Consider the following 59,285-nt stretch of genomic DNA (forward strand, 5'->3'; position numbering starts at 1 on the left):
TTACTTAATGCTAATTACTCTAAGACATGTCTATATTAGATAGGTCAACAAACAAACATTAATATCAGGTATTTAATACTGAATATTTAACGGTTCACATGAACCTGGAATTTATTGTTTAATTTAGAATTATTTGATTTGTAAGCACTTACCTTTTTTTAAGCCAATTAAATAGAGCTCATTTACAAATTAATCTCATAAATATTATCCAGAGATAAAGACACACATTTAGACAGATACAATGCAAGATCTAGCTTCATTTTCTAAGTTTAGTCATGAATTAGATATTATAATATAAATTTTACTAGTTTATAAAAAAGTTGGAATAAATAAAACTTTTAAAGGCTTTTTCCCATTTTTCCTCAGTGTCAGGGGTTAGAGATGGTCTAGATAAGTGTTCCTGAGAGCCCTGGTCTCAAGGCACAGGGAAAGAAAATCAAGTTCTAACAAAATGGTGGCAGGTCTAAACCAAATGGTGGCCAAAGCAAAATGGCCATCAAAAATCACAACACAGAACGGAGTTAAAACACACACATATAAACCTGGCAGCCCTCATCAGACACTCCCTTAAATACAAGAATACAGTCTCTCAGAAAACCTCCTATAGAGACACAGAACTTCAGACAAAGGAAAATATCTCAGGTCTTCAAAAATTTCAAAGGGAGGAAAGGAAGCCAGGTTGAAAGAAGGGGGAGGAAGCGGGAGAGGGGAGCAAAAGGGGTGGCCTTACAGACGTCTCCTGCCACCTGCAGATACCCAGGTATTATGAGACTTTACCCTGGGCCTCCAGAGAAGGGAGGCCTGGAACTTGGCCCTATCAGAAATCAGACCAGAACAGAACCAGAATTCGAGTTCTCTGCCAAGAGGAAGTGATCAGTCTCCAATCCTCAGCTCAGGCTGAGGCCCTTCGACCAGATTCCTGTGTCCAGGACCAGGGGACTAGGAAAAAAGGGGAGGATAGGAAGGATTAAGGAGAGGAAAGAGAGAGAGAAGGGGAGAGAGGTCAATAAAGTCTCTTGTTCCTTACCGGTTGGGGCACTCTGGCCAGTTGTCCACGTCAGGAAGAGATCAGGGACAAAAGGGTCCCAGTTGCAGCCACTGGGTCTGGTCCATTAGCAGCCAAGCTGGCCCCTGAGTACCCCAAGTGGTCAGGATGTCAGTTGCAGGGAAGAGTCCCACCAGAGTCGCCACTGGTTGCAGGAAGGGGGACCCCTTCCAGGGCCCGAAACTGGGCTCTTGTCTAACACTCGGAAATGAATTGTCCGAGGAGACACATGTGCTGACAAAGCAAGAGACTTTATTGGGAAAGGGCACCCGGGTGGAGAGCAGTAGGGTAAGGGAACCCAGGAGAACTGCTCTGCCGCGTGGCTCCCAGTCTCGGGTTTTATGGTGATGGGATTAGTTTCCAGGTGGTCTTTGGCCAATCATTCTAATTCAGAGTCTTTCCTGGTGGCGCATGCATCGCTCAGCCAAGATGGATGCTAACCAGAGGGATTCTGGGAAGTGGATGGACACGCGGTGTCTCCTTTTGACCTTTCCCAAACTCTTCTGGTTGGGGGTGGCTTATTAGTTCTGTATTCCTTACCAGGATCTCCTGTCACAAAACAACTCATGCAAATGGTTACTAAAGGGCCTGGCCAGGGTGGGCGGTTTCAGTCAGTGTGCTTCCCCTAACAGTAAAGACTGCTCATGGACCCTGAACTCTCCTCTTCCTCCTTCCCTGGCACAAGGCCAGAGTATATCCCCAGGCCCCTGGTGGGAAGATGTGGGCACCTGTCTAAATCCTCTCTGATGGAATGTGGTGGGAAGAGCTGTGTACACTTCCAGGCCTTAGGGTGTGTGTACATTAGGCCTCAGGGTGACCCATACACCCCCTGATGCTTCCTTTCCTCACTCACTAGAACCCACAGCTACCTGGCCTTGACCACAAAGGCGGCAATGCCTTAGAGCAGGAGTCAATACAACAGCCACAAGGCAAATCAGGCCCAATGCCTGGTTTCGTAAATAAAGGTTTACTGGAACACACCCAGGCTCGCTCATGTACATGTGGCCTATCGCTGTTCCCATACAACAAATGGCGGAGTTGAGTACCTGAGACAGAGATGAGCCCACAGACACTAAAATACGGTCTGCTCTGTTTATAGCAAACATTTGCCAACCATTGCTCTAATGTATACAGTAGGCACTCCATAAGTGAGAAATATTAACTTTCATTAAATGGACTCCACTACTTCCACCACCAAATGTACTTGAGACACATCTCTCTTGACAAAAGCCTGACATACTTCCAACCCTTTCCTTTGTTAACTACTAAAGTTCTAGAAATACATGATAATAGTGACAAACATTAATATCTTGCTTCCAGCCTCCCCAGCTCCCGACCCCCACATCAGTCCACCTTGCACACACGGGGGCCAAAGGCATCCTCCTGGAACACTATTGTAATCCCACCTACCAGTCTTCCTGCTGCCTTGATACCAAATAAAAAGACTTACTACACTTGGCTTGCCAGCCCCAGTAACCTGACACTCTCTCCCCCAAATCAAACTTAACCCCAGTCCTACCTGAGAGCCAGGGCTGGGACCGGGTGAGGTGAGTGAGACACCTCGGGCACACAATTTGGATGGGCACCCAAAGTCAGTCATCAGAACAGATAATATTTTAATGCAGTATTTTTTAAAAATCAACATGAATGCAAAAAGAGTTACAAACAACAAAAGACCCAAATTTTAAACAAGTCTTTCAGAATTAACCCCCACCTGCTCTGCATGAGTTGTTTCTCTGACACAAAAAGGAGGTAATCACTCAAATCAGGGGGCCAGCTGCCCTCTACCCAGGTAAAACCCACGGATCTGCAGAGAGATCCTTCTGAATCTCACTCCCCAACCCCATAACCCAGCGTCCCTGCTCTGCTTCCAGCACTGACAGAATCTTAGCTCTTACTAATGAAGACATAATGTTTTAGCTTTGAGGTGTGGAGCCCCCTGCTGACTCTAGAGCCAGGTCTAATCGCTTTCCATTAGCAGCAGAACCTCTTGACATTTGTTGTATCTACATCTTTCCATCGGTGGGCTGTTCTTACACCCAGTGATCCATCCCCTCACAGTTACACTGGGTGACCGTCGCTGTCTCCGTGGATAGAGGAGCCTCATTGTCACGTGTAGTTCACTCAACAATGACCCCGGCTTTGTTTTAGTAAAATAAAGATGCAGGTGGCACAGTCTTTGTGGTCCAGGAACCCAGACTCTAGCAGGAAAGGTGCAGACAGGTACTCAGATCGGTGAAAACAATCAGTGAAAAGGGTAAACGTGTCAGAGGCAGTGCTGCAGAAGCTCAGAGACAGCAGTGATCTGCACACAGAGGCAGTCAGGACAGGGGGCCATTGGGCCTTAAAACTAGGGATGGAGGCTGGGTCGGGGTGAAGAGGGTGGGAGCATTTTGAGAGAGAAGAGTGAAACAAAAACAGAGAGGGGAGTGTCAACTACAAATTGGCACTTGCCATGGGCACTTGCCATTTGCTTCTAAGGATTAAATCACGTGCTGCTATAGCTGATTTCAACACCCATGAAAAGGAGTCCAGGGTGGAGAACAGAAAGGAGGCACTCTGTTCTGGGGAAGAGAAACTGGCAGGACAGGTCTTCAGATATTTTCAGGAGTCAACTTTATGAGCCCAATCCTATGAGCTATCTCCTCCTCATATCTAGAAAAGCACTAAAATCATTCGTGGTGAAGACTGTTCCTCATGACTAGCAAAAGCTTCACAAAACTAGAAGTAAGTTCCTGGAAAAATATGTGTTTCATTGCATGTATTCCTTCTTCACCAAAATCATATACAGACTGACCTGTCCCCCACTGCCTCTTTGGAGCAGTTTCTCAGGAGCTGTCTGAGGTGCTGTCTCCCAGGCTGCAGTCCTCATTTTGCATTTTCCAATAAAACTTCACTCACAGCTCTCACATTGCACATTTAAGTCGACAAGAGGAAAGGGCCTTGCATAGTTGCTGCTCAGGAGGCAGGTGGTGGGTCTAGCTCGGACCTTCTCTAAGTGCCTTCCAGCTGGAGTTATAAGACTAGAATTCTCTTCCCACCACTGTGGGGGTCCATTGTCCAGCTAGTGGTGTTTGTCTTATCACAATATGAATAATTTCCAAAAGGCGCTAAACATCACCTCTTCTCACTCACAACAGGGAAGCTGCTCAGAACTTTCTTTCTTTCTTTTTTTTTTTTTAAAGTCATTCTTTTACTCAACATTTGCTTTGGGTAAGAATCTGTTGATTAGCTGTGTCCTCCTCCCCAGGGCCATTTACCTTCTATGACTTCTCTGACCGTCTCAAGCTTTGGCTCCCCTACTACAGGAATTTCAAGCTGAAGACAGCAGCTGGACAGAGATTTTGCTGGATGCAAGGCCTTTCAAAAGTGCCTGGCCTTGAAAATCTTTATCTACAGATAAGAAGCTTGGCTGAGATGTTTTCAGAGGAACAGTGACTTTAACAGCTGTACACTTACCACATCCCCTGGGCAAACAGCAGCCGCCCCCCCCCCCGCCCCCCCCCCCCCCCCCCCCTTTCCCCAGCGGGTAGTTCGTCTGCTTGGAGTACAGCTTAACAGGTGTTAGCCATTCCCGCCGGTGGGGGGGTAGGGGGTCTGTTGCCAGGGCCCCTCCTGAGTGCAGCTGTGCAAGAGGGCTCCTGCCTGCCCCCTAGAGGCCCCAGGAACGACAGAACCTTATGTTCTGCTAATGTTTATCCCTTGTTCACCACCAAGGAGGAAATTTCCACTCCTCTCCTGCTGGGCCCTCTCCTCCACCCAGCTCTGTTTCTCCTCCCCAGTAAACACCCACTCCTCACCAGAGCCCAAACCCCTCTACTATGAGGTTCACAAATCCCTCCACACCCTCAGCCCTCGCCTCCCGCAGTAACTGACACTCCCCCGCCCCTGAGGTCTGGGCTCTCCCACAGCCCGCCCCAGCACAGGTTGTTCACTTTCTCACACTCCACAGAGTTCAAGGTCAGGAGGTGGGGTCACCAGTTTCCCTACTCCCCAAGGCCACATCCACACCATTTCCTCTCCACTCTCCGAGGTTCAAGCCAGACCTCGGCCCATGCTCACCTCCCTCCTGGCCACTCCCCTTACACGCTGAGCCTATGGCCATGGGCTCACAGTGGCCTCTGTGGTCGATCCACCCCACACTCTGGAATCTCTGTTCCGTGATCTCCAAATACCTTCTCCTCCACTCCATTTCAGCCAGATTCCCAGGGGCAGAACCTCCTCCTCATACCCAGAACCCAGACATTGTATCCACTTGTTCTACTCGCCCATCCTTCCGGGCCCATTCGTCCAGTTTCTCCCACCGCATCAGCAGTCATGCCTCTGCAAGGCCTCAAATCTGTGCACTTCTCCAGTTTCTCCCAGTCTACCAGTCCCTTCTGGCCTTACATCACTTACTCCCTATCCTGTTCAAACTGCGTGCTCCATCTCTTCAATCACTCTCTTGTTCAACTTCTCAACATCAATGCTGTCTTTCCTAACTTTCACCCCAACGGCCTTTTTCTGTGTAGCCCTCACAACGGAGCAAAGCCCACAGCCTGGGAGACGCCACACATCTCAGCTGGGTCCTCGACGCTGACCACTGTTTCTCTGTCCTAGTGCTCCACCCTGGGGAGCACAGTGCACCGCTGACCTAACCCTGATCCATTCTCTCCAACTCCTCAGCGGCCTTGAGCCACATTCCCTGCTTTCCTTCTCCTGTCTGGACAACCTCTCCCCCGACCCAGAAACTTTAAGCAGCATCTAGACACGTGAAAGTGCTCTGGTCTCTCTTCTCTGAAAAGAAGATAAATCAGCCTTCTCTTGAGCACATTTCCCTCCACCTCCTGCCCTGGCTCTCTCCTCCCGTTCATAATCATGTCTAACTCCCTACCTCCATTTCCCCACCTCCTTGCTCCTTGCCGGCCTGTCATCATCCGGCTCCTGCCTCCAACAACCACAGCTGCTCTCACAAGTCACAGGTGGGTACCACTTAGTGTGGTTCTGACACAGCAGAACCCCCTCCTTCCCTGTGTTTCTGAGACATCACACTCCTGCTGTCCACCTGTATATCTCAGCCCCCTCCTCCCCTGACCCCTGACGTCGTCCAAGATCTCTCACAAGCCTTGTGCTCTCAAAATTTCCACGTCCGACAAACACGGATGCCTCACAAATCCGCATCTTCAGACGTGTTCATCTGCCTCCTTGACTTTTCCACTCATGCTGCAGAGACTGCTCAGTAACATGGCCAGAACCAAATTATCTTTCTCTTCGACTCACTTCTCCGCTATGTCCCTCTTCTCAGTGAATGGGTGCCCCACCCGTCCTGTTCCAGGGCAGACCCAGGTCCAGTATGTAATTAAAGGTCAATATTTGCGCGGCCTGAAAACAAACCCTTGAGCCTCCCTTATTCTCTACAGCGAATCACCAAGACCTGGCAATTTTACCTCCTCCTATATCACCGTGCTTCTTTCTGAACTGAGGCTGGCTGCCTCCTACACCTCCTTCGGAAAGCTTCCGGGACCCTCAACCCCGGCGGGCCAGGGATCTTGCCCGCTGTTCCCACGCCCGGGACTGCTGCCACGGCACGGACCACCACCACGCAATGTCCAGCCGGCCCTGGTGGGTGAGACCCCACTGCACTAGGCGCTCCATCTCCGTTAAGTCCCCACGGCCGGGCACAAAGGAGCCGCCCGGCAAGCACTAAACGGATGGAGTGAAGGAACGGAAGAGTAATAATGAGTGAAAGGGCCACGGAAGGCAAACACCGCGAAGCCCAGCGCGCACGCGGTCGCGGCGAGAAGGCCGGCGGGTAGCGCTGCGGGGCCGGGCGCCCTGAGAAGCCCGGGGCAGCCCCGAGAAGCTCCGCCCTCGCCTCACGCGGCGCTCCTCGCAACCAATAGGAACTGTCCCCGGGCCGCCTCTGCGGACGCTCCCGGTCCGCGCGCGGCTTCTCAGCCAATGGGAGCAGCCGGCGTCGCCCTCGCGGCGGGGCGGGACGGGGCGGGGCGCGGGAGTCCCGGGACAGCTCAGGCGCGGCGCTTTCCCCACGTCGTGTTCCGGTGAGCGTAGTCTCGGCTCCCGCTCAGCCCAACCGACGGACGATGGGGACTCTGGGCGCCCGGCGCGGCCTGGAGTGGTTTCTGGGCTTCTACTTCCTCTCCCACATCCCCATCACTCTGCTCATGGACCTGCAGGGGGTGCTGCCACGCGATCTCTACCCCGTCGAGGTGAGGGCGCCTTCGCTCCCGGTCGCCGAGGTTGGGGCCCCTCGTCGTAGCGGTTGCCCCGGCGTCCCCATCGCGTCCCCTCCTCGGGCCTCGCCCACTCCGGCTTCCCTCCCACTTTCCTTGGGTCCCGCCGGCGCTCTTTACCTGGACATCTTGGGCTTTTCTTTGTTTATCCCTGCGTCTTCTCCCAGGCTTCCGGAGGGGGGGGGGGTGAATACCTTGCCCCCTTTGAAGACAGTTCTCTCTCTCTCTTTTTTTTTTAAAGACTCCCATACCCCAGCTCTAGTCAGTTGTCCGTATTTGAGGGAAAGGGTCTGGATGAATGGGCTTCCCAGGTTGGCTCAGTGGGTAAAGAATCCGCCTGCCAATGCAAGAGATGCAGGAGACACGGGTTTGATCCCTGGGTCGGGAAGGTCCTCTGGAGGAGGAAATGGCAATCCACTCCAGTATTCTCGCCTGGAAAATCCCATGGACAGGGGAACTTGGTGGACTACAGTTGATAGGGTCGCAAAGAGTCCGAAGCCACTGGGCACACACACACACACAGTGGATGAACCAGTGTCTAAATTACGAATTGGTTTTAAAGTTGTGTTTCCTGGGAGGGCTTTAAAAATATCGACTAATCGCAAAGAAATATCGTGCACGTAGAATTAGATGCGTCTATAAAGAAATTGGCAGAGAACGTCTTGATTTCAAGATTAGGATCCTGCAACTTCAAAATCTCGGAAGTAAATTAAGGATACCTTGCAAATAGGGCCTTTTTAAAAATTGTGTTTGAATAGGAATGATCGTTTGAGTAGAAATACAGGCAGAGGCCCCATTTCCTGGTTGTTGGAGAACATTCTTTACACTAAACTTTGCTTTAAATGCTTTTGATTTTTTCAGGTTTATTTTCATGCCTGGACTCTATAACCTGCTATCGTGGAATTCCAGTCCTCAGTTCTACCCTTCTCCAGTTTGTCAGCAGAACTATAGGCAAGCCTGACTTGTCTACCTAAAGATTTGATTTTGCCTCTGTTTGTCCTTAAATGCTTTTTCTCTGCAAAGCAGGGGTTCTTAACCTGAGGCCCATGAACCCCTCGTGGCGTATGCAGAATTGTGTGTGCCCTGTGTTTTACATAGCTTCCATCAACTTTTTCAGGGGTCTGACCTTACCAAAAAGGTTAAGAGCCACTGCTCAACAATATACCCCCACTCCATAGTCTGGTTTGTTTCTAGCTCCAAGCGTAACTAGGAAGATCTCTGACCTACCTTTTCCTGGGATAAGTGTAGGCTGTGTGTGGCAAGAGCATTGGACTCAAGTCTGGGGATTTGGTTCTTCCAAAAACCTCTTGAGCGCCTTGGGCAAGTCAGGGCTCTTCAACTGTTAAGAAAGAGAGAGTTGAGTTAAATCACAAGCTCAAACATATACTAGGTATATTAGTTTCCTCTTGCTTCTGCAGCAAGTTACAAAAATAAAGTGGCTTAAAACAACACGAATTTGTTCTCTTTCAGTTTGCGAGGTCAGAAGTTTGAAATGAGTCTTGCAGGCCTGATTGCTTCTGAACGTCCTGGTGGAAGATCTGTTCCTGGCCTCTTCCAGTTTCTGGTGGCTGCAGGTGTTCTTGGCTTGTGGCCACGTCACATCAGTCTCCGCTTCTGTCCTTACTTTGCTTTGTTTTCTTTAGTTCAATCTCCTGCTGCCCAACGTTTATAAGAACACTTGTCATTACATTTAGGGCTCGCCAGATAACCAGGATAGTCTTCCCATTTCATGATCCTGAACTTTAACCACATCTGCCAAGTCACTTTTGCCAAATAGGGTTACATTCATACATGCTGGTATGATTAAGACTATTCAGCCTACTGCCTACGTCCAGGCGGTACATGATCTTGGCCAACAGAACTCAGGCAGGCTGACTGTTTACAGTCTCTCGTGTTTTGAGTCCCTTTACTCCTGGCCAGCTCGGTGACTCCAGGTAGCCAGCCTTTCTGGACTGAACAGCTGTTAGTTTCTCTCTCTCTTTTTTTAAAATTGGATGTGGACTGTTTTTGAAGTCTTTATTGAATTTGTTACAGTACTGCTCCTGTTGTATACTTTTGGTTTTTTGGCCTTGAGGCATGTGAGGTCTTGGCTCCCTGACCAGTGTTTAAACCCACATCCCCTGCATTGAAAGGCGAGGTCTTAACCACTGGACTGTGCCAGGGAAATCCCTTCCATATCTTTTCTGAATGTGCCATTCCCATAAGTCCTTGCTCACAAAATACAATTAAAATTTGTTCAAAATCATAAAGACCCCATTTAAACTTACATATTTGATTTGGTAAAGTTTTCTTAGCTTTAGTTTTTTAAGTTGACTTATTGTCGAAAGTGGGAGAAGGCAATGGCAACCCACTCCAGTACTCTTGCCTGGAAAATCCCATGGATGGAGGAGCCTGGTAGGCTACAGTCCATGGGGTCGCTAAGAGTCAGACACGACTGAGCAACTTCACTTTCACTTTACACTTTCCTGCATTGGAGAAGGAAATGGCAACCCACTCCAGTGTTCTTGCCTGGAGAATCCCATGGACGGAGAAGCCCGGTAGGCTGCAGTCCATGGGGTCACACAGAGTCGGACACGACTGAAGCGACTTGGCAGCAGCATTGTCGAAGGTCAAGGGCCAAAGCAGGCCATATCTGACCAGAAACTGTGTGTGTGTCTATCTTTGGTGCTATTTAAAGGCCTTAGCTGTGCCCGGGTGTCTCAGCTTTGAAGGCCTGTGTCTCTAATCACTTTTGGTGCTTTGGGGTGGGCAATGATGAGTGTGTTGCTTCCATATGGGGAAATAATAATAATAAAAGCCTTGAGTTATTTTCAGATTCTCCTTGAAAAAATGCCGAATTTTAACATCTGTTGTGTTTTTCCTCCCTAAAGAGAAGAAATTTTCTCCTCGAACTAAAAAGCTTGTAGAGATCACATAATGGTTAGGCTGAAATTTGCAAATATCTTTCTTGGTTTGAACCAGATCAACTCTTGGGGAAAAACTCTTGAAACAGTAAGAATTCAGTTTGGATTAGGACACGGAGAGGATGGAAGCATTTTGTGATATCATTTGCATCTGGGTAGCATTGCTTCTATTAAAATAAGGAAAAACAGGTGAGCATCTAGGCCTGAAATCAGCCTGTGTGCTCACTCTAAGTTTAGAGGAGTGCAGGACCGTTCAGTAGCAGCTCTGGTCTAGAAATCCATGTGCATAGGCCAGGTGAATATTTTAATGGATAACAGTGCTAAGTTGAGTCAAGTGTGAGTCAGGTATAAATGGAAACAGTTTTATTACCTTTTTGGGGAATAATCAATGACTAGTTGCATGCTGAGATTGTAGTAAGATTAAACTGAACTCCAAGTCCGTATTAATTATATTCAAGTAATCTTAGCATTTACTGTGTGCTAGCCATTGTTCTAGGACTCTAAGTATTAACTGATTTTATCTTACCAGCAATGAGGTGGGTACTATAATTAGGTAACCAGCTTAGTGAGATTTAAGTGCTTTGCTCAGCGGCAGGCACTCTGCCCCCAGGTACCATGCTCTTCACTCTGCTTGGGGTTTAAGGGTGTTGACCCTCCAAACAGTTGAAAATCCACTTATAACTTATAGTCAGCCCTTGGTACTCACGTTCCTCCCTATCCTCAGATTCAGCCAGCCACTGACTGACCATGTAGTATTTACCGTTGAAAAAAAATCCGTGTATACGTGGACCTGCACAATTCAAACCCATGTTGTTCGAGGGTCAACTGTATTTTAAATTTTGCTATTATCATTCTGAACCTCTTAGAAATTACAAATTTCTTGTACAAATCTTCTTGGATTTATGAAATAAGTGGATCTGAGAGCATGAATAATAATTAGAAGGTGAAGTTCAAATGAATCAGAATGCCTTTTAAATTTTGTTGTAAATCTTTTAAAATAGGTCTGTCCCTCCAATTTTTTTTTTTAAGTAAATCTAGAAAGCAAAAGAGGATCTTAAAAAACATTTAGTCCAAGTTGCTTGCTTTACAGATGAGAAAACAGAGTCCAGGAGAGATGCAGGGATTTAACCTTGATAAATATTTTCTACCACATTACCATCCTGAAAAGTGCTTAGAAAGAAGCTAAAGATATTTCCATAAATTTAAGTTTCAAGTCAAATACAAATTCAAGATCATTTGGTCAATAAATTGGCTATCTAGCTGAGGCCCTTCTGTCATTAATTATACTGTGTGTTCCTGGATATATGCTTAAAGGTCACTCTCAGCAAAGAGCCCTCTTATTTCACAATAGTGAGTCTTTAGATTAAAAATTAACAGGAAAAGTATCTTTGGATTTTCCGTTGTAAGCCAGATTCCTAGCTTGGAAGTTGTCTTATAATATCAAGGTGCCATCCAGGAGGTTGAATGCCACAGACCTTCAGTAGTCTTATCTGGGGAGAGCCCTAGGCTTCTCTTGGGAGCACAGAAGGGGCAACCTCAGACCCCTTGCTTCCTCCCCCTGCCTCCCCAACCCCCCGGCAACATGGATCTGCATCTTTCGTTTTGACAGTGTTATCACGAAGCTGGGGTCCATGCTAGCACTGAGACCACTCAAAAAGCTATACAGTCTGTTCCTCTACAAATATCCCACTGATCTCCTAAAAAAAAAAAAACAACTTTTGAACTAGGGGAGTTAAGAATGAAGAGGAATTTGAGATTTGGAGATTATTTAAATTGTCTAAAATTGCATCTTCACAGAAGTTAGATTTACCTTCTTTCCATTCACCCCCCTACCCCGCCAAAAAAAAACAAAAAAAATTCATATCTGTACTTGAGGAAATCTGGCCCTTGGAGGTTGGTGTTGCTGTTGTGAAAAGACAAACCTCAGGATGGTTTTCATATCATTTCTTTATAAAGAAGGATACTGTTGGCCAATACACCCGTTTGTGTGTTCAGCAAACTAAGAGCCTGTTAAGTGCCACTCGTTGTTCTTGACAGGCAACACACCTGGATGTATGTTATCACAGATAAATTCTGGGCAGCACACAGGGGCTGGAAGAGCTGAGAAAAGCTGCTAGGTGAAGGTAACATTTGAGTTAGAGCTTGTGTGTGTGTGCTAAGTCACTTCGATTGTGTCCGACTCCCATGGACTGTAGCCCACCGGGCTCCTCTGTCTATATCAAATTCCCCAGGCAAGAGTACTGGAGTATGTTGCCATTTCTCACTCGGGATCTTCCTGACCCAGGGAGTGAACCTGTCTTACATCTCCTGCATTGGCAGGTGGGTTCTTTACCACTAGTGCCACCTGGGAGAGCTTGTGAGTTTTGATTAAATGACCGTCCAGGCTGCACCACTAAAGCCAGCTGTGAGTGCTTTTGGCCCACCAGCTGTGAGTCCGCTGCCCAGGGGCTGTGTGATGAGCGGCACGTCCGCAGGGTTGGAGCTGCGGAAGCCAGTCCTGCCAGCTGGCTGTACTCACCGTGTTCCTCGTCTTTTCCCAGCTGAGAAACCTGCAGCAGTGGTATATCGAGGAGTTCAAAGACCCTCTGCTCCAGACCCCCCCGGCGTGGTTCAAGTCCTTCCTGTTCTGCGAGCTTGTGTTTCAGCTGCCTTTCTTTCCCATCGCAGCATATGCCTTCTTCAAAGGTGAGTAAGTGAGAAATCCCATTTTTGCCCTGAGACCAGGTCTCAGAAATCTTTGGGGAAAGTTCCACCAAGGAAGGGGAGTGGTCCCTGAAGGATGTGTGAGGGTGATACAGGAGTGGGAATGGTCAGGATCAATCTTGGGAAGGGACATCAGTGTGGCTCAGGATAGTGGTCTAGGGTCAGTGGGGCTGCAGGACTGCCTCAGTCAACTGGAAATCTCGCACACATGCCACCTGAAGCTACTTTACAGATTGAACTTGTTCCCTTTTGTTTTCCTAGAATTTTTTGTTTTGGCTTTTATTTTTCAGCTGTGGGTAGTATCATACTGGCTTATAAGCAGTAGCAGCAAGTTATCTCTAAGTGGCCTGACTTCTCACTTAAAGATTATTCTTCCAGTGTCCCCATATGACTATTGTTTTTAAAAAGAAGGCGGCCATACCAGTGTTCATTATAAATAAACTTATACAGGTTATTTCCCACTGGAGCCCTCAAATCCATCTCTTAGCAGAATCTGTTGATTCTTCTCATCCATATATACTTACTTAGCAGAGAGATGCTGCTGGCAGAGCTGCCCTGCTCCTCACCTCCCTCCCCACCCACTGTATTTGAGACCAACTGAGTTTACCTTATAATGGCCACTTTACTGCCCTAGAGTTTTTCTGAATTTCGACTCCACCCGTGTTCTCTGGCAGTCAGTGCTAGGGCTCCATCTGTCACATAAGGACTGCACGTTGGACGCTATTATATCATTTGTTTCCACTTGGAAAAGGAGGTAGAATGACTGAACTGAAGGGAGCAGGCAGAGACAGGGTGGAGGGTATGGCGGGCTCCCCTGGAGCCATGAGCAGGTCTCACCCGACTTTCTCTCCTCGCTGACCTCAGGAGGCTGCAAGTGGATCCGCACCCCTGCCATCATCTACTCGGTTCACACCATGACAACTCTGATTCCCATCCTCTCCACGTTGCTACTCGACGATTTCTCCAAAGCCAGTCATTTCAGAGGACAAGGACCTAAGACTTTCCAGGAACGACTATTCCTGATATCTGTCTATATCCCCTACTTTCTCATCCCTCTTATACTTCTGCTTTTCATGGTGCGGAACCCCTACTACAAGTCTGAGGAGAAAAGAAAGAAAAAATGAAAGAAATGCCCCCAAGGCCAGGGGAGAGGTGACCACTGGGCTGTTTCCTGTTGGACCCAGTACCAGGAACAGTGTTCAGAACCCATGTTTTCAGTAGTATCTGAACCACAGCAGCAGCAACACACATGAGCAAGACCCTGGCAGGAGGCATACCAAACCCTCACTTTCCAAGGGCTTTGACACAGACAGACTGACCACCTGAGGACGGGCACAGAGGTGTGGGCTAGGTGATTGGAAGTGGTGCCAAAGGTCTCCTCAGCATGTCCCCAGGTGCCACTGCAGGATTACTAAAAGCAGAACCAGACCAGAAATCAGATAAACCTCCAAGAAACATGGCCTGCTTGGCATATTCGTGAGTCATTTGACTCACAGGATACATGTGACTAAAACTGACTCATGAGTCTCTACAGAGTATCACTGATGAGCAAAATTGTTTGAAATTATACCTAATATTCATTAAAAATTGTTTCCTTGCCCCTGCCCCTAGGTAGGGGTGAAATATTCTGTAAGAGGTTATAAATTTAGTTTTAAGATTCAACCTTGGCATGACTTTCAGTTGGAAATGGGTCAGACTGGAAGGTATATTGTTTCTGTCCTAAAACAGGTCATCCCAGGACAAGAGAATTTTTAGAGTCTCCTTGTTTGTTCTCTTTCTAAACCTTAGTCTTCTGTTAGTTTTTACAGACCACATGAGTTCCTTTACTCTGAGGTCTGGTGTCTCAAACCTGAGCTGGAGGAATGCTTCCTACTGGATAACTTCCTCCTACCAAACAGTTTCATAATTCTTTGTCCTGTACCCACTTGGGGTAGGGGTGGGGGGCTGGCCATGACAGGTCCAGTGTGTGCATATCAGGTCTCTTTATTTGGTATCCTGCTAGCTTTAAGTTCATACTCGAGGCCGACTCAAAAAGGCTTGTGAACGCACATGAAAAATGGTAGATGCTGGTCCTGGTTAGTCCCCCCTTTTTGCCTGTTTTGCTTACAAGCCCTAATGGTCTGATTTTGGGGAATATCATCTGACTCGTGTGTCTAGTCAAAATAAAGGTAACTGCTGACTACTGCCTGGTTTTGTTCTGTGGAGTCCAGGGTTCTTACAATGGGTTAATAAATGTACACTTCAAGGGCACGGAAAAGAGGTAGATCAAGCCATTTGAAAATAATAATTTATTGCTTTTCCTTCCAAAGCTTTGTGAATTTACAAAAAAACAAGTTGACAGGCTGCTCAGTTGAGACAGAATGCAAGAAGTGAGAACCTGGACCACGATGGCCACTGGATGTTCGCCTGCAGATGTGCACTGACATCTGTAACGGACTCCCCCAGGTTTGCTACTGCCTTCAGCGGGGCTGCAGTTCCTCACACAGCTTCTCACGTGACACACTTGGGTCACTGGCCAAGTCATGGAATGGTACAGAGGTTTTTTTGGTTTGGGGGTTGTGGGGGTTTTTTCCTTTTTTTGCCCTCCTGCTAGAAGATGAAAATTTCAGTTCATTTCTGAAAAATAAATTGGTCAATAAACTCATTTTGTTCTGCTTCTACTTTACACAAAGCTTCATATTCAACCCGATACCTGAAAAACAAAATTGTTAGAGGCTCTCAAAATGGAGAAAATAAACCATGAACTTAATTCTTCCAGAGAAGAATAGAAGTGATTTAGATGATTCCAAGAAATGGTGTGAGTTCAAAATGAAGTTAGTGAGGGCAAGAGAGAGAAATGAGGCAAAGCTCTGCCTAGGCCCACCCCTGAGAAGTCTGCAGCCCTGAATAGCTTCCTTGCAGAGAGCCGGCCAGCTCCAGACACTCAAGTGTGTGCCCTCAAGCTATGAGAGGTCTGTCTGACATTAACAAATTTTCTTCCCATCAAATTAATTTTTAAAATCTTCAAATCAGGATGATAAGACACTATTCCTGGGAGAACAATGATGAAGAGCAAGGGTAACAGGTGACCATTCAAGAGGAAAAACAGAATTGCAGTTGAGTAAAGAACTTGCTTTACGACAAAGCTTACCTTTCAAGCTGCATTTTCTTTTCTGCTATTAGTGCCTGAAGTTGCTGCTGTTGGGCTTCTCTCTGTTTTGCTATAGATTTGAGCAAGTTCCGAGCACCAATGGCCTAGAAAAACATGATATTGCCAAAGAACGTCATTACTTCATTAAAGTTCTCAGTTGGGGAAGGAACCATGGGGCTATGGAGTGGGGAAAGGTCGAGCTTCAGAGTTTTAGGAGTAAGTCAGAAGAAGGCTTAACCTCCTGATCCCAAAGTGCCTGGTGAGAACAGAGCTGCGGCTGAGCATCTGCAGACCTAGGAATCGAGGGCCTGGCACACAGTGGCCCATCTGGTGCGCCACTTAGCCTTGTGGCCTTTGCTAAGTCATCTATACTCTGCACGCCTTCATTTCTTCATTTATAAAATGAGGGTCAGGTCAGGTCAGTTGCTCAGTCGTAAATGAGGGTAAACTACCTATTCATCGTATCTCAGTGATGATGTGAAGATTGAAGGAAACAAAGTATACTGGCATGTAAGTTCAATAGTGGGTTAACTGGACCAGGAATTACTTATTTTTAAATTGCAGTATAATTGATATTTAGTTTCAGGTATACAACATAATCATTCAATATTTGCACAGGCATTATTTAAAATCCTGTTTTAATTAAAGAACCCCCCATCACCTAGCCCCCCCACAACCAAAAAAATAAAAGGGGACTTCCCTGATGGTCCAGTGGTTAAGAATCTGCCTGCCAATGCAGGGGACATGGGTTCAATTCTTGCTCCGAGAAGATCCCACAGGCAACAGGGCAACTAAGGCTGCGCGCAGCAACTATTGCCACAGCCACTGAGCCTGCACACCCGAGAGCCTGTGCTCCGCAACGGGAAGCCGCTACAGTGAGAAGCCGCACACCACAGCAAAGAACGGCCCCGGCTCGCCACGACTAGAGAGCCCACACAGCAGCAACGAAGACCCAGCACAGCCAAAAGTAATTTTTTTAAGAACCAGATTAAAAAAAAAAAAAAGGAGGGGGGTGGCCAGAAGGATGAGAGACTAGTGAACCAGGCCAAAAGTTAGACAAAATACTTGCTGATCTTACCTTCATCTTCTCATTTTCTGCTTCCTTTGCAAGCTGGTCAACAAGCTCAATTAAGCCACCAACTATTTTCTGAAATTGGCCAATTTCTTTCGTGGAAAGAAGAACAAAAACAAATGTTTTATTTTTCAGCCTTCCCACTCTCCCTCAGCATTTCCTTGTGGCGAGAAGGCAGAGCTAACCACCTCTTCTAATTTGTGTGAAAAGCCATTTGGTGTCTGACAGCCTTGATCTGAACCTAGAGAAGGGTGGCTGTGAGCCCAGAGCTGGGTTGGGGTGTATTGGGATCTTGAGTCCCCACTGAACCAGCCAGAAGCTGTAGCTTGGGCTGTGAGGCTCCTGATGGGCGCACCTTCGGATGGACCGCATCCTGCTGTCCTAGGAATGACAGGAAGCACAAAGGGCTGACCTCACGAAAGGACTGCCTCAGCATCCGAACGCTGCCTCTGGACAAGCCACAGGTAAGACTAGATTTGACTTGATGAGGACTCGGGGCTTTCCACCTGTGACCAGAGCTAATAAAAAGCTCAAAGCATTTAAGGAGTTAATCTCATTTGTTCTCTTCAGTGTATAGTGGAACCCGTGTTACTGAGGAGTAAACTAAGACCCAGAGGGTAGGACAGCGTGCACACAGCGTTCAGAAGACGTGTGAGAGGACCCACCACCTTCCGCCAGTCAAGCTCTCTCCAGAGCCGATGGACTCCCCAGAAGGCTCAGATACAGGCTACATCTGCTCTGTTTGCTGCTACTGGGCTTGTGTGGCTGCTGGGACAGGAAGCATCCTGGCTATCACTAGCTTAAACCAAAAAAAAAATGACTTCATTGAGTCTTTTGAACTGCCTCTCCAAACTCCAGGTGATCAACTCTCCAAACAATGGCAAGTCTGCCACTGAGAACACTATTTCTCCCAAGCAATCAAATCCTAACTCTCTTTCCCACCCCCAAGTCGTGGTTCTGAAGTTGAAGGTTCCTGGGATGGCCTACCTAAACAAACACCCTCCTGTCTCCACTACAGTGTTTGATCGGTGCCCTGGGACTACCCGAGAGCACAGGAGGGCTCGCAGACAAGGTGGGTAGCACATGGGAATTCAGGAGGGCCGGGGTCAACCTCCTGGGAGACAGCAGCTCCATTTGGGCAGGGCCCAGAGCTACAGTCAAGGGGTGGGGGCAAGACACAAAGCTGAGTGGCACCATGTCCCCCCAGACGACACTCACTGTCCACAAAGTCCTTGCACTCCTCCTTGAGCTCTATGGTCTGCTGGGTAACCTCTGGGTCCAACACCCGCAGCTTGTTCAGCTCATCAAAGTGCAGCCCTGCTTCAGCCAGGATGTCCTTGGCCATGGCTGTAAAGAAACCAGCCCCAGTCCCCGATCACTTCCCAGCCCCTCAAGGAGAAGCCAGCTTCCAGCCCAGCCCCACTCCTGGTCCCAGACACCAAGGACAAAAGCCCAGATGTTCCAAAGGCTCCCCCTTCCCTCTGCCTCCGCCTCTCTGAGCCTCACCTGTTTGCCTTCCAGCTTCCCCAGAGAAGAGAGGTTCTCTGACAGGGTCAGCCAGGGAGAGGTGTGTCATAGGAGCAAGGGTCAGGAAAGAATAAAGTCCAGTTGCTTGTCACAGGCATCGTTCATTCAACACACATTCCTGGAGTGCCAACTACATGCCAGCACTGCTAGATGCTGGGGGTAAAGGTGCGTGCAACATGGTGCCTGCCCTGGAGGAGCACAGAGTGTAGCTGGAGGAAGACAGACATGGACACTGCAAAGTTATACTGTGTTAAGTGCTTTTACAGAAATATCACTAAAGAGCTGGAGGAGAAGAGAACAGTTAACTTGGGGTGAGGGAGTGACATGTGAACTAAGCTGGGAGCCATAAGCATATTTCTTTATCCCCAGTTATGTACCCAAAAGGACATAAAAGAGCTTTTCAAATATAGTGCTGGAACATGAAAGACAAGTAAAAGAGAAAATTGGAGTGAATTAAAAATTAGGGTTAAAAATAAACACAGGAAAAAAACCCACAAGAAGCCAGGGGTAAGAATATTACCCATAATGTATGCCACAGGTACACCTGCCTCAACTGGGACCCAAAGCTGGGTCAGTCTCTTTCTAGCAGAAAACACAAAAAGGAATGAAATATCAGCGAGAACATGCCAAGTAAGGAGGTCAGAGAAAGGCATTCCAAGCAGAGAAAACAGCCTGGACAGGAGCATAAAGCCATTGAAAGGGCCTATTCCTGACTAGAAGTTGAAAGGACATGATGAGAGGGAAAGCCGGATGGAGCCAGATCAGAAACACCCTGTGGGCCAAGCTAAGGAGTTTGGCTTTTTTTCCGTAGACAAGAACCAACAGAGGTATCTTCTCCCTTCCCAGGCCACCTCGCATTCCTGGTCCAAAGGATGCCTCAGTTCTGGGAAGGAAACACTGAAAACTCACCCTCATTCTGGCTTAAACACACATACAAAATAAAAATAAGAGAGCACATGCCCTGTCTAAAAAGGGAGGCAATGCTACTTAGGTCTAGCTCTTGGCTGCTACACCAACTTGGAAACCCCCGGTGTTCCAAAGGCTACCACAGCCTGGCCCTGCACCAGTCCTTCCCTCCCATCTCTCCCAGCTTCCCCTGTTCCCCTTCCCAATACGTTAGAGAAGTTCTGTTCTGAATGGGGTGATTCTGGGAGCAACTTGCCGGGGTAGGTATACCATATAAAGAGCAATGGTTAAAAAGAATTAAGTTCCACTGTTGCCAGAACTGATTTCAAGAGGACCAGAAATCCAGATTTACGTATGCAATCTGACTTTTAAAGAACAGTATCTCCTTTAATTCAAAAATTTTAAGAAAAAAAAACACCCAAAACCCACATCCAAGATTGTGTGGGCCAACTAATGCATGTCTAGCTGTGTATGGCCCAGGGCCTTTGGCCTCACTGCAGTCCATTCAAGTAAGTCAGCTAGCATCTTCCTTTTGAAACACTTTAATCATTCAGAGTTCCCTTGTAATTGGGCCTTTTAAAAAGATCTGTCTTCCTATTTGTTCTGTTTGCACATATAGTCTAAGTCAGGGGCCCCCAACCTCCGAGATCTAATGCCTGATGATCTGAGGTAGAGCTGATGTAATAATAATAGAAATAAAGTGCACAATGAATGTAATGCACTTGAATCATCACCCCCGCCCTGCCTCTGCCCCCTGACCATGGGAAAACTGTCTTCCATGAATCTGGTCCCTGGCGCCTAAAAGGTTGAAGACTGCTTGTCTGAGCATTTAGCACCTACCAGGTGAGTGGTAAAGAATCCACCTGCCAAAGCAGGAGACACAAGAGACACAGGTTCAATACCTGCGTCGGGAAGGTCCCCTCGAGGAGGAAATGGCAACCCACTCCAGTATTCTTGCCTAGAAAATTCCATGGATAGAGGAGCCTGATGGGCCGCAAAAGAGTCATACACAACAAGCGACTGAGCGCACACACAAGTAACTAACCAAACTGCTTCAAATAACCAGAGGGCACAAAGATCTGCTTCAATTTGCACTCCCTTCCCAGACAGCTTGTATTTATTCACAAACATCTACTGTCCTGGGGATAAAGTAGTCAAGAAAATGCTTCAGTGCTTCAAGTTCCCGACCTCTGGACAGACAGTAAACAAATAATCACAAATTGTGATAAAAGTATGAGGAAAAGCACATGGTGCTACATGAAGCTGTAGCAGAAGGATAAAATTCATGTGGACACAAAATTACCCCCCAAAATTGCAAACAAAAGTCTTCTGAAAAAGTGACACGCTGAGAACTAAAGGCTGTCCAGAAGTTTGTCAAGTGAGGGGAGGAGGCAGAAGGAAAAGCATGTGTGAAGATGCTGAGGCTGAGAAATGGAACCTGTAACAAGAGCCAAGACGCTAGTGTGGTTGAAAGGCTGAGCAAGGGAAAAAGAGAAACGGGATGAGGTGAGATGGGAAGGCTAGGGCTGGATGGCGGAGGGCTCTGAAAGCTGCAGTAATGAGCCTGATTTTCTCATAAGCGTTTAATGGGCAACCAGTGGATTCTCAGCAGAGTGGCATAGTCAGATATGCCCTTTAGAGAGATTACTCAGACCCAGGATAGAGAATGGGTTGGAGGAAGAAAGAGGAGGGAGCTACAACTATCTTGCTCATCACTGTTAACCTAGCATCTAACACGATGCCTGCACAGAAACTGGCACTCAGCGAATGTATGTGGTATGAATGACTGTGAAAACAGAGCAGGCTATTTCAGTAACCAAGGCTTGGAGCTGAAGAAAAGTGTTCCGATTTGAGATGTTTTGTAAGTCGAGTTGATAGGACTTAGTAAAGGATGACTGAGGCAGGGGTTTGGGGAGGAGTGAAAGAGAGTCAGGCAAGATTCCCGCGTACCTGGCCTGAGCCAGCTGCACGGCTGGAAGAGATGTTGAATGAGAAGGGTCAGACCGGAGAAGAAGCAGAGAACGTTCAAAGTCGATTACCGGATTCTCTCCCAACTCCCACCACACGCGCATCTGAGGAACACCGGGCACAAGAGCCGGACTGAGCTCTAGGAAGATGAGAGTGGTGACGTGTTCTCCTCCAAACCCACCCCCGGGCTCTCCCCGGACTCACGCTGGGCGCTCCGAGCAGGCTCCACCCGTGGGGTGTGGGGAAAATTAGGAAGACCTGGGTGTGGAGCTCGCGTCTTCACTATGTAAACTCTTTGAACTTAATCTGAGACGCAGTTTCCTAAGATAGTTGCGAGCAGCAGCGCGTAAAGCTCCAGGCCCTAGCCGGGGGTAAAACCGCTCCCAGAGCCTGGCGGAACTCCCACGTTTCTTTCGCCCCGGGATTGCTTTTTCTCGGGGTGCAGGCCTGTTAGGCTCATCTCACCCCGGGCCTGCCCCAAGCCCGCCAACCCAGGGTCACGGCCTACCTGTTCACTCCGCAGCGACAGCGCCGGCGACCCAGGCTAACGTCGGAAGTCAACGCCTCTCTCCAGTCGGCTGCAGCCGACACCCTGCCCAGCAGCCTCAGCCGCTGCCACGGTGACAGAACCTGTTTACCTCTAACGTCACTTCCCGACCCCGGAAGCACTTAGACCCATCAAGCCCGCAGGGCCTGCTGGGAAACAGAGGCCTGAGAGGAAGGATAACTGCCTACGAGCCCCAGAGCCTTTGCGCCGGAAAGGCTACCGGAAGTAGCTATGCTCTCAGCGCAAAATACTCTCAGGGGCCCCTCCCTCCGCCCTGATTGGGTGCTGGGTCTGCCCCGCCTTCTAGTCTCAGGCTCCAGCCGGCTTGGGGCGGAGTCCTCGGGTGGAGGATGTGAGTTTCGGCCCGGGATTGCTGGAGCTCTAGGGGCCACAGTTCGGGGGCGGCACGGTGTCGACTTGCAATCCGGCTGAGGGGAGAGGCGCCACCGGGAAGGGTGAGAGCCGAGCCGGTCCATGCCCTAGGGGAAGGGATGGTTGGGTCCTGGGCTGAGCAAACAGAGCCCCACGCGGTCTTGGGGAAAAGGCGTGGGACGGCGAAAGTGGGGTGGAGAGCTCAAATCCTCCCCTGGGAATGGGTGTCAGAACCGGTTTCTGTTTCTCAATAGTGAGAAGGGGTACGAGTTGGGAAAGACTCTACACTGTCATGGAGAGGTTGGGTCTGTTTTAATTTCCCCACGCCTTTTGGATGTAGCAGAAGGATTACACCTTGGATTTTCTGCTAGATCCGCCCTCTCTGACCAAGATCGGCTCCTCCCCTCGCCATCCCTGGTGTGACGAATTTCTGGGACCTTCTTTCCTTAGGACCCCATCTTCTAACACCGCCGTGATTGTTTGCCCGTTATTCCGCTTAGGTTCCCATTCGCTTTGCCTAGTGTGACACAGATAGGCCCCGAGCATCCCCAAATACCCACACACAAAGTCCGGAAGGAAGAGCTTTCAGTGGAAACTTCATTTTCACTGGAATTACCTTCTGGGGCGTCACCTGCCACAGGATTCCTGGAACCTATTGGCCTGGGCAGAATCTGAGCAACTGAAATCTCAGCCGACGTCGTCCAGGGGCTCAAAGCAATTGCTTTGTTGGAAAAGAATAGATTAGTTTGGATTTGTCTTCCTTTGTTGGCAGCCGCCTAACCTTTGGTGAGCTCCTTTTCTTTGATCTTGGGGAAATTGGGGCTAGACACAAAATGCATAGAGAACTTGTTAAAACCTGTTAAGGGGTGGATTTATTCCTTCCGGGTGGGCAGAGTTTGGTAAAGTAATCTCATACCATTCAAGATTACTTACTGATTGGGCAGTCTGCTGGGGCGGGGCGCTCATCTCATCCATACTGTACAAACCACCAAAGGAGTTCAGCATTTCATACAGCACCTGTCCTGGCCCTTCCTTGGACATTCTTCCCAGGTTGGTCAGTCACTCAGTCATGTCCAACGCTTTGCAACCGCATGGGCTGTAGCCCCCCAGACTCCTCTGTCCATGGGATTTCCTGGGACAAGAATACTGGAGCAGGTTGCCATTTCCTTCTCCAGGGGATGATCCCGATCCAGGGATCAAACCTGCATTTCCTGTGTTTGCAGGTAGGTTCTTTACCACTGGCGCCACTGGGGACCTACTTAAATCTTTTCGGGAACAATTCAGTCTAACAGATTGACGAATACTTACAAATGTGCATGGCATTGTGTTAAGCACTGCTTGGAGAGTGTAGTAGTAAGTGTGGGAAAACCAGTGCACTTCTTCTGGGTTACACTTAGAAGAGATAATGATGTAAACTTCAGCATGCTATGATGATGAAGTGAGGTCATTTCACTTTTTTTTCTGACTCCCATTACCAGCACTGTAGTCCAAGCCTTCCATCATCTCTTGCTTAGACTTCTGGTCTTCACACTTGCTCTCTTGCATTCAGAGTCCACTCTCTACACAGTAGTCAGGGTGATCTTAGGTCATATTGCTTCCCTGCTCTAAACCCTACAGTCGATCTTCATTGCAATTAATATAAAATCCACTCTTCAGTGTGATCCGTCCCTGCCTTCCCTGACTTCGCATCCAGCCATCTTCCCCCTTCTTTCTTTGCACCAGCCACCTTGGCCTTATTTCTGCTTCTAAAACTTGAGTCTGACCGAGGAACTTTGCACCTACTCTTCCATCTGTCTGGAATGCTTTTAAGAGCTTAGCTGGAATGTCACCTTCCCAAAGAGCCTTACCCTGGCTCCCCATCTAAATGAGTCCGTCTTCCTAGTCACTCGCTCTACTAAGTACATTTTTCGCTTCTTAAATTGCCTTCTTTTTTCATTTTCTTGTTGTATGTGTCTTCCCACTATGAGGTTAGCTTCACGGGACTGACTCTCTTGTTCTCATCTGTATCCCCAGCACCTGGCACAAAGCAGGGACACAATAAATACTCTTATTATTTTTATTCTTGTTAATGAACAAGAATATTCACGTTTCTTTGAATTCCTGAAGTCAAGGACAGTATCATTTCATCTCTTCCTCCTGCTTAACTTGGTAGGCACTCAATATTGTTTTATTGACAAATGAGTTAAATGAGCTGATGATATATATGCCTTGGGTAGTACCTGGAACAGAGTAAACATGCAAAGAATGTTGGCTTTTTGTTTTCTCTTGGTGAATGAATTCTACCAATTCTTCATGTAGAACCTAGATCACAAAGGGTGGTCTGGCTTCGCCTTCCTCTGCTCTCCTTGCTTCTCTGTCCTGTAAACTCCTGTCAGTGTTTCAGTTTTCAAATCACTTAATTGTTCTTAGACTGATTATTTGGTTCTTTTTCCCCATTCGTGTTGGGTGGGAAGAGAGGAGGAGATAGGGCTGGGTCCCCTCTCAGGAAAAAAGAAGCAAAAATAGCCATCCTGTAGTTGTTCTAGCCTGAAAAATGGTGACAATTTCAGGAACTCAGGGCAGGGCTGATGCCAAAAAAGAGGAAGGTCAGGAAACCTCAGCGGGAACCAGGATAACCTCTGCCAGGAACACTGGCCAGCTCCCTCCAGCCTGGCTCAATCTGTGTTCTCCTGAAGTTGCTGTTACTTGTCTTCCTGAAGCCAGACTCTGGGTGGTGCTCAAAGGAAGCACTGGTGCAGGCTGCCCCGAGCCTGGAGTCATTAGAAAGGAAGTGCATCCTGTCCCTAGGACTCCTGGGAAACTCCTAGGCTGGCTGGATTCCCAGGTTTGGCTGGAAATCTTGGATCCTGGGAACCTCGAGAGGGAAACAACTGGAGTCTAACTGGTGGATCCCCAGGGTGAGGTCTTCTGCTCTGCCTAGTCTGTTCCTGGAGCTATCTCTAATTAGCTGCAAGAGTTTGCTTGACCTCTTTGTTACCCAGAGCTGGGAGGAGTCTCAGGGACACTGATGAGGTGACCAGCACTGGGTTCTGGGAAACTCTGCTCCCAGACCTGGTAACTGGTACCATGAAGAACAGCAGGAGTGTCTTTTTTGTCGTTGCCTAAGGCTCAGCTTCTGTCAGGGAGTCTTGGGCTCAGAAGGAGAGAATGACTGGATGGTCAGTGTTTGTCTTCCTGTCCCCTCCCAGCTGCGGGCTCTCCTCCACTGACTCCTGTCTTCTCTCCCATGTCCTGCTCACAGCGCTGAGAGTATGAGGCTCTGGCCTCCACTGGCCACTCACTCGTGACCCTTCCACCACGGCGGAGCCTTCCAAGCCAACCTCCTGCCGTGTGGTGATCTACTTGCAGCGGGAGATGTCGGGGGATACCTGTCTGTGCCCAGCCTCGGGGGCCAAGCCCAAGCTCGGAGGCTTCAAGGGAGGAGGCCTGGGCAACAAATACGTCCAGCTCAATGTGGGCGGTTCCCTGTACTACACCACTGTGCGGGCACTAACCCGGCACGACACCATGCTCAAGGCCATGTTCAGTGGGCGCATGGAGGTGCTGACCGACAAAGAAGGTGAGGCGCGGGGGCCTGTTGGGCGGGGTTGGGGTGGGGGGTGGGAGGAGGAAGTGACTTCAGAGCATGGCCTAAGCCTGGCAGATCTGGAATCTAGATTCACTTTTCTTCTTCATGTAGTACAGGACTCCTTCACCTGGAGTTCTTATGCAGCTTCAGAATTCTCTGAAACTGTACATGGAATGTTGTGTGTGTACATATTTTTCAGGGAGAAGAGCTGTACTTTTTAAAAAGTTCACACGGGACTAGATTCTTATAAGAACCATCACCAGAGTGCCTGAGCAGTGGGCAGAAAGCAGGCAGGGCTGGGTGGGAGTGTTGCCAGGAGGTGGGCCTGGAGGGGCTGTGTCTTCTTGGTTTCAGGGAGGAGGGGTGGAGAGCAGCCATGGACCTCAGAGCCGGAGGTTCCTCCTGTTACCCTGTGCCATGGGCTCTGTGCTCCTTATCACCTGCCACCAGGCTCGTCAGGTGGTTTTTGCCTGCTGTCTGCCCTGAGGTACCTGGAGACAAACAATAACCCTCAGGGGCCTGTCTGAATCCCTAGGCTGGATCCTCATAGACCGATGCGGAAAGCACTTTGGCACCATCCTGAATTACCTCCGAGATGACACGATCGTCCTCCCTCAAAACCGGCAAGAGATCAAGGAACTGATGGCTGAAGCGAAATATTACCTCATTCAGGGTCTGGTGAACATGTGCCAGTCTGCCCTGCAGGTGCGGAGGCAGAGGCAGGGCGGGCTGATGAGGTCGGGGTTGGCTCCCTCCTTCAGGGACGTAGGGTGCAGTTCCTGGAAGGCCACATGGCACATATGAAATGATTCCAAAACTAGTTAGACACACCGTGTTACCCAGGCCAAGCAAGCTGGCAAAGTGAGTGAAAGTCGCGCAGTCGTGTCTGACTTTGCGACCCCATGGACTATACAGTCCATGGAATTCTCCAGGTCAGAATACTGGAGTGGGTAGCTTTTCCCTTCTCCAGGGGATCTTCCAACTCAAGGATCAAACCCAGGTCTCCCACATTGCAGGCGGATTCTTTACCAGCTGAGCCATAAGGGAAGCCCCAGCAAGCTGGCAGCCAGTCAGTTTATAAGGTGATGGACTCAGGCGGAGTGACAGGACCCTGCTTCTAGTTTATATGCCTAGGTATCTGGAGTTTAGGTTTCTGGAAATGGGGATCTGCTTGCCAATTGGCAGTTTCTCCTGCCAGAGCCTCCTATCTCTATCTGATGCCTCAACAAGCAGGGGGTGGCCATGGCAGAGGGGCTCTGACAGCTCCTGGGAAAAGCCTGGCAAACAGAAGATCTGGAAAAAAAAGGCTTGTTTGCTGTGTGTCACCCAGGACAATAAGGACTCCTACCAGCCTGTGTGCAACATCCCCATCATCACCTCCCTGAAGGAAGAGGAGAGGCTCATTGAATCCTCCACCAAGGTACTGGGACCTCCAAAGGGTGGCCAGGGGCGGCAGGCTGGGGGTGCCAGGTCCCCGGCCCTCACGCTCTCTCCCCTCACAGCCCGTTGTGAAGCTGCTGTACAACAGGAGCAACAACAAGTATTCCTACACCAGGTAGGGGGCACCCTGGCGAGGGTGGGGGATGGTGCCCAGGCAAGGGCTGAGTGGACAAACTGGGCAGCAGACTCAAGGGAAGCCACCTGCACGCCTGGCACAGTTGGCATGAGTCTGGGTCTCGGGAGAACAGAGCAGAAGGGGAATCAGAGCCAAGGCATCTGGAACTCAATGCAGGGCCCTGGCCGGGATGGAGACAAGACTGAACATGAACGTGTAACTCAACGTGTGTCACGTCAGGCAGTGGGCCAGGGGTTTTCCCCGCATTCTCTTACAGGGGTGGGAGGCCAGGCGGCTGGAACTCCTCTTGAGGCAGCCTTTGTTCTTTGCATCCGGGCCAGTGGCCTCCTCGTCCTGCAGTGTCCTCTCAACAGGCCATAGCTAGGTACAGCTGAGGCTGCAGGCCCTCAGTGATTCCCCAGGGCAGACATATTGCTAGGGTCACCCCTGCAGCAAGGGAAGGAAGCTGACTGCCGTCTTAACAGGAAGACCTGTTGAGATGGCAGTCAGCCTCCTTCTTTTTGGGCCTGCTGAGAGGAGGCCCTCCCTCAGCTCTCTCTGTTGTAACTTAAGTCCAATTCACCTCCTTCCCCTCAGAGGCCCCCAGATTCACAGGGGACCCCGTGACCCTTTCTCACCATCCCTCTGGCGTCCTGACTTTCCCTCGTTTTGTGAGCACGACAGGGGAGGGGAGGGCTGGGGAGGGCCCAGCCTGCACCACCCTTGTGCTGGGCCCTCACTCCCAGGCCGGTGGGCTCTCACCGGTTTTTCAGCAACTCCGACGACCACCTGCTGAAAAACATCGAGCTGTTCGACAAGCTCTCCCTGCGCTTCAACGGTCGCGTGCTCTTCATCAAAGACGTCATCGGTGATGAGATCTGCTGCTGGTCCTTCTACGGGCAGGGTCGGAAGCTGGCAGAGGTGTGCTGCACCTCCATCGTGTACGCCACCGAGAAGAAGCAGACCAAGGTACAGGGTTTCCGCCTGCCTGTGTGCGGCTGCACCTTTCACCACCGGGCGCACATCCTGCTGTTTGCCACACTCACCGCAGTGGTATCGCTCAAGAACAAAAGCCAATGCAGGGAGTTCAGGAAATGCACAGAACTCTGCTCTGGTCAGCTGAGGGGCAGGGCTGTTGACCAGCGGGGGTAATTGGAGTTGGCCCAATTCAGATCTGAATCCTGGTCCCAAAGTCAGTTTTCTGATTTTGGATAAGACATTTAGACCATCTGGGCCTCAGTTTCCTCATTTGAAGATCTGAGAATGGAAGTATGAATTTAACAGAACTGTTATGAAAATGAGACAGTTCTGAGGAGAAGCAGTGCAGGGCAGGAGAAATAGCTGTTCAGTCCTCCAGCCCTTGCTGGTTGGGCATTCCTGGTCAGTCAGCTTGTCTCTGCAGTGACAACACACTACCAGGCACGAGTAAGGGATTTGATAGGAGATGACAAATTCAATTTTTATAATCTGTAAAACGGAGACTAGGGCTGTTAGAAATTTAATTCTCTATATATACCCACATATATATATTCTATGTATATACACATATATTATATATATATATATATATAAAGGATCTTAGGGCTTCCCAGATGGCGCCAGTGGCAATGCAGGAGACACAAGAGATGCAAGTCCGATCCCTGGGTTGGGAAGATCCCCTAGAGGAGGAAATGGCAACCCACTCCAATATTCTTGCCTAGAGAATCCCATGGACACAGGAGCCTGGTGGGGTGTGTCCACGGGGTCGCAAAGAGTCGGACATGACTGAGCGCACATGCACAACAAACCCAGCTAACTCTCCCCAGGCTGCCAGCAGATGGTGCCTCCCCAGAGAACAGCTGCCCCAGTGTGTTCAGGAGACGACAGACTGCCAGGGTGGAAGGGCGGCTTGTCTCGGGGGAGAGCTGTGTGCATGTGAAGGGCTCAAAGCAAGAAGGCTTTTTTGTTTTCTGTGTGCCCGGCTCTCTGCTCAACACTTTACAATCTTCATATAACATTCACAACAGTCTCTTAGGTCAGTGTTAACATTTGGAAACTCAGGCACCACAAAGTTAAGCCTGAGACCCCACAGCTAGTAAGTGGGGGAGCTGTTTGTACCTAGGCCTGACCACAGAGCCAAGGCCCTGACCTCTCCACATACTAGTCCACTGGTCTGAGATTGGGTGGGGCAGGGTATTAGTCTTCTGCATCTTTATGTCCATAGAATACATCTCCTCATGCCTCCTTCAGAGGACACCTCCACCCGCCCTCGCAAGACAGAAAGTCATGTCTCTTGAGAGACTTCTGGAGGCCTCATGGAGTTAGCAGGGCCAACGGCCCTGACATGCTGTGCCCTCTTTGGGATGAAACCTCATGCTGTTCTCTCGTCCCAGGTGGAATTCCCAGAGGCCCGAATCTATGAGGAGACACTCAACGTCTTACTCTATGAGACCCCCCGAGTCCCTGACAACTCCCTCTTGGAGGCCACAAGCCGGAACCGCAGCCAGGCTTCCCCCAGTGAAGATGAGGAAACCTTGGAACTGCGGGACCGTGTCCGCCGCATCCACGTCAAGCGCTACAGCACTTACGATGACCGGCAGCTCGGCCACCAGTCCTCCCATCGTGATTAATGAGACCCTCCTGGAGTCAGGGCACGGGACGCCCCATTGCCCCTCTTGTGGAGCCCCGCCTCCTCGGCCACCCCACTCTGCTGCTGGCTGGGTCTCTGCCCCAGCACCCAGAGGCACAACAGGACCTGCCCAGGAGGTCAGAGGGCCTGAGCAGCGGAGGGCTCGAATTTCTCTGCCCGGCTCCCTCAGCACTTCAGGACTGGCCCCTTTGCTCAGCCCCTCCCTTTCTGCCCCTGGGCTGAGTGGACTGACCTGTCCACCTCCCATTGGGAGCATTCCCCTCCTCCCTTGGCTGAGCACACCTTTGCTCTGCTGAAGGCTACTTTAGGCCTCAGGGGAGGCCCACGGGGAACGGGTCTCTCTCTGAGGAAGGTGGCTTCTGGTGCTGTGGAGGCCCAGTTTCTTACAGGAGGTGGGGCTCCTTTTTTCCTAAGCACAGGCTTGATGAGTTACGTTTTTAACAAATAATCTAGGAAATGACTAGTTTTTAGTTTTAGTTGAATAATGAGGGGACTGGGTATTTCTGCTACCCCTCCTGGGTTCCAAGATCCGTGGTAAAGCAGAACCCTTGGCCCTTTTGCTACCTTTGGGATCTGTTTCTTTAAGCACTTTGTACTTTTATTCAGGAGATTTGTAATCTGCCCTGACCCACGTCATCTTCTGATCTAATCCCCTTTTCCCTGTAGAGTCAATCTAAGGGAGGGGAAAGAAGCAATAAAAAAACTGACCAGCTCTAGCTTTGCCACAGTGGCCAAGCAGCCAACCCAAAGAGCACTGACGGGGTGAGTTTGTGTAAGTTAGGACCTGTGGTCCTAATAACACCCCTAGAAGAAAGGATCGTTTACCCCCACATCTTCAGAGTCACATATGCACTGACTTTTAGGGTCTTACATGACTGTTCTCTTTGATTCTCTCGCCCTTGGCTCTGAAGCAAGCTGTTCTCACTTACTGTAAGCTCAGAGGGCCGTTGTGGTGGCAGGGGGCAGGAGCTGCAGCAGGAAGGCTGGAGCCCACGGGCCCCACACCCACCTGCCCGTCATCCGAGGACAGCAAACACAGAGCCCTGCATTCCCGGGGGCCCCACTGAGGTGGTTATGCTTGGCCATCCATCCCCCCGCCCCCATCCATGTTGTTGGTTTTGGGGATAGTGGTTCTGCCCAGTGGTGAGTCCCTGAACACAGGAGAATGTGTGTAGCCTAAAAGCCTTGAAAGGGTTCTTCATTTCTTTCTTGTTGGGTAAATTTGGCTCTAGAGATGCCGCACCCTTGGGTAAGGGTGCAAGTTCCAAGCTCCTCTTCAGGGCTTCGGTTTTCATTCCCTTCTGTTTGGCTTGGCCCGCGGGCAGCTGCCTATCTGAATTCTTTTCTAAAGGAATGCCACCAGGAAGGAGCTGTTCAGCCAACCTAACAAACCAGCACTGCACTCAGCAGTACCCACTCAGTCAGGAAAGGACATAGCTGATCAAGTTCATGTCTCTTGACTACTCTGACCATAGCTAAGTGGCTGCTTACAGTTGAGCCTATGGGCAAATGCCAGGCCAGGATTAGTAGACACGAAGACCTGTGCTAGGGCAGGAGAAAGGTGACTCTAATCAGGCGTTTTACGCTAGTCGTACTCTTGAATGTATAGACTTTCAGGTGAGGCACCTTGATGGTCAGCTATGAACGGTTCTTCAAGCCTTCACTGGAGTAATAAGATGAAGACAAATCCATTTCTTTGGCCAGATTCCAACTCTGGGTTTCCCACAGTGACTGGAATGCTTCTGCTTGAGGCCACCAGTCTGTTTCCTCAGCTGCCTTCCCAAAGCCCGTTAATACTCAAAGTCCCAGCTCCCCACTGAGGTATTTTAATGCTTGTCCCTTAACCTCCCCAGTCCCTGGGCCTCTCTTCACTGCTGGGACTTTGAGATCCTCAGCTGTCTCAGTGGTGAGCAGTCTTTTCTTCCTGAGACAGCACAACAGTCTGGGACTCTGGGCACTTATCTCTTCCAGTTGAAAATCTCTCTCTGGTTTTAAAATACTAACATTGAACTCACTGAAGTAATCTTAGCTTTTAAAGTCAGACTGTGTTGTAAGGGTTTGGGGAATTTTGAGTTTCCCAGCCCCATTCAGAAAATGCTCTTGGCTGTGTAAATTTTTCAATTCTGAGCAGCCCTGGGGAATGTACACAAAAAGTGTGGATCAAGGTTAAACCTTGTCAGTTTCTAAGAAAACTGGAAGCCTGCTGTTAACCACACGGGCCAGCATTAGGTTCTGATCTATTACCTGACCAGGGTCTGCTGAAGGATGGCACAGGTCCTGGCATGAAAGAACTTCTTTATCATGTAACTACAATTCTCTGTTGCTCAGCATAGGTGATGGAAGCAAACACTAATTTCTAATAAACCTGTGTTACACTGCAGTGCTTCAGAGCCGTGCTTACAGGGAGTAGAGCTTGGTCACTCACTGCTGTGTGGCCATAATTCATGTATTTCTGTTTACCACCTGACCTGACCTTCTCACTGGGGCCTATGCCCCATTGCACTCAGTTGCCCTGCAACCCAGGCTCCCCCTGGTGGAGGATTAGTGAAAATTGGTCAGTCATGTCTGACTTTTTACGACCCCACAGACTATACAGTCCATGGAATTCTCCAGGCCAGAATACTGGAGTGGGTAGCCTTTCCCTTCTACAGGGGATCTTCCCAACCCAGGGATCGAACCCAGGTCTCCCATATAGCAGGTGGATTCTTTACCAGCTGAGCCACCAGGGAGGCCCAAGAATACTGGAGTGGGTAGCCTATCCCTTCTCCAGCAGATCTTCCCGACCCAGGAATCGTACCGGGGTCTCCTGCATTGCAGGCGGATTCTTTGCCAGCTGAGCTAAGGTGGAGGATTAAGGACAACACTATAAAGGGCTGGAACTGAAATTTAATATTAAGAAAATGGTAGTCAGGGAGCAAGCAAGAATCCTAAGAATCGGGGCAAAAATGCAGCACATTTTTCTCTCTGGCTCTTGGAGATCTTCAAGAAGCTCAGAAAGTAGCTTGGCTTAGTCACTGTCCATACCTAACGCTCCCTGGCTGAGTTTCTGCATTTCTGAACTGGAGGCCTGACAGACTTGTGCCCGTGGCTGGCAGGCCCACTGCTCCAGGAAACCCAACAGGCTTGCCTTACTCCTTTGACCTTGCTGCCGCCCTCCAGCTCTGCACTTGGCAGAGGGTAAAGAAAACAGAGTCCAGCCCATCCCCCACTTCACTGGCTGAGTGACCTGGGAGACATCAGGCAAACCCCTGCCCCACGATGGAGACAGACACCCTAGCTGAAGGGGCAGCTTCCTGAAGGGCAGTTAAGGACAGTAACCAAGGGCCCCCGCCGGGTCAGAAAGGGAGCCTGAGACGTTGAGGGGCAGAAACGGCGAGGGTGGCCAAGCGCGCACTGGTTTATTGCCCAAACCTCGCATTCTAACAACTGTGTGACAGGCTAGGGAACCCCCACACCTATGGCCGCTGAACACAGTTCCTGATGGAAAGGTTTACTGGAACACAGCGTAGGCAGGGCATACGGGGAAGGCCAGCCTTGGAGGAGGCCCACGTGGGTCTTCTGGAGAAGTCATACTCCACCCGCCAAAGTAAGAACACCGAAGTCAAATGGCACAAACGATTAAGAGACCCACTGTGGCCGTGACAGAGTTCTGCAGCAACTCTCATGGGATGTGGGCTGTTGTTCGGGGCGGAGCCTGGGTGCTCAGGGCCTCTGCTGGCCTACCAATGAAGGCCTGAGGGCGGTGTCTTCTCATCTTTATTGCTTTCCAGGGAGAAGGGAGGGATCCGGACGTCAAAGTGGGAACCATCAGGCCTCTCGAAGCGGAAAGTGCCCCTGGGAGTCAGAGAGAAACTGGTTTAGAGGTCTGGAGAGCCCTGTGCCCTCAGCACCACAACTGAGGCAGAATAATGCAGGCCTGGGCTCTTCTGCCTGGCTCATGCCAGGATAACACTGGTCCAGGGACCCAAGAGCCCATCCTGGCCCTTCATGAAAAGAAGAAATGAAGTTGTCCTGAATTCAGCCCTTCGATGCACCCTGGATAGGCCACCCAACTATGCTTTCAGGATACAGAATTAAACACCAAGGGAAAAAACCAACTCATTGGCAGCTCTGTAGCAAAAAGTCACCAGACCGCTTTGACCTAAGTCCTCATCCCACAGGGGCCTCCCCAGATGGCACAGTGGTAAAGAATCCACCTGCCAATGCAGGAGATGCAACAGACACAGTTCAATCCCTGACTAAGGAAAATCCCCTGGAGAAAGAAATCTCCAGTATTCTTGCCCGGAAAATTCCATGGACAGAGGAGCCTGTCGGGCTATAGTCCATGGAATTGCAATTAGACATGACTGAGCAACTGAGCACACACACACACACACACACAAATTCCACAAAATCACGGAGAACTGGGAAAGTCATAAATCAGGCAAGACTCACACAACAATGAATGGCAGATACAGCTCCACCTCAGGACTTCACTGGGTCCAGAGTGAACTGCACGCTATGAGCTCTCACTTTCTGACCTGCAGTGTCGTGGACCTAAGCTGCCCCCACACCCACTTACTCACCACATGTGCCCACTGGAGGCCTGCAGGGAGACGTGGCTGCTGTACTGGAAGGCGGGCTGCTCCTTGGATAACACTGGTTCCTGTGAGGGTTCAGGCAAAATAGGTCAGACCAGACAAGCTCCCTGTACCCCAGGGCCACATGCTGACCATCACCGAGTCAGGACCAGATGCCCTCTCATGCCTCCCACCATAACGGCCGGCCAGCACCTCCTCTCACAGCACCGCCATTGACCTGGGCCTTTTACTCTGGCCCTGAGAAAGATAATCTCAGACTAAACATCTGAGGTTTCCAGACAAAGATGACAAGCCCAAGATCTCTGCAAATACCCCTTTCAGCGTCTATTCACTAAGTGCCTTATGATCAGCAAACATCTGCTAACTTAAGTCCTGGTCATCATAAGGTAATAGATGTTATCCTAAAAAACTGAGATTCTGGTTAAATAACCTGGCCAAAGTCATGCAGCAAGTAAACAACACAGTGGGCGTCTGAAAAGAGATGAGCTCCAAAGCCCTGTTCTTTCTATCCCACGCTGCCTCCCCAAGTCCCTGCTAATGTGTATAACTGCTTACTGAATGCGGCCCCTTCTCTTGACTATTTCTCAGGAGAGTGGGTGGGGTAGCGCAGGAATTGCAAAGTCAGATCTCTTCAAGGGCCAGCAGAGGATGTATGTGTGTAAAGAGGCAGAGGAAGGACAACTGGGAGTGCTGGAGGGTGTGTACCACACCCAAAGGCTTCCCAATTCAGATTTTTAAAAAGGGTGGCCACCAACGTCACTTACTTGGCTCCAAATCCAGGACCTGCTGCTACGAGTTATGAGGACCATGGGCCAGTTAAATAACAGTCCCTCACAGTGAGGTTTCTCACTCTGAACAGTCCTGTGCTTTCACACACTGACCCCCTGCCCCTAACCACAGAGGAGGAGACCGTGCACTAAGCTCCCAGGCCTGCTGGGTGCGACCAGAAACCAAGACTGTTAGCCCAAAGATGCTCACCCTGCCCACCACCCCTCGGCCTCGCACTGTCTCCAAGGTGCCGGACAGACTGAATATCCTCCAGTGTCGCTCCCGGAGCTGAACCACGTCACTGTCGAGGTTCTCCAGGCGGATGCAGTAGCGCCACTGTGGGAGCAGGGGAGAGACTTCACGTCTGAGAAGGAACAGAACCTGGGCTAGCCCCCTGGCAATTCTACGAGAGAAAAGGGCAACGAAGGCCAACACCTGCCCTGCACGGGTCTCATCTCCCGCCCCGGAGGTGAAGCCCCCACCTCCCACCTGCCCCCACAGGCACGCCTCCTGGGCTCCCCTCCTCCCGAGATTAGACACTCACCCAGTAGACGTGGGAATTCTGGGCTTCCTGGGGAAAACAAAACACAAAGAATTTCAGTCCCCGAGGGTAGAAAACGTCTATTCCAACCAACATCACTCCAGTGGAGCAGATGTATTCCAGGACGGATGCAAAGACAGAAGAAAGCCATAAGTATCTTGATGACGTGCTAACTATGGCCAACATGCCCAGAGGGAGGCAGGCTCCCTGGGCCCTTCCCTGGCCTCCTTCCTCTTCATCCTATCAAGATCACAGAGCTGGATGAGAACAGAAGAGAGGGCCCTTCCCTCTCACCACTCTCCCCATCAGCCTCCACCCCTTTGCCCACCACTGCTGCCCAGGCTGCTGTCTTCCTCCTCTGCCTTCCCACATCTCAGCAGGATTACAAGACTTAGAAAGATGTAGGCTGGCCTCCCCCACTACCGTGAGCTCCTGGAAGGCAGGTACAGTGTTTCATTTTTGTCACCCTAAGACCCAGGTTACGGCCAAGCAAGAAACAGCTCAATAAATGTATAAAACGTGGGAAGAGGAGCCTACAGTGATTTAAACAAGTATGTGTATGTTCTTCATAATCATGGCTCCCTTTGAGCCAGAAGAGAAGAGAGAGTCAACCTGGAGGCCTTCTTCCTGGGATCTGAGAGTTTCCTTGCTCTAGGTCTTGGTGTCAGCTCTTGCCAAGAGGGTGCTCGACCCCAGCCAATACATGCAGCACTGGAAACCAGAACCTCAGGCACATGGTTTAAATGTGGGACCCACACCAGCAGTCACACTGGGGACCCCACACAGAACCCGGGGGCCCAGCCCTGAGGGAAGGTACCAAGGCTCGGCACCTACCCTCATGCCCATGTAGAAGGGGATGACGGTGACACGGATATTCTCAGTTGTTTCCCGGTGGACATCAGAGAGCTCCAGCCAGGGGTGATTCTTCTCCTGCCAGGCCCGTAGTGTCTCCCGAGCCACAAAAGGGGGTGCTGGGGCAAGAAATGACTGGTTAGACCAGGCCAGCGGCCAACTGCTTCTCTTATAAAATCCTTCCCAGTGATGGCCAAGGTATAGAAGACACATGAGCAAAAGCAGCACAGGCTGGAAGAAGGCACAGGGCTGCCTACCAAGAATAAGCCCCAAGGAGGAATATGACGTCAGGGGAAGAGAAGTGGCCTGGGAGTTAGGGGCCCTGGCTCTCAGATCTCACTCTGCCACTACCTAGCAACCTTGAGTCGCTCTCATCATCCCTGAGCCTGTTTCCCTATCTGTGAGGAGGAGATAAAGGCCATCTACCCGACAGGTCTAAAGGGAGGTTAAATCAAGTTGTAGAAACAGAGCTTTGAAACTGCTTCTGTGACACTGTTTTTGAAGAAAGGGCCCTCCCATTACAGCTTCCCTTTATGAAAGAGGGTACCTTTTGTCTGGTCATACAGGAGAAATCTTTCAAAGAGCTCATGCTGGATAGGAACCTGATCAGTGGAGGTGTAGGGGAGGATGTCTTCGTGGCTGACATAATCCAGGCCTGGCAGAGAGACAAAGACAGAAAACTCACAGAGGAACGGGGAAGAGTGGGGCTGAAAAGAAACTCAATTTTTGGGCCTTGTCCCAGGGTGGGACGAAGCTGGCACCAAGGCTCTCAGCATCTACACGCCCTCCAAAGCAGATTTAAGGACAGCAGAAAGGCACTGGAATTCTCTTCCTGAGACACACCAGACCCCTCACCGATGGGCACCACTCAGATGCTCATAACTCACCTGGAATGGCATAGAGGGCCCGGCTGTCGTCGTGATTAGCCAAGAAAGTCACAGCTTCTGTCTGAGATCTCTGAGACTAAGGCAAGAAGCAAGTCATAGGTGTTCTCGGTCACTACCCAGTCCTGAGGACTTGGGGCCCAGTGCAGTATGGAACTGTTGGATCCCTCTCCTTCCCTTGGTCCCCATCAGGGTCCAGGCCTTCCCCATGGAAAGGAACCCCAGGCGCAGCCACCTTGCTTACTTACTATATGTGGACAGTCTCGGGCATCAATCAGCACCTGATAGTAAGTGTGAGTTTTGCCTTTCACCTCCTTCGAGCCATGGCCGGCAGGGTTCTCTGCTCTATGGGGCAGGAGGAAAAGCCCAAGATCAACCTGAGAAACGGAAGCGGGGCCTGCCCCAGCTCCCTGCCACCCCTCACTTAAACAGACCAGTGCCTGAACTGAAGGGGCTTAGCAGAAGCTGAGCCAATGCTCAGCACGCCCTGGCCAACGCTCCCCAAGCAGGAGCAAGCAATAGGGTGTGGTGAAGAGTCATCGTTTATCTTCCTCTCTGGATGCCTCTTTAAAAAAGGGGCCAAGCTGAGAAAATCAAACTGCTGCTTCAGTCCCTGGAGCCCAGAGCACCCCACTCTTCTCACATCCCAGGGGCTCTCTGTGATCACTTAATGGAGCCTTTCTTTTTTTAATGTACTCTAGGAGAAAGATTCTAACTGAACATCAAGAAATCAAGAAGCCTAGTTCCCCAAATGCCCTCTGGGGTACTTATAATGCAAACTAAGAATGCCTGGGGTGAGCATCCTGGGGAGGTCTGAAGGGACCCTTTGGCTTAAGACTCAGCACTTTTGTCTCCATGGGCATCAGTGTCAAGGGAGTGTTTGGGGACTGTTCCTAAGGCCCAGAAGGAGGCTGTCTTGACCGCTGGGACTCCAATTACATATGTCTGCCATGGGTTGGGCCTCCTCCAGAGGATACTGTGAGGCATAGTGAGAGGGAAACTTACTTTTCTGGGGCTGCAGACGCCACATCCCGGTCATAGAGTCTGGCCTGCCAGGGAAACAGGACGACACCTCGGTAGCCAAAAACACTGTGAAGGAAAAGCTGGGAGAAAAGAAAGGTTCAGTGAGTCTGCAGCCGAGCAGGTACATCCAGGTGGGGCCCAGACCACTAAGTGGCACGGGTGGTGGCAACTCCAGCACAAGGTCTTGCTGTTCTTTCCCTTGGACTCTGAGATCCACCCAGACCAACTGTGGGCACGCTTACTGTCCCTTCACCTGGCTGACTTCTACTCAGCCGTCAGGCCATAGCCGAGGCCTCGAGGAAGCCTTCCCTTCCCTCCCTTCCACTTAGCCGGTGTATAGCCGTGAACCATGTGCATGCTGTAATTCTTTTCTTAGACTGTCAACTCCATGAAGGAACTGCTTTCTGATTTCATACCAATGCATAAAGCCCATTCTATTGGAGGCATACAGGGGGAAAAAGCTGAATAAACAAAAAGTTCTCCTTATCTACAAGGGGCCTAAATCTATCTCAGTAGATCTGGCATAAAACTGACTCAGAAAAAGAGCCTCACACCCAGAGCTTAATTCACTGCACTCAATTCAACTAGAACAAAGCATCAAAAAGCAGGCCCTCCACTGGCTTCCCACCAACCACTATGTTAGATGACTCTTTAGCAATAGGACTTTCTCCTCAATATAGTTCAAACCATCTCTGTCCACACTAACTTGGAAACAAAACCCGATGACACATGAAGTGCATTCAAATCCAGGAAAACAGGGACAAAAAAACATGTTAAAACAACAACAACAAAACTTTTGATTCTGGTCTGGCACCAAACACCAAGGCAGAAAATCATAATGTTCAGGCCTGTGACCAAATTTCACCCTTTCAGAAGCAGAGCACACCCTGAAAACCAAAGATGATGCCGCCCAGCACTCACCTGTCCAGTCTCGTATTTTCCATTCTGTTTTGGCACCTCGAACACACCAACTGTCTCCAAAACTTTGCCCTCTGGTCGGTTTCTGATTAGGAAGGAAAAGGAACAAGCAACTGAAAAGCTAAGAAGTGAAGGGTACTAATCCATCAGAAAAAGCTGCTAGGATACTGGGGGGGGCCGGGGCCATGACAGCGGAGAAGGGTCGCGGCAGTGGGGCCAGCTGAAGCAGGGAAGGGTCCTGCCAAGCTACCCCTCCACAGAGATTCTGCTGCTCCTCCTCTGAGGACCAGCTGCAGATGCCCGCTTGGTTTCCATGAGATCTGACAGCTCCCAGATCACTTCTCTCTTGACCTTAGCATTCCTCGTATCACGCCCTCAGACCCTGCTTCATCGTATCCCTTGCCTCCATTTCTTCCCTGACCCATCCTCCTGACCTCCCACAGCAGTGACTGCCTTTCCCACCTTGCATTTCAGTTATTTGTGTCACTGTCTTATCTCCATTAGAGACTGTAAGTTCCCCGGGAGCAATGCTTGTGTCTGATTAGCCTGTGCTCCCTCTCAGAGCCTAGCGTATAAGGGGTGCTCAAAAGAAAACTTTTGTGTCATCATGCCATGTTCATTTCCACCTCTAAACTGCAGTCCTCATCCTGGCATTGCACCAATGTTATTCTCTCTATCTAGTTTTTGTTCAGATTTACATCAATTTTCAGAGGAGTCTTAAATTGCAAATAGCTATCATCTCTCCCCCATGTCCGTGTCTCATCTCAGCCACTAAAAGGTCAGCTGTCACAGTGACTTCTGGACCCGACTGCTTTTTCTGGGGGCCCTTCAAAGCACCGCTTTCTTACTGTTGTGGAGAGGTGAACTCCATGTCTCCTTCCACTTGGTTCACCTGCCCCAATTTGATCTCTCTGGTCTCATCCCTAGGCACATTGTTCACACCATCCCTGTGGCTTCAAACCCCCTTCCTCAAGTCACATAAAGAGAGTATGTGCCCTCAAGGTCACACTGAAGCCTGGGACCCACGCAGGGCGCAGACTCGGGTCCTGTTTCCCATTTCCAGCATCTTTCTGAGAGAGGCCTTGACCCGCAGTCATGGGCTGAGGGTTCAAATCAAAAGCCCTAGCACTTAATTGAAGGACTTCCCACTAACAGTGGCGCTCGGATGTCCGCATTCGAGGAAGCAGGCTTTGCTCCGAGCAGGTTATTAGTTCCCCCTCGGAGCCAGTCCGGCACAATCCAGGACTCTGGGCCGCGCTCCCTTCCTCGCTCCTGGCACGCGTCCCAGGCAGCGCAGGTCGGCTCTCGGCCGGAACTCTCCCCTGGGTCGAACTCCTATCACCCTCTGCTGCTGGGCCCTCTGGCCGGGGACACGCTCCCTAGGCTCCGGGCCCGACCCCCGCGCTCCGTCCCTCACCGGGACGAGAGGTGCCTCCGCGTCGTCGTGGTCGCCACGGGTGGGAAGGCCCCAGCTCCACCCGCCGCACAGAGCGGCCTCGGCCCCCGGGTCCCAGTCAGCGACCGGGACCACCAACGACTGCCCACGGTCAGGGCCCGCCGGGCCACACAGCCCGCCATGTCTCGCCCGAGCTCCCGCTGGGCTGCTGACACACCACCCGACCCGCGGCCGGGCGGCGTTCCGCCCCCGCCCCACACTGCCCCGCGCCGTTGCCCCGCCCCTTTGGCTCTCTGCCCCGCCCCGCGAGCTTCGCGCTTCTTCCGGCGCAGGCGGACGGAAGTCTCGGTTCTGGGTCACCTGACCGTAAAGTCGGCTAGTAATGGCGTCTAGCTTGTTAGCTGGCGAGCGATTTGTACGCGCTCTGGGTCCTGGTGGGGAGCTGGAGCCAGAGCAACTGCCCGGGAAGCTGCGGGCAGAGCTTGAGGCCGCGCTAGGAAAGAAGCACAAGGGCGGCAATCGCCCGGCTCGCCTGGTTTCTTTCCGCCTGATCCGGGATCTGCATCAGTACTTGAGAGAAAGGGGTGAGCCCCAGTCTCCGGTTCAGAGTCGCCTCTTTTTTCCCCAGAGTTTAGGCCCTCCTGAGGTGTTTTTTCCTGAGGGGGTGTATCTGTTGCTGAACCAAACTCGCGGCTTCTTTCATGACTCCCAGCAAAGCCAATATACTGAGGCAGGGTTATGGTGAAGGAAAGTACAGTATTTAATGCAGGGTGCCAAGCAAGGGAACGGGAAACAAGGCTCAAATCCACTCTAGCTTGGAATTTGAGTTAAGGAACTTTCGTTTAAAGGAGAAGAACAAAGAGGCTAGGAATAATAGTCGTGTGACTTTTCCTAACTGTGGTTTCAGGAGTCAGAATGTCTCTGATTTACGATTCTCAGGTCACGTGGTCCTTGGCTCCGGTGTCTGTTAGCTCACTTTGCCCTGGAGAAGCAACCAGAGTTTTCAGGTTAATGATGATATTTATAACACTACATTAAAGATGTTATCAACAATAGCAGTTTGAGTCATCTGACTCTGGTTCATTAGTATTCTGTTAACACAGCATAGAAGTTAGAGGGGACAGGAAAAGGAATAAAGTTTTGGATAGAGAGATGAATTGTAAGGTCAGTAAGGAAATTTCAGTTTGAGGGGGACTGGGTTTCAAATCCGTCACTCTCTTTCACCCATGGAATGATAATCTGGCCAACCCAAGAGTAACCTCACAAACCCTGGGGAACCAGCCCACTCTGTTCATAATTTCCATGGGAATTTTTCATGGATGACAAAATTTACTTGTGCAGTTTCTGTTCTCTTGAGTCTCATCTTTACATCCAGGCCCACGTGACCCTTGAGGAAATACAAATTCTAACTCAAAAGCACAGCACAGGTTCAGTTTCTTCCTTTTGAGCCACATTAAAAAAAAAAAAAAAAAGGCAACATAGTGGGCTCACCCTGTGTGTGAATCTAGATTTCTTTCCATCTTAAAAGCAAGAGTGGTCACATCTGATAGAGTTGGTTGGTTTTTGTTTTTGGATATAGAATGATGGGAAGTTCTGTTGAAATATCTGGACTGGGAGTGACATTTGAATTGTAGTCCTAATTCTGCTACTGACTCTTCATGGAGGAGTCATTTCTCTTCCTTGAGTCTCTGTTCCCTTATATGTAAAGGGGTCCAGTATGGCAAACTGGCATGTAAGGTCTTTTGCCAGAATTAACAGCCTGCCCAGAAGTGTGAGGGGTAGATTATTCAATTATTAGAACTAAAAAGGACCTTAGAGGGCATCTAGCACAGTGTCCTCTAAGTATTCACCATCACTAGGCCTTAAACCTATTTAGGGCAAGTTCTTTTGTGGCCACAGAAATGACCTAACTTAAAGGCAAATATAAATGACCTACGAGCTGTGACATTGGTTGGGTAATTGAGAGCCAACAATTAAAGTCACCATGTAGCACTAGTATATGGGATTATCTATGTTTCTTTCCAGTTGAAAATGAACCTGGAGATGAACTGATATAAGAGTAGCCATGTTTTATTTTGGTAGAAAGAATTGGCGGGCTGGGGACTTCTTTGGCAGTTCGGTGGTTAAGATGCCGTGCTTTCAATGCAGAGGGTGCAGGTTTAAGAATTGGGCTAGATCCTTCTCTGATCCTTCAACCTCACCTCTATGCATTTTTCCTCAGGTTCCAAACTGTACCTTCATGAGCTCCTAGAAGGCAGTGAAATCTATCTTCCAGAGGTTGTGAAGCCTCCTCGGGTATGTAAGGGATATATTTGTGAGAATGGATGTTGACTCAGTTGGGTTTATTCATTTTACTTCCAGATTTATGAATCTTTGTGCTCAAAATTTGTTCTTTGAATCCTTGAGAGCTGGGGTGGAGGAAACCAGATATTGTCCTCCCAGTCTGACAGCTTGAAAAACTGATACCCCCCAAAAAAAGTTTCCAAAGCACTGGAGGCAGGACTGGTGCCTGGGTCTTCTTAGCAGTACTTTGCCCCCTGAAACCAGTGACTGTGACGTGTTTTCTAGCAAGCTGGAAATACCATTCTTCTTCTTTGATTTTTCTGCCTCAGAACCCAGAGCTAGTTGCTCGTCTGGAAAAGATTAAGATACAGCTGGCCAATGAGGAATATAAGCGGATCACCCGCAATGTCACCTGTCAGGTAAGAGCCCACTCTTCAATATGTGGACCCTGTAGCCCCTGAAAGCAGGGCCCTGCACTGGGAAGACACACAGATGAAAGAAAGTGTGGAAACCTGGTTTGTATACTATTAATATTAAGGGACTGTAGAAGCTCTGTGCTGCGTACAAGCCAAATACAGTTCCCATCCTATTTACTGAGACTGTCGGCTCAGATGGTGACTGATTTTTAAAGGTTGTAGAGGTGGAGATGAGCCGGGAGCCATTCTTTTGACAGAGCACCCTACTTTTCTCTGGCATGCACCTGGCCCAGAGGAGGAGAGGGATACACGGGTACTGGAAATATACGTCTCTTCTCTGAAATGCTTGATCCAGAGTAGACTCCAACTGGTCCTAGACAAAATCCAGGGAGAAGACAGAACTAGTGTGTTGGGTATAAAGAGGGCTGAGCCCAGACTGACAAATGAATACTCTCTGGGCTGCTTCCATTCTGAAATCCTTTGCTTTTTCTTTTTCCAAGGATCCAAGGCATGGTGGAACTCTCAGTGACCTGGGAAAGCAAGGTGAGGTACTAGGAAATCAGGCTGTGAAAGCCTCTCACTGGGATGGGTCAGCCGTGGTCCTCCTTCTCACTTCATTGCTCAGGATTTAAGCCTGAGCTGTTCAGGCTTGCTGTTTGAGGGAAGCCTGGCTGATGGGGGAGGCAACTGTGAGATAAAAGGGCCTCATGGAGGATGCTGACCTAAAAGTTTCTTGCCCGGGCTCCTCCCCAAAGTGAGGTCAGTGAAGGCTCTGGTCATCACCATCTTCAACTTCATTGTCACGGTGGCGGCTGCCTTCGTCTGCACTTACCTTGGAAGCCAGTATATCTTCACAGAAATGACCTCGGTGAGTAGGTTCTGGGCAGGGCAGAGTGCCTCAGTTGGGAGTGTTGGTGGGATAGGGAGGAGGTATGCAAAAATGCCTTGAACAGGTTATGTATTTATGTGATAAACAAAGGGAGCATTTGATCTGTCCAACAGTCATGGAGGTAGATAATAACCTCAAGAGAATCAGGATCCAGTTTTCTTCTCTTCCCCCCAACTTATGGGCTGGATTGAGGTCCTCTCCATACTTGTTAGGTGCTAGAGGCTCCAGAGCTGGAAGCTGGTCTGCATCCCATAAGCCTGATTCTCTCCCTTCCCAGCGAGTACTGGCTGCCTTGATCGTGGCCTCTGTGGTGGGTCTGGCCGAGCTATACGTCATGGTGCGGGCGATGGAAGGCGAATTGGGAGAACTGTAACTGTGCTTCCTCATCGAAGTCCGGAGACTCCAGGGTCTCAGCTGCCAATTGCTGATTCTCAGTCAGTGATTTGTACTCAGCCAAGCCAAGGCCACGTGCTCTTCCTGTGGGACAGTCCCATCCTGTCGGTTAACAGAGGGGGCCATAGAGGACACTCAGACAACAACAGGAAAGAACTGGTCTGTCCGTACATTTTCCCGAAGCCAGTGCCCATCTGCCTTCTACTGTCCATTCTGGGCATTGCTGGGGCTGGGTTTTTCCCCCACTGGAATCAAAGAGAATCCAGGCCTTTCCAGAAATAGACCATACTGCCTTGAACTTGCCCAGGTGCACAAGTCAGTGGTTGTCCTTGCTCCACACATCTTGATGCAGACCTGTGATTTATATCAGAAGACTCCAGTAAAACAGAGGGATTCGCTTTCTTCAGTTTGTGCTGGAAGAGGAACTGATCAGAGGACATCAAATAAGAGAAAGCCAGTTGGTACAGGATGGTGCAGTTGTACACAAGGCAACTTTGGAATCTTAGTTTCTGCCTTCATCTTCTTCCTTCTGCTGGCCTTGTTCAGATTTCCTATGTTTCTGCCTGTCTTCAGTATTCATCAGCCCTCCTTCAACTTCCCACCTTCTGGTCACCCTTTGCTCTGCTTCCAAAAATGAAAACACTTCAGATAGCAAAGCAGTATGTCTGCTTTTAATTGCAAAATCCCTTGTACTTGTTTGTATTTGTAAGGAGAGTATGCCTACTGTGAATTGTCTCAGCTAATGAAGGGAGAGATTCTTTGTAGACTGGTGACTGTTTCTAGATTGAACTGTATGTGTAATTTATATGAGTATACACATAACAAAAATATATGGTATGTGTACATATTGTCATACATAAGCCTGTTACAGGTTATTTTATGCGGATTCTTAAACATATCTGGGTAAGTGCAAAAAATAGTATGTAAAATTGTTTTACATGATTGCTTTTGGTCTTCAAAACCATTCCAGAGGTTAGAAAAGGAAGCGGTTTTAGGTCCCTTTTCCAGAAGACAAAACTGAGGCTGAGAGAGGTCAAATGATCCTCAGCAGTCCTTTTTCTGTTAAAAGGAGCCAAAGACTCCTGAGTTATCTTGAAGTCTCTGTAATGTTACACTTTTAAGAACTTAGATTAGTGGTGTGTTGATGGAATCTGTATAAGACTTTTAGAAATTACAGTAGCATTATTATTTATCCAATAAATATTTATCAAATCCAGCATATTCTATTGTTTGTTTGTTCGTTTGTTTTTATAACTTTGGCCATGCCACACAGCATGCAAGGTCTTAGTTCCCTGACCAGGGATTGAATCCGAGCTCCCTACAGTGGACGTGTAGCATCCTAACCACTGAACCGCCAGGGAATTCCCTCCAGGGTGTTCTTATTTCAAATCTTATGACAACAGAGAAGTCCAAAAGTTTCCATAGTTGGTGAGACTTAATTCAGGTCTGCTCCTAATGGTAGACTCTTTGTTTCTGTTTGTTCAGTGTATGAGCTCCTAAGGTCTTTTTTTTTTCCCAGGACCCTCTTCTGTTCTTAGAAATTATACACTCATCGACTCAATAGACGTTTCCTCTACAGTATTGCCGGTTTCTTGAATTACAGCAAGTCAGCCTCTAAAGAAAATATTCTGCTTGAGTGAGAAGGAGGGTGTAGGCCCTTCTGTTATACCACAGATCATTTTGTTGAGAAATCAGGATTTCTGTTGTTGACTGGAAGAAATACCAACTTGAGAAAAAATACAGGTGGCATTTTACAGTGTTTTTAGCATCCCTGACTGTTTGAGTTAAAAAGCTACACTGAATCACTCTTTGCTCCTGATGAGCAAAGCCAAGTCAGATTTTTAGAATTCAAGTAGATATCATCTCTTTTCAAGTGGCTGAGTCTTGCAAGTGGAAAGAGCTTTAGCCTTCAGACTAATATCTGTGCTACGTGCCTAAAAAATCTATTTGAACTATTTGTTTTGGTCTATACTCCATTCTCCTCCTTTGACAATATCTCTGGGATATATGGGCAGAGAACAGTAAGAAAAATGAGGAAAAATCTACAGATTTTATCCTGATACATATAAATCAGAGAACCAGAGAATTTTAAAACGCTACTGAAACTTAGAGAAGTTAATTTTTCCATCCAAGTAGTTCACAAACACACTAATATTCCAGAGGATCATCTGACTTGTCCCAAGGCTACAGAGCTTAGTTATAGCCAAAGCTCCAACCCCTGGCTCTTGGCTCTCATGTCATACCTCTTTCCACATAACGCTATTCACTCTCTTCTTAAAATTAGAAAATTGGTCAAGTGAAAGTACGTTTGAAGTACTAACATGAGTGGGAACTTATTCTCACCATGTACTTAATAACTGTTAGCTGCTGCTTCTCTCCCTGACCTTCATGAGTCTTGAGGTTGAAGTTTTCATTGTGTCTGATGCAGTTCCTAATTTTCTGTTTTCTCTCCTGCTTATTTTCCTTCATACTTAAAATGCTTGAGGGAAGAGTGGAGAATACTGCCTATTTGTGTAGGGTCTCTATTAAGCTTTGGTATTAGGGAGCCTGACAACACATGTGCCTTCAGACAAACTTGTGGGGGTTAGGCTGATCATCACTTTGCTTTTGGCATTAGTCAGTCATATAGAACTACCCTCCATTTCCACTCTGATTAAAGAAAACATATTTCATACACTGACCTAAAGATGTCTGGGCAGTTCTGATGATCTGCATCAGGGATCAGCAAAAAAAGAGGTATTTAAAAAAATATGTATCTTAAGCATACCAACAACCCTTTTAGAAAGCAACTTGTCTCAGCCATAAAAAAGAGTGAAATAATGCCATTTGCACCAACATGGATGGACCTAGAGATTATCATACTAAGTGAATTCAGAGGAAGACAAATGTCATACAATAATCACTTATCTGTGGAATCTAAAAAAATCATACAAGTGAACTTAATGACAAAACAGATTCACAGGCTTAGATAATAAACTTACGGTTATCAAAGGGGAAACGTGGTGGTGGGGAGGGATAAATTAGGTTGAGATTAATATATACATACTAAAGGAAATCAGTCCTGAATATTCATTTGAAGGACTGATGCTGAAGCTGAAACTGCAATACTTTGGCCACCTGATGCAAAGAACTGACTCATTGGAAAAGACCCTGATGCTGGGAAAGATTGAAGGCAGGAAGAGAAGGGGACGACAGAGGATGAGAGGGTTGGATGGCATCACCGACTCGATGGACATGAGTTTGAGTAAGCTCTGGGAGTTGGTGATGGACAGAGAAGCCTGGTGTGCTGTAGTCCATGGGGTCGAAAAGAGTCAGACACGACTGAGCGACTGAACAGAACTGATAAATAGTCAACTAGGACCTATTGTATAGCACAGGAGAATCAATATTTTGCCATAACCTAAATGGGAAAAGAATCTGAAAAAGTGTGTAGGTATAACTGAAGCCCTTGGTTGTGCACATAAGACTAGCAACATTGCAAACCAACTATGAAGTGTGAGTTGCTACAGTCTCTCGGTCATGTCTGACTCTTTGCGACCCCATGGACTTTATATTCCAGTATAAAGTAATTTTTTTAAAGGTAAAGGCAAAGGAGAAAAGGAAAGATAATACCCATCTGAATACAGAGTTCCAAAGAATACCAAGGCGAGATAAAGCCTTCCTCAGTGATCAATGCAAAGAAATAGAGGAAAACAATAGAATGGGAAAGATTAGAGATCTCTTCAAGAAAATTAGAGATACCAAGGGAACATTTCATGCAAAGATGGGCACAATAAAGGGCAGAAATGGTATGGACCTAACAGAAGCAGAAGATATTAAGAAGAGGTGGCAAGAATACACAGAAGAACTGTACAAAAAAGATCTTCATGACCCAGATAACCATGATGGTGTGATCACTCACCTAGAACCAGACATCCTGGAATGTTAAGTGGGCCTTAGGAAGCATCACTATGAACAAAGCTAGTGGAGGTGATAGAATTCCAGTTGAGCTATTTCAAATCCTGAAAGATGATGCTGTGAAAGTACTGCAGTCAATATGCCAGCAAATTTGGAAAACTCAGCAGTGGCCACAGAACTGGAAAATGTCAGTTTTCATTCCAGTCCCAAAGAAAGGCAATGCCAAAGAATGTTCAAACTAGTACACAATTGCACTTATCTCACATGCTAGCAAAGTAATGCTCAAAATTCTCCAAGCCAGGCTTTAGCAATATGTGAACTGTGAACTTCCAGATGTTTAAGCTGGGTTTAGAAAAGGCAGAGGAACCAGAGATCAAATTGCCAACATCCATTGGATTATTGAAAAAGCAAGAGAGTTCCAGGAAAACATCTACTTTTGCTTTATTGACTACGCCAAAGCCTTTTTGTGGATCACAACAAACTGGAAAATTCTTAAGAGACGGGAATACCAGACCACCTTACCTGCCTCCTGAGAAATCTGTGTGCAGGTCAAGAAGCAACAGTTAGAACTGGACATGGAACAGACTGGTTCCAAATCGGGAAAGGAGTATGTATGTCAAAGCTGTATATTGTCACCCTGCTTATTTAACTTATATGCAGAATGCATCATGCAAAATGCCGGGCTGGATGAAACACAAGCTGGAATCAAGATTTCTGGGGGAAATATCAGTAACTTCAGATATGCAGATGACACCACCCTTATGGCAGAAAGTGAAGAAGAACTGAAGAGCCTCTTGATGAAAGTGAAAGAGGAGAGTGAAAAAGTTGGCTTAAAACTCAACATTCAGAAAACAAAGATCATGGCATCCGGTCCCATCACTTCATGGCAAATAGATGGGGAAACAATGGAAACAGTGAGAGACTTTATTTTGGGGGGCTCCAAAATCACTGCAGATGGTGACTGCAGCCATGAAATTAAAAGACACCTGCTTCTTGGAAGAAAAGCTATGACCAACCTAGACAACATATTGGGAGAAGGCAATGGCACCCAACTCCAGTACTCTTGCCTGGAAAATCCCATGGACGGAGGAGTCTGGTGCACTGCAGTCCATGGGGTCTCTAGGAGTCAGACACGACTGAGCGACTTCACTCTCACTTTCCACTTTTCATGCATTGGAGAAGGAAATGGCAACCCACTCCAGTGTTCTTGCCTGGAGAATCCCAGCGACAGGGGAGCCTGGTGGGCTGCCATCTATGGGGTCGCACAGAGTTGGACACGACTGACATGACTTAGCAGCAGCAGCAGCAGCAGCAGCAGACAACATATTAAAAAGCGGAGACATTACTGACAATGGTCCGTCTAGTCAAAGCTATGGTTTTTCCAGTAGTCGTGTATGGATGTGAGAGTTGAAGTATGAGGAAAGCTGAGTGCCAAAGAATTGATGCTTTTGAACTGTGATGTTGGAGAAGACTCTTGAGAGTCCCTTGGACTGCAAGGAGATCCAACCAGTCCATCCTAAAGGATATCAGTACTGGGTGTTCATGGTAGGACTGATGTTGAAGCTGAAACTCCAATACTTTGGCCACCTGATGCAAAGAACTGACTCCTTGGAAAAGACCCTGATGCTGGGAAAGACTGAAGGCAGGAAGAGAAGGGGACAACAGAGAATGAGATGGTTGGATGGCATTACCAACCCGATGGACATGAGTTTGAGTAAGCTCTGGGAGTTGGTGAAGGACAGGGAAGCCTGGTGTGCTGCAGTCCGTGGGGTCGCAAAGAGTTGGACACGACTGAGTGACTGAACTGAACTGAAAGCTTAACTATTCAGTAAGATTCCTACCAAAAATAATAGACATAAAAATAAAAACTACCTACAAAAAAAGTGATTGATTCATATGTCAGAGATCTTTGAAATACATGCCAATGTTCATCTCAATTATGTCTAATAATAATATCCTATATTGGATACAACTTAAATATCAGAAATAGGGTGATTAAGTAGATTATAGCAATAGATACATTTTTAAAGTATTATACAAAATATTGTGCAAAATAAGTTGCTATACAACCCTGGAATATTAAAAAATTAGCTATACTGAACACTGAAACTTTTTTGGAGAGTCACATCTGTCTTTTTTTTTTTTTTTTTCGCTGCATCAGGTCTTAGTTGACACATGCAGAATCTAGTTCCCTGACCAGGAATGGAATCCAGGTCTCCTGCTTTGGGAATGTGGAGTCTTAGCCACTGGACCACCAGGGAAGTCCCACAGCTGTACTTGCCTGTACTAAACTTCGTGGCCAGAGTCCCCACATATCGTCAAGCTTTCACAGTCTCCACGTAACTGGATTCAGGTTGGGAGACTTCCAAATTTTAGATACAGAGCAGACCTTTTTCTTTTTCTCTTTTCTTGGCTGTTCAGCTTTCAGGATCTTAGTTCCCCAACCAGGGATCCAACCTGGGCCCGAGGCAGTGAAACCACCAAGTCCTAGCCACTGGACCGCCAGAAAATTCCCTGGAGCTGGACTTCTTAAACAGCTTCTGACCCAGGGCAATTTCTCAGGATGCAATTGGAGTCATTCCCCACATACTCCTCCTTCTTGGGAAGGCGTCCTCACTTGATCCCAGCCCCTACTCCCAAGCCAAGAGACTGCTGTGGCATTGAGTAATTTGTGTTTGTGTTAGTCACTCAGTCATGTGTTTGTGACCCCATGGACTGTAGCCTGCCAGGCTTCTCTGTCCATGGGGATTATCAAGGCGAGAATACTGGAGTGGGTTGCCATTCTCTTCTTCAGGGGATCTTCCCAACCCAGAGATCAACCCTGAGTCTCCTGCATTGCAGGCAGATTCCTTACCCCTAAGCCACCAGGAGCTCCTTTATGGGCCAGTCAGGCTTCTCAGATGGCTCAATGGTAAAGAATTTGCCTGCCAAGGCAATAGATGTGGGCTCGGTTCCTGGGTTGGGAAGATCCCCTGGAGAGGATATGGTAACCCACTCCCATATTCTTGCCTGGAGAATCCCATGGGCAGAGGAGCCTGTACCCCTTGGGGTCGAAAAGAGTCAATGACTGAGCATGCATGTGCACACACACGCACGTATGGGCCACTCTCCTGGCTTCTAGAGCAAGAGCAGCCAAAGCCTTAAGTGCTTGCTGAGGGAAGGGCCACGGTTCAGGTGACCTCCATCTGCAAGGGCAGAATCAGAAATAGGAAATCAGGTGGCCTTTCCTCTGCTTCTCACCCCACTTTGGGAACTCTGCTCTCAGCCAGTTCCTCTGTCTCACCATACCACAGTTTCTCCAGTGCAGTCTGGGTCCAGGGCTTCCTGGAGAGCAAGGGGAGTCCTTGCCAGAAGCCCAGAGAAACAAGAAGCGAGACCTTTCCAGTTTCTCATATCCCACCGTATGGAGCATGCTAAGTCCCTTCAGTCGTGTCCAACTCTTTGCGACCCTGTAGACTGCAGCCCGCCAGAGTCCTCTGTCCATGGGATTCTCCAAGCGAGAATACTGAAATGGGTTGCTCTGCCCTCCTCCAGGGGATCGAACCTAGGTCTCTTACATCTCCATTGGCAGGTGGATTCTTCACCACTAGTGCCACCTGGGAAGCCCATGTGGAGAAGGAGGGGGAACTAGCGTCCATTGAGAGCTTTTATTAATACAGTGTGTCACGCACCACATGAAGCCCTTCACCTACATTATTGCTTCTCATTCCCAAAACAGGAAATGAGTATTACCATCCCCATTTTTTCAGGCTCCTAGACTTCCAGAGAGTTTCAAGACTACCTGGCAGCTAGGATTTGAATCTAGCACAGACCGATTGCAAACTCCAAGCTCCAGAAGCTGAGCCGAGTCTCCAGAAGTGCAGGGAGCTGGAGTGTCCTGGAACAAGTGGGCGCAGGAGCAAGGGGTGCAGCTGAGGCTCCCTTCTCTCCAGGGTCTGTCAGCCAGAGCCCTAAGCCCTTCGATTAACCCTCCTCCCTCTAACTAATCCTGGCAGAAGCCTGGGTAATACCTCCCACCCCGAATCTGTGTGGAACCTGGCCCTATTTAGGGATTAGGTAATGGAGATAAACTTCAAAAGCAAACAGCCCCCATCCCAATTCATTTGCAGCACAGAACAATCCAGATTAAGGTACAGAGTTGGGGTTTTATTTGAAGATTAGTTGGTATTACAGATGACAGTGATACCAAAACCCAACGCTGCCAACGTGCACGCTCCTCCCCACCACATCCTGAGTCTGTCAGGTTGTCTCTGCAGCCCCAGGTCAGACGGCAGCCAATCTCATATTTGTGAAAATTAAATCAACATAAGCCCTGGGTTCCTATTTCTACTTTATGACTTTAATATCACTCCGTCTTCAGATCCATGGCTCTGATTAATTTGTCCAGGTGGCAGGAGGACAGGAGAGGGGGGCCCTGAACTATAAAACGACTGGTCCCTGCAGTCTAAAATTAGGATCAGCCCTCTCCCAGCCTTCTTAACAGTCAGGTAATGGCCTAAAGGGCCGTTGGGTACAGGGTGATGGCCCATTGTCCTTTGGAGGGAGGAGGTATTGTCAGCTGGGATGAGAAGAATTGGGAAACTGGCAGAAGTGGAAAACATGGGGTTCTATCTCATCCCTCTGTGCCAAGATGATGGGTGGGGAGGGTGCTAGGTAGCAGGAGCAAAGCCCCCCTCACACCATTGAATCCGTATCTAGGCTGGTCTGGAGGACAGTGGAAGGCAGGGATCCCTGAGCTAATACTTTCATCCTGTAAGAAAACTCCCTTGTGTAAAAGGAGGGTTCAGGAGATCCACTTCCGGTGTGTTCAATCCTAGGGGGCAGAGTGGGCTACGGGAACCAGAGTAGGGGTCTTGCAAGTCCTAGACCTAGGTTAGGAATGGTCCAGGTTGGTGACTATGGCTGAGGCATAGATGAGGTCAGAAAGAATGCCCAGTGAGGTCTGGGGAGCAGCTCGCTCAGAAGAGAGGTGGGGCCCGGAAGACCCAGCTGGTGCCCAGGGGGCTGCAGCTTTAGCCCCCACCCACCCCTGGCCTGGACCCAAGCCAGGAGCTGGGCAGGAAGCATGTCGACACACAGAGGCACACTGAGCTGTGCTGTTGGAGGGTGGAGGCTGGCCAAGGGTCCAGGGCTCCGGGGACCGCTGGATGGTGTCCGGAAGAGAACAGGATCTCTGGGGAGGCTCAGGCCTGGGGCTTAGGCTTCCTGGCTTTCTATTCTTGATTCTCTTGGCTCTGCGGTTCTGGAACCACACCTGGTAAGGAAAGAAGGAGCCTCTTCTGGTTCCAGCATCCCCTCCCCCCAGGTACAGGGGAAGCAGAATCTGGAGGCAGGATACCCAGAGAGAACGGACTGTGGGTCAAGCTTAGAAACTCACTGTGCAAGTGCACCCCCATCCTGAGGGGGGTGATCACAGCTCACCTGTATCTTGGCCTCAGGAAGAGAGGTGACCCGGGCTAGGTGCTCACGGGTGCCGATGTCGGGGTAGGGCCGTGCTGCAAACACTCGCTCCAGCTCCAGCAGCTGCCCTCTGCTGAAGGTGGTCCTCTTTCTCCGGTGGGGACCCAACCCACTGGCATGGCCTGCAGGCCACAGTGGGGGGGTCAAGCCAGGACTCCCTGTGAGAGCCTCCACCCCAGTCTCAAAGCCCCCAGTCGACCCTGAAGCCCCTACTCCCCACCCCTCTTCAGACTGCCCCATCACCTTCCCCACATCCTCCCCCTGCCCACCCTTTCCCACCAGATCACCTGCCGGAGATGCATCCACTGGGCTGGTCATGGAGCCGGCAGAGTGAGGAGCCAGACAGCCATGCCAAGGCTGTGCCCACACCAGTCCCCTCCGAGTGTGGGGATTTATCCTGCTCAGAGGCCTGGCCCCGCCTCCAGGAGGTGGGGAATCCCGGAGGAAAAGGGGCCTCGTGGGAATATGGGTGGGCAACCCTGCTCCTCCGGGGCTTCACCAAAGAAGCTGGCCTCATCTCCCCATCCTCACACTTCAAACTCTGGCAGTCTATGTCTGAAATCCTGTACTTTATGAAAATCCTCCCATGGTTCCATCCAGAAAGGCATGGGTGCTCCCAGGGCTTCAGCTGCGAGACTGGGTGGAGTTCTATCCCACGACTGAGATGGGGCTGAGAAAGCTAGACAGGATATGGAGGACGATGGGGACAGCAGATGAGCCGGAGCCACCCTCTCCTCAGCAGGACAGGGAGCAGATGTCACTACCAGATCACCCTCGGCTCTGCTTTAGAGCTTGGCCTGCTCCCCTGGCCCCCTAAGAGCCCAAATGGACTTCCTAGAGTCCAGGAACTTGGAACCAGAGGAGGTTCCACAGGTACATTTGGCAGGGGGGTAGTTTAAGAAAGATGTTATTACAGTGTTCTTGTCCTCTGAAGTCTTCTGGGCCACTTTTCCAAAAGAGATGGGTGCATTTGAATTTCCTTTTGGTCCCTGCTCTTCCCTGTGTCTCCTGCCTCAGTGCCCTGCACCCCAGACCCAAGACAGAGATTTCAAAACCCTATCATCATAGGGACAGGTTTGGGGGAGCACAGTGATCACCTTCCCAGGGGCTCTTGAGTGTCTGAGCTAACAGCATTTCAGGTCCAGGATAGGCAGAAAAGCTAAGCCGCAGTCCACTACCTCCTGACCCCCTGCCCCTTCTAAGATCTGGGTCAGTGACAAGAGGCAAAACAAGCCCCAGGCTGGATAGGGTGGCTTGGTGACGCCTGTCATCCTTAAGAGGGGTTCAAGTCCCTGCTTAGCTGCTGGTGGGTTGTTGGGGACTGCTTGGTGCGGGAGGAAGGCTTGCACTCATGAGGCTCTCCCAACAGGTTTTCTGGCTCACTGAGAGGGCCTGAGCCCAACACAGGCTGGAAACAATGAGGATCTTCTCTGTCCTCTCCCCCAAGCCATCCTGACTGCCCGACTTCCCCTCCTTTACCCAGGCATACCCCTGCCTCCTGCCTTTCCACCTTGGTCAGGCCAGGAGTCCTTTTTTTTCTTTTGGCCACACTGCGTGGCACATGAGATTTTACATCCCCAACCAGGAACTGAACCTGGCCCCAGTTTCTTAACCACTGAACTGCCAGGGAATTCTCAGGACAGTAGTCTTAAACTCAGGGTCAAGGGATCTTTATTGAGCTGGAAGGAGGATGCTGGAGCAGGGAGCAGCAGTGACCAGCTGTTTGGACTCAGGCTGCTACGCTTGGCCAGGGACTGGACAGCCCAGCCAGTACTGGGCGATGGAGCGTGGGTAGGGAGGGATCACAGCGTCCACCCGCCGTGTGCGAAGGTTCACTCGGTAGTACTTGTCTGCAAGAGAGGTCGGGAGATGGGGCGTGAGACACAGCCTACCCATCCTGCCCTAAGAAGACCTGGGTGTCTCCTGGAAGGGTGAGTGAACATCCACCAGGCACCCGAGGACTCCGGCCTGCCTTGTCACCACTCAAGGGCTGTGGTCAGCCCCCAGGGACCAGGGACAGCAGGAACGACCCAGCCAGACCAGCTACAGGGCGGGCAGGGGCTCCCACCTTCTGAGAAGAAGTAGACACTCTGGATGGGCTCACAGGTGGCAGGCACAAGCCAGTCCATCTCGAAGCTATCATAGTTGTTGGCTCCCAGGCCCAGCTCCTCGCTGGAGAGCCAGGACAGGAAGGCAGATCGAGATCGCCGGTAGGGGTTCTGGTTTCGGCCTCGGCCTCGACCACGGCTTCGGAGCGAGCGGTAGCGTTTGCGATGGCGGCGTGCAGACTTAGTCATCTTGGCCCGGGGGAAGCTGGGAGCTGAGCCTGAGACATAGATGTGGCCGGCCATGGCCGCATCCAGTCGTCCCGGCAGACCAAACCAGTTGCGGCTGATGAGCTGGGGCTGTCCAGCACCACCTGCGGTGAGGAAGGGGTGAATGCAGATCCTTGGTAGCCAAGGATGGGCTGTCTGCCTTGTCCAAGGACAGCCATCAGGCTAGTGGCAGAGCCCCCCATCCCGGCCTTTCCCCTGGCTTCCCTCCACCGTAGCCCTCCCCGGTTGCCCCAGTCACAGCCCCTCCTTCTGCTGGCTGTGCTAGGCAAAGTCCAAAGTGTGGGGTCCGAGTGGAGGCAAGCCTCCCTCCACCAACGTCAACAGAAGCAAAGTCTGGCCTGAGCAACCTGAGCAAACAGCTTTTGATTGATTGCTGCACAATTGCAGCCTCTCAGGCTGGCCCAGCCCTCCCTCTACCTGGGGGCTCCTAGCCCCCTGGACCGGGAAGCAAGACTCACGCTTCCACCCTCCCTCCGTACCATAGGAACCGCCCCAGAAGAGAAGTCGGAAGATGTCCACCCAGCTGTCCCGCTGCATCAGGGCAAAGTGTTTAAATGCGGCCGGCAGGGAGCTGCCTTCACAATCCTCTTGACTGGGCTGCTGCTGGAACACATATTCCCAGTAGTGGTTGCCTGGGGAGGGGTGGCCATGAGCAAGACTGGAAAGCCCCAAGGCTGTGGAAGTTGGGAGCTCCGGTGGGGGTTGGGAGTAGGGGAGGTGGGGTGTGGAGGGAAGGTGGGGGATAAACACAGGCCCGTCCCCAGTGAAGCGTGGAAGAAACCCAAAACTGCTCCACTGTCTGCACACCCTCCTGCCCACTTCTGAGTACCCTTGAAGAAGTAGACCCGCTCCCTGCCATTGAAGTTGTGAGCGGGGAGGGCCAAGGCTGCGTCCACATCATCCGGAATACCCCCGAAGCCGTCCGAGATGTTTCGGGGGAAGTCAGGCTCCAGGACACCGTCCTGAAAGCGCCAGTACTGACTACCCTAAGGGGTTGGGGAGGAGAAGAGGGTGGGCAGGAAGTTGGCTGTGCACAGAGGCGCAAAATCCCCCAGTCAAGGCAGGCAGCTCTAGTTCCAGGCTTGTTGCTCAGGAGCTGAAGCCTTGGGCTTTTGTGTGCTCACAGAGCCCCAGCCAGGGACCACAGGCCCAAATCCAGCCTTCTTGCCCATGCTGGTCCTGGGCACAGCTGCTCTCAACTTCTACCCAGATACTCTCAACCCTGACCCACAGCACCCTGGGCCTGGCACCTTGAAGAGGTATGTCTTTCCCTGACAGTTGACACGGGTGAAGGCAGCATCAATGGGCCCCTCAATGCCCCAGACATCTCGGATGAGTTTGGGGTATCCAGGCCTCACTGCCTTTTCATCCAGCTCATAGCAGTACAGCCCTGGAGGGAAGGATATCGTGTAAGGGGGGATGCCCCTGGGACAGACCCCTACCCCCAAGTCCTGCCCGCCTTGAGTCACCTCGGAAGGCAAAGAGGGAACCATTCTTGAGGTCAGTGAAGGCATCAAAGGGTTTCCCACTGCACGTCTCCTCCTCTGCTGGGGACTCAGAGGTCTCTAGGTCACTGGTCCCCATCCCAGGCTCTGAGTCTCCCCGCCCAGGTGGTGGGACCTCTTTCTCAGGGTTGAGAACTGGTGCCTGGACAGGAGTCTCTAGGGTCTGAGCCTGCAGAACAGAGGCCAGAGTGGTGCTCTCGGGCTGTGCTTCCACGTTGCTGTTGACGGTCTGCGCGTCGCTGTAGTCATGGAACCCATACTCATCTTCTGGCAGATGGAACACATCCCCACGAGTCACTGCGGGCAGAGAGGGTGGTGGTGACTCTCCAGCTGCACCGGGGACCCCAGGCCCGCCCAGCCGCTCTGCACGCACCTTGGGGCTTGCACTCAGCCATGAAGTCGGCACAGCAGCTCTGGTAGTAAGAACAGAGCTCGTCACACTGACACTTCCTGGTGGCGTTGAAGCCCTCGGTGCAGCGGCCCTTGCAGGACTCTGTGAGGAGCCCGTGTCAGCTGGCACGGCCAAGCCCAGGCTACCCTTTCCCACCCCACCTTGACCCCAGTGGCCAACAACACCCTCCCGCACCTTGGTCAGCCACAACAACCCACGCCAGCAGGGCCAGCATCAGAAGGGGCCTTAGGGATGTCATGGCGGGGCCTCCAGCCTCGAGCCTGGTGAACTAGGTTCCCGTGGTCTCTGCTTTGATGCCTGAGAAAAGGAGGAAGCGGAGAGATGGGGAGTGGAGGCGGGGGAACCAGAGAAGAGGAGCTGCCTTTTCTACTGCTCTGTTTGCTCCACCTCCAGCCCAGCCCCCCAGTGCCCCGACCCCAGAGGCTATTGCAGCAAAGGGTCATGTTCCTAGAACTGTGGGTCTGGGACAGCTACGAACAGGATCCTTGCCAAGCTCAGGGACCTCTCTGAAGAGGACTAGCGCAGGGAGCCTGAAGCGCAGAAAGAAGTCCCACTCTGTCGATCCACTGGCCAT

At 49.8% G+C, this 59,285-nt stretch overlaps 7 protein-coding genes across 13 annotated transcripts; 3 read left to right on the forward strand and 4 right to left on the reverse strand.

Moving 5' to 3' along the window:
* Positions 1 to 7,033: 7,033 nt before the first annotated feature.
* On the forward strand, positions 7,034 to 15,066 carry TMEM97 (transmembrane protein 97). The gene is made up of 3 exons (XM_019980963.2): positions 7,034 to 7,254; positions 12,722 to 12,866; positions 13,749 to 15,066. The coding sequence occupies exons 1-3, from the start codon at positions 7,129 to 7,131 to the stop codon at positions 14,006 to 14,008; spliced, it is 531 nt and encodes a 176-aa protein (XP_019836522.1). The 5' UTR covers positions 7,034 to 7,128; the 3' UTR covers positions 14,009 to 15,066.
* A 91-nt stretch (positions 15,067 to 15,157) lies between these two features.
* Positions 15,158 to 22,149, reverse strand: IFT20 (intraflagellar transport 20). 3 transcript variants are annotated; one of them, XM_019980964.2, is made up of 6 exons: positions 21,996 to 22,145; positions 18,593 to 18,822; positions 18,305 to 18,433; positions 17,093 to 17,178; positions 16,015 to 16,118; positions 15,158 to 15,576 (listed from the first exon to the last, which is right to left on the reverse strand). In XM_019980964.2, exons 2-6 carry the CDS (start codon positions 18,660 to 18,662, stop codon positions 15,495 to 15,497), a joined length of 471 nt encoding a protein of 156 aa, XP_019836523.1. In that variant the 5' UTR covers positions 18,663 to 18,822; positions 21,996 to 22,145; the 3' UTR covers positions 15,158 to 15,494. The 3 variants fall into 3 exon arrangements, with proteins under 3 accessions (XP_019836523.1, XP_019836526.1, XP_070628836.1); XM_019980967.2 differs by lacking the exon at positions 18,593 to 18,822 and having other exon boundaries at positions 21,996 to 22,149; XM_070772735.1 differs by lacking the exons at positions 18,593 to 18,822; positions 21,996 to 22,145 and adding an exon at positions 21,470 to 21,491.
* Positions 22,150 to 22,335: 186 nt separating this feature from the next.
* TNFAIP1 (TNF alpha induced protein 1) lies at positions 22,336 to 32,538 on the forward strand. 4 transcript variants are annotated; one of them, XM_070772734.1, is made up of 9 exons: positions 22,353 to 22,489; positions 22,907 to 23,192; positions 23,457 to 23,629; positions 25,648 to 25,965; positions 26,510 to 26,679; positions 27,305 to 27,394; positions 27,477 to 27,529; positions 28,303 to 28,498; positions 29,902 to 32,538. In XM_070772734.1, exons 4-9 carry the CDS (start codon positions 25,761 to 25,763, stop codon positions 30,136 to 30,138), a joined length of 951 nt encoding a protein of 316 aa, XP_070628835.1. In that variant the 5' UTR covers positions 22,353 to 22,489; positions 22,907 to 23,192; positions 23,457 to 23,629; positions 25,648 to 25,760; the 3' UTR covers positions 30,139 to 32,538. The 4 variants fall into 4 exon arrangements, with proteins under 4 accessions (XP_019836520.1, XP_070628835.1, XP_019836521.1 ...); XM_019980962.2 differs by lacking the exon at positions 23,457 to 23,629; XM_019980961.2 differs by lacking the exons at positions 22,907 to 23,192; positions 23,457 to 23,629 and having other exon boundaries at positions 22,336 to 22,489.
* Positions 32,539 to 33,539: 1,001 nt separating this feature from the next.
* POLDIP2 (DNA polymerase delta interacting protein 2) lies at positions 33,540 to 41,379 on the reverse strand. Its single transcript, XM_019980960.2, has 11 exons — positions 41,142 to 41,379; positions 39,728 to 39,809; positions 38,789 to 38,886; positions 38,032 to 38,128; positions 37,787 to 37,862; positions 37,447 to 37,554; positions 36,882 to 37,018; positions 36,051 to 36,077; positions 35,717 to 35,842; positions 34,724 to 34,803; positions 33,540 to 33,992 (listed from the first exon to the last, which is right to left on the reverse strand). Exons 1-11 carry the CDS (start codon positions 41,300 to 41,302, stop codon positions 33,878 to 33,880), a joined length of 1,107 nt encoding a protein of 368 aa, XP_019836519.2. The 5' UTR covers positions 41,303 to 41,379; the 3' UTR covers positions 33,540 to 33,877.
* Positions 41,380 to 41,462: 83 nt separating this feature from the next.
* On the forward strand, positions 41,463 to 46,317 carry TMEM199 (transmembrane protein 199). Of its 2 annotated transcripts, none has more exons than XM_019980971.2 (6): positions 41,463 to 41,704; positions 43,342 to 43,415; positions 43,733 to 43,822; positions 44,320 to 44,362; positions 44,575 to 44,687; positions 44,921 to 46,317. In XM_019980971.2, exons 1-6 carry the CDS (start codon positions 41,503 to 41,505, stop codon positions 45,002 to 45,004), a joined length of 606 nt encoding a protein of 201 aa, XP_019836530.2. In that variant the 5' UTR covers positions 41,463 to 41,502; the 3' UTR covers positions 45,005 to 46,317. The 2 variants fall into 2 exon arrangements, with proteins under 2 accessions (XP_019836530.2, XP_019836529.1); XM_019980970.2 differs by having other exon boundaries at positions 41,464 to 41,704; positions 44,986 to 46,317.
* Positions 46,318 to 53,123: 6,806 nt separating this feature from the next.
* On the reverse strand, positions 53,124 to 54,776 carry SEBOX (SEBOX homeobox). Its single transcript, XM_019980371.2, has 2 exons — positions 54,420 to 54,776; positions 53,124 to 54,252 (listed from the first exon to the last, which is right to left on the reverse strand). The coding sequence occupies exons 1-2, from the start codon at positions 54,774 to 54,776 to the stop codon at positions 53,872 to 53,874; spliced, it is 738 nt and encodes a 245-aa protein (XP_019835930.2). The 3' UTR covers positions 53,124 to 53,871.
* A 1,336-nt stretch (positions 54,777 to 56,112) lies between these two features.
* On the reverse strand, positions 56,113 to 59,062 carry VTN (vitronectin). The gene is made up of 8 exons (XM_019982376.2): positions 58,886 to 59,062; positions 58,673 to 58,792; positions 58,264 to 58,596; positions 58,045 to 58,184; positions 57,624 to 57,780; positions 57,274 to 57,426; positions 56,527 to 56,877; positions 56,113 to 56,308 (listed from the first exon to the last, which is right to left on the reverse strand). The coding sequence occupies exons 1-8, from the start codon at positions 58,947 to 58,949 to the stop codon at positions 56,196 to 56,198; spliced, it is 1,431 nt and encodes a 476-aa protein (XP_019837935.1). The 5' UTR covers positions 58,950 to 59,062; the 3' UTR covers positions 56,113 to 56,195.
* Between the last annotated feature and the right edge of the window lie 223 nt (positions 59,063 to 59,285).

The sequence above is a fragment of the Bos indicus genome, chromosome 19 (genome assembly GCF_029378745.1).
Source record: "Bos indicus isolate NIAB-ARS_2022 breed Sahiwal x Tharparkar chromosome 19, NIAB-ARS_B.indTharparkar_mat_pri_1.0, whole genome shotgun sequence".
NCBI classification, from domain to species: domain Eukaryota; kingdom Metazoa; phylum Chordata; class Mammalia; order Artiodactyla; family Bovidae; genus Bos; species Bos indicus.

Bases quoted from the DNA above. Each gene is read 5' to 3' on its own strand.
- TMEM97 (XM_019980963.2), top strand. From the start codon at position 7,129: ATGGGGACTCTGGGCGCCCGGCGCGGCCTGGAGTGGTTTCTGGGCTTC. The intron at 7,255-12,721 runs GTGAGGGCGCCT...GTCTTTTCCCAG, and splicing joins GCGATCTCTACCCCGTCGAG to CTGAGAAACCTGCAGCAGTG. The intron at 12,867-13,748 runs GTGAGTAAGTGA...CGCTGACCTCAG, and splicing joins AGCATATGCCTTCTTCAAAG to GAGGCTGCAAGTGGATCCGC.
- IFT20 (XM_019980964.2), bottom strand. From the start codon at position 18,662: ATGACACACCTCTCCCTGGCTGACCCTGTCAGAGAACCTCTCTTCTCT. The intron at 17,179-18,304 runs GTGAGTGTCGTC...TTTCCACGAAAG, and splicing joins GTGCAAGGACTTTGTGGACA to AAATTGGCCAATTTCAGAAA. The intron at 16,119-17,092 runs GTAAGATCAGCA...ATGTTTTTCTAG, and splicing joins CAGAAAATGAGAAGATGAAG to GCCATTGGTGCTCGGAACTT.
- TNFAIP1 (XM_019980961.2), top strand. From the start codon at position 25,761: ATGTCGGGGGATACCTGTCTGTGCCCAGCCTCGGGGGCCAAGCCCAAG. The intron at 26,680-27,304 runs GTGCGGAGGCAG...TGTGTCACCCAG, and splicing joins TGTGCCAGTCTGCCCTGCAG to GACAATAAGGACTCCTACCA. The intron at 28,499-29,901 runs GTACAGGGTTTC...CTCTCGTCCCAG, and splicing joins CCGAGAAGAAGCAGACCAAG to GTGGAATTCCCAGAGGCCCG.
- POLDIP2 (XM_019980960.2), bottom strand. From the start codon at position 41,302: ATGGCGGGCTGTGTGGCCCGGCGGGCCCTGACCGTGGGCAGTCGTTGG. The intron at 38,887-39,727 runs GTGAGTGCTGGG...CTTTTCTCCCAG, and splicing joins GAAAATACGAGACTGGACAG to CTTTTCCTTCACAGTGTTTT. The intron at 33,993-34,723 runs GTGAGTAAGTGG...TCTGACTCCCAG, and splicing joins GCCTCCAGTGGGCACATGTG to GGGCACTTTCCGCTTCGAGA.
- TMEM199 (XM_019980970.2), top strand. From the start codon at position 41,503: ATGGCGTCTAGCTTGTTAGCTGGCGAGCGATTTGTACGCGCTCTGGGT. The intron at 43,823-44,319 runs GTAAGAGCCCAC...TCTTTTTCCAAG, and splicing joins CCCGCAATGTCACCTGTCAG to GATCCAAGGCATGGTGGAAC. The intron at 44,363-44,574 runs GTGAGGTACTAG...TCCTCCCCAAAG, and splicing joins CAGTGACCTGGGAAAGCAAG to TGAGGTCAGTGAAGGCTCTG.
- SEBOX (XM_019980371.2), bottom strand. From the start codon at position 54,776: ATGACCAGCCCAGTGGATGCATCTCCGGCAGGTGATCTGGTGGGAAAG. The intron at 54,253-54,419 runs GTGAGCTGTGAT...TTTCCTTACCAG, and splicing joins TTCCTGAGGCCAAGATACAG to GTGTGGTTCCAGAACCGCAG.
- VTN (XM_019982376.2), bottom strand. From the start codon at position 58,949: ATGACATCCCTAAGGCCCCTTCTGATGCTGGCCCTGCTGGCGTGGGTT. The intron at 58,597-58,672 runs GTGCGTGCAGAG...CTCTGCCCGCAG, and splicing joins GGCTGAGTGCAAGCCCCAAG to TGACTCGTGGGGATGTGTTC. The intron at 58,185-58,263 runs GTGACTCAAGGC...CCTTCCCTCCAG, and splicing joins TTCCCTCTTTGCCTTCCGAG to GGCTGTACTGCTATGAGCTG.